Source organism: Rhamphochromis sp. 'chilingali', assembly GCF_963969265.1.
Source record: "Rhamphochromis sp. 'chilingali' genome assembly, chromosome: 1".
Lineage (NCBI taxonomy): Eukaryota > Metazoa > Chordata > Actinopteri > Cichliformes > Cichlidae > Rhamphochromis > Rhamphochromis sp. 'chilingali'.
The window spans coordinates 71,076,137-71,148,225 of record NC_137929.1 but is presented as its reverse complement, the minus strand read 5'-3'; the positions used below and the strand labels follow the sequence as shown (position 1 = coordinate 71,148,225).

Below are 72,089 nucleotides of genomic sequence, written 5' to 3'. Positions count from 1 at the left end.
CCAGGCTGAGATCTTCCTCCACCTCTCCTGTATCTCCCCCTCCTGCAGAGAGTTCCTGAGAGAAGAAAGCTCCTGCCAGATGTGACCATCCCCCCCACCAGTTGAAGAGCCCCCCAGGCGGCTCGATGCACCGGCGGCACCCTGCTCCAGGGCCGGGCCCCCATGCACCCACCCGCCCACAACCCCGGCAACACACCAACCAGGACCCGAGCCCCCGAGGCCCGGCCCGGGCCCCCGCCCAGAGACGGAGCACCCCCAGAACCCCACGCCCATCCCGGACCCACCCAGGGGCAGCCAGGTTGCCAGGTCAGTAACCCACGTCCGTCAGCACAGACCCTCCCCTAGCCCCGCTGCACGCAGCCGCGAGGAAACAGTCACCTGAGAGCCAACAGAGCCCTCAACCGGACGTGACCGCTACCCCGGGTTGAGCCCCCCAAGGAAGATGCCTCCGGGGAACCCCCCGACGCCCTAAGCCTGTCCCTACCCCCTCACCAATCACAACAGTGAAGGCGGGACCAAACTATGACCCCCCACCCCCACTAGGTGATGGAGCTGATAAAAGGGGCCCAGAGCAATTGATCTGATGTGGTGGCAGAGGCTGTGTCAAGACTAATGTAATCTAATAGATAATTTCTATATTGGTTAGAATTAAGATTATTTTTATTTTTCCAGTTCATGAGGACTGTTTTCTTGGCTATGCATAGGGCAGTGAAGATCATATGGGCTATATTCTTTTCTGAAGTGACATTATCTAAGCTGCCCAACAAACACACTAAGGGGGAGGTTGGAATGTTACATTTCAGACATTTTGATAAGTCTTCACATATCTCGCGCCAAAACTTTTGCACTGGTGGACAGAACCAAAGAGCGTGGATGTAATTGTCTGGTGTATTGCCTTGACAGTGTGAGCAGTTGTTGGAAGATGTAAAGCCCATCTTGAACATCCGATGACCTGTATAGTGCACTCTATGAAGTATTTTGTATTGTATTAATTGCAGACTGGGATTTTTAATTAATTTAAAAGTTTTTAAGCAAATCTGAGACCAGAAGTTTTGGTCTAGGTTGACTGATAAATCTGCTTCCCACTTTGCAGTAGGAAGGGATATTGATTCATCTAATTTAGAAAGTGTTCTGTATATTTTAGATAATAATTTGGGGGATTTAAGAGTAAGAAAATGTGCCGCACTTAGTGGTGTTTGTAATTCAACTTGACTGAGGTTAAATTTCTTTTTTACTATGGATTTAATTTGTTGATATTCTAAAAACCTTGTCTTGTTGATCCCATATTGTTCAACTAGTCTGTCAAATGGAATAAATTCTGTTCCCTCTAATATATGTTCTAAGTATTTAATTCCTTTACAACTCCATTCTGGGAAATTAATCATATTATTGTTTTGTAATATGTCAGGGTTATTCCAGATAGGTGTACGTTTGCATGGGATTAATGAAGACTCCGTTATTTTTAGAAACTCCCACCATGCTGTTAGAGAAAAGCTGATGTTGATACTTTTAAAGCATTCATGTCTTTTGATGTTTGAGCTAATAAATGGTAGGTCTGAAATCTCTAGATCCTTGCATAGTGCCTGTTCAACATCTAGCCAGGGCTCAACTAAGAAGGTATGTTTTAACCATTCTGAGATGAACTGAAGCCTGTTGGCTAAGAAGTATTGGTGAAAATTAGGCAGATCTAATCCTCCTCTATCCTTGGTTCTTTGTAGCGTTTTTAAGCTAATACGCGGGGGTTTATCTTTCCAAAGGAATTTGGAAATATATGAATCCAGAGATCTGAACCAATCTTGTGATGGTTTGTTAGGGATCATCAAAAATAAGTAATTTATTTTTGGCAAGATCATCATTTTTATAGTGGCGACCCTTCCCATGAGTGATATGGGTAAAGATTTCCATCTAGTCAGATCGCCTTCTACTTTCTTTAGAAGTGGGATGTGGTTTAGTTTAGTTAAGTCTGAAAGCTTAGGAGAGATATTAATACCTAAATATTTAATGTTTCCGGATTGCAGTGGGGCAGAGGAAGAATTATGGAAGGAGCAGTTAATGGGGAGAACTGTAGATTTTGGCCAGTTAATTGAATAATCTGAAACTCTTGAAAACCAGTTTATTAAAGTAATTACCTCAGAGAGGTTGGTTTGTGTGTTTTGCAGGTCTATGATGTCACGGTCTGTCAATCCCGCAGAGGGCGGGGTCTCCTTGCGCCGCGATTGGCGAGCCAGGCGGTGACGTCAGCGGGCGCTGAAGGGGAGGGGTTTATCCCGGAGAGCGAGTGTCCGCGCGCTCCGTCAGCCGCATCCTTGTCATCAGGGACTTGGAGAGCCTCCATCATCACCTCGTCTTTCATCACCTCCATCACCTCCGTCAGCTCCATCATGTCCGGCTCTAAGGAGGACAACTGGAAGGGCTCGAGTGAGTGGCGGGAATTCTTCTGGAACCCGAGGACGCACGAGCTGCTGGGCCGGACCGCCGCCAGCTGGGGTCAGTACCACGGTATCCGTGCGCGTCTCCGCGAATCGGTTTGTCTGTTCACGGTATCTGTGCACGCGCACAGCTGATTATTGATTACTGATCGATCACACGGATCGATCGTGCTAACGGTCCATTTATCAGCCACACTCTGATCATTGATTGAGCAGAGGGCAGCCGGTTAATCGATAACTAAAGCTGTGGTTTCCAAACTGTGGGGCGGGACCCTCGGGGCAGACAGGATGTTTTAGCTCTGAACTGATGTATTGATTATAATCAATGAGTATTGGAGCTTTGTTAGCAGAGGGCTTACCTGTGAACACCTGCTGAGGACAGCACTAACACACCTGAGCTCCTGATGTCAGCAGGGTGCTCCCACCTGTCCAGGTGTACCTGCCTGTCACAGGTGGGTTGCTACAGTCGTCCTGTTGTCTGCTCCTGGGCTCACTCACAGCAGAGATCACACACAGAGTGCTTTATTTTCTGACATTGTTTAAGATGAGACCGTTCATATGTTTATAGCACCACAGAACTCTGCACCTCGCCTCCTTTGTCTCTCCACACGTGGGGAGGAGGTGCTGTGAATCTCATTGTACATGCTTACACTGCCTGAGCGTCTGCTTACCTGGATGCATCCAGGTGATCGTCCCAGGCTGTTTCTGATTGGATGAAAGCTCTGTTGGTCAGCACCTCGGCTTAAATCTGGTTTGTCTCAGACTGAGTCAGCTGCACCTGAAGAGGTGTGTTTGAGGTCAGAAACAGCTGTTTCCAGGTGTGTCTGTGAGCTCAGAGCTCCATCCTCAGGTGATCTGTTCCACGGTCCAATCAGCTCGCTGTGTCACAGGTGGACTCAGAGATCAATACAGTCACAGACTTCAGTTACTGATAGTCGATGTGATCAAACATCAGGAGGAACGTCTGTCTGATTCTGTTACAGTGAAGGCTGATAACTGATCACAGCTGATCAATAACCCTGATCAGCTCTGATCGCTCTCATGACGACCAATACTGAAGCAGTGATGTTGGCAGCCTCTCTCTCTCTGAGTGAGAGTGATGCTTGCTCGCCCTCTGACAGCCATGTCCTGTATGAAGGTCATTCTTTAATGTGTGTGTGTGTTCAGAGTACCATCCAATCAAACTCGTCCGCTTAATCCAGATTAAGACACACTCACTCTCTCACACACACACGGGCAGATATGTTAGTGTGCTCCTGAGGACTCTTAAAGGGACAGTACAACATGTCACTGACTCAGATGGAGGTTGTAGTCACTCTACTGGTCACATGACCATAGTGGGTGGAGACAAAACATCCAGAATCAGGCTGTTAGATCACAGTGAGGTCGCGATTTTTCAGGAGGGAGCTCAGGAGACGTTCTTGTTAAAATGATCTTCAGCTGGTCCTTGAGGGGGTACCAGTGTTATAGAAGGTTCTAGATTATTCTGAAGGGGAACAAGCTGTGTTTGGACAGAGCTGATGGAGTTTCTGTGGAAGGCCTGTTGGAAGGACGGAGGGGTGGTAGTGCTCTGGGTGGAACCAGTCACCTCAGCTTTATTCACACAGTACCAGTTCACAGCAGTGAGACAGCGTTTCTCTGAGCTCCTGTCAGAGGTCAGAGGTCACAGTGAAGAAACACGTCTGCAAGGCGTACACACAGCTCTGTTATCACTTCCAACATAAATGAAGACAGAAAACTAAACAGCAGTGACGTTTGCAGGGTTACTGAAGTTGGGCTAGCTGGTATATAAAACTTCCCTTCATGTCTAAAATTTTAGACATGAAGGGAAGTTTAGAAATCGGCCTGTAATGTGAAAGAGCGTTGGGGTCAGAGTGGCTTTTCTTCATAACTGGTTGCACAACTGCGTGCTTGAAGGCAGTTGGAACTCAGCCTGATGACAAGGAAGAGTTCATTAAAAGTAAGATACAGGGTCCAATAGTGGTCAGCTTCCTTAATAATGCGGGAAGGAAGAATGTCATGCAGCATATTGCAGCTTCTCAAACGATCAATAATTTCTTTTAAAGTTGAAAAGGATACGGGCTCAAACTGTTGAAAAGCCATAGAGCATTCAGACTGCCGGCAGATATGGCGCCCTTAGTGCTGAGATCTTATCTATAAAGTAATTTCAGAACCTTTCACAGAGCGCTGGGGAGCATCCCTCTGAGCAGCAGAGCAGGGATTAGAAGATTTTAAATATTAGTAATAATTTCTGACAGAAATGAAGCTTTTGCAGTTTGGACAGTCTTCTGATATTTTGATCGGCAGTTATGCAGGATGTCCAGGGACACCTGAAGTTTGTCTTTTTTCCATCTCCTCTCAGCTCGGCGACATTCCCGCCAGAGAGCGCGAGTAGATTCATTCAGCCATGGTTGGTAATTGGCCTTTAGTGTTAAGTCATTAATGGAGCCACAATGTCTGAAATCGAGGAGCATGTTGAAATAAAGGAGTTAGCAAGTTCATCAAACAATATAGCTGTATTACAGTAGATATCATAAAAAGTAGAGTTAGTAAAGGCCGCAGAGAAGCTGGTGATCCGTACATCTGTACATCCGTACATCCGTACATCCGTAATGCACACGTCCAGACTGGATGACAATACCAGATCAAGCGTGTGGCCTTTAACTGGCACTAGAAGGCATGAGCACATCACCCCTGTCCTCGCTAACTTACACTGGCTTCCCGTCAAATATCGCATTGGTTTCAGAATCCTTCTGCTCACTTTTAAAATTCTAACTAACGTGGCCCCAAGCTACCTAACTGATGTCCTTGATCTGTACAACCCAAGGCGAGCACTGAGATCCTCCAGCCAACTGCTCCTAATGCAACCAAGGTCTCATTTAACAACCAGAGGTGACCGTGCTTTAGCTATTGCCGCTCCTAGACTCTGGAATAATCTCCCAGTCGAAATCCATACATCGGAATCAATTCAATCCTTCAAATCATGCTTAAAACCACACTTGTTTAACTTAGCTTTTGAAACGAATCACTTTGAATTTCATTGGGTCTGCACTACACCAACTAAATGCAATTTTAAGTATCATTGTACTATTTGTTTCTTTTTCTGGCCGCATGCGGTTTTATTGTGAAGCACTTTGATGTACACTAGTCTTTTAAATGTGCTGTAGAAATAAATTTTGACTTGACTATATAATGATGTTCTTTTGATCGCTAGCGACACAGCTATGTTAGCATAACACAGTGAAGCTTGAGGATGAACGCTAACCCTTTTCCACTCAATAACAGTTAGCATGAGGGTTCCCGATGGTTAGGGACAAATGCAATCGCATGGCAGGATGCTGTAAACGGACCAAACTTCAGTCAGGAGAACAACTGAGATAATCCATCCACAATACGAGGTTAGTCATTAATATACTGTAACAACATGGGAATAGAGCAGCTGTGAGAGAATTTAACATTAATGAATCAATGGTACAGAAGTGGAGGAAGCGCAGTTTTTGGCTTTCCTCATGTTCCGAAACATGAACATAATTTGCATATGATATTGCTTGCAGCCGCTGCAATGCTTTCAACCAAAACAGGTGCAGCTAGATGACACCATCAACATGCTCTATCGTGGTAGAGCGGTATAGTCAAAATCTACTGTTGGAAAGTTGAAAGGCTGTCCCAACCTTTCTGTTTTGGAGGCAGTGAACGCAGCGTACAGTCGAGTTTTAATAGCTTACTTACATCTGGGCTTGTGTTGGTGCTCTGCGCTGGCTGGAGTGGTTTCTTTCAGAGTCGCGTTTATCGGTGTGTGTGCAAACACATACAAGGAATTTGGTTCCGGTTGATGGTGTCTCTGAAGCACCACAGTGTAAAACACAACAACATGTAAACGGCACCAACAAAATAATAATTCTATATACATAAAAAACAGGATTACAGAAATGAATACCACAGAGTGTATAATGTACAATTATATCTAGCAATGTGAAGCAGTGTGACAGGTCAACTGTTTAGCAGGGAGACACCATACCAGACTATGATGGACAGACTCAATGACTGCAGTGTATTTACAAGCTTCCCTCTTCCGCTTTTCATGGGTGGCACCTTGTACTTTTCACTCTCCTTTTTCCCCCTACCTCACGTTCACACACACATAATTCTGTCATAAACGGTAGTAACCAGACCAAAAAGCAGCATTTCTGTGCTTTTTTTCCTGAGCTGTGATACACTTTGAATTCTAGCCAATCATTTTACGTTTCGAGGATAGTAGGCGGGTCCAGGTACGTACGTTCTTTTAGAGCAGAGCTACAGATTAAAAATGCCCAAGGCGAAGCGGTCAAAGTCTGGCTGTACTTCACAGCAAAATATGCAAACTCAGCAGCCTGCAACAAGTGCTTTAAGCTGATACTGTGATACTGTCAAAGGAGGTAACACCTCGAATCCGATGAAACTCCTGGCGACGCATAGCGTTTATTTTTAAAGGCCGAGAAATGCGCCGTATTTGATAGCTTGCTGCGAGACCTCACACCGAGCACATCTACTGCGGGTGGGTTGCCTGTTATCAGCCTGTTATCGGAGTTAGCAACATCCCCCAAAAACCCGAAGAGGAGAGTCCTGGCCCCTAGCCCTGCCAGTGTAGCAGGAATGATGAGGATGATGATGCAGCAGCAGCCGTTCTTCTCTGCGTGAGTAGCTTAATGTTGTTCGTGTGTAATTTACGTTGAGTAGGCTAACCACGTTATTACATTAATGCATGTAAGGTGAACTAGCAAACATCATCATAGCTACATGCGGCTGTCTTCTTGTTTGATGGCAGATACTCCCTTCACCCTGGCCAAAAAGGCTAAAATGACCAAAGAAAAAGTGGGAAACAGTTAAACATGAGAGGTTTTTGGACAAAGTTTGTGTTTTTTCCATTGTTTAAGCACTGCTTCCAGCCAAGAGTGATGCCATATATGCCCCATAGCTGCAGAAAAGGCTAACATTGTTATCTTTTTACAAAAAACCAGCTGAACATGAGAGGTTTTTGGGCAAAGTTTGTGTTTTTTTCCATTGTTTAAGCACTGCTTCCAGCCAAGAGTGATACCATATATGCCCTATAGCTGCAGAAAAGGCTAACATTGTTATCTTTTTACAAAAAACCAGCCGAACATGAGAGGTTTTTGGACAAAGTTTTTGTTCTCCATTCTTCAAGCACCGGTTTGAGCACTGTTTGAGCACCGGCACCGTTTCAAAAGTACCGGTTTGGCACCGGTATCGGATAAAACCTAAACGATACCCATCCCTAGCCATGAGGCTACATTCTTTAGCGCTATGCCTGTAAAACTCTGCTCATATTGCATCCATATTAAATCATTTTTTGAATAATTTGAAAAATGTTTCTTCACGTCAATATGTGAGCCGCAAGTGGGGATGACATGGACTGCAGGTGACCTGCAGGCCACAAGTTTGAGACCCCTGGCCTAAGGGAAGCATGTATAATGTAAACAGAATTGGTCCTAGCACTGAACCCTGTGGAACACCATAGTTGACCTTGTGTCTACAAGTCACCAATTTATCCAGACAAATATAACACAGACAGCACTGCCTTCAATCTAACAAGGTAGTACAGAGCTCTTAATGAAACATTAGAAAGCTTATCAGACCAAAATAACTGCACAACCTGGCTCAAAGGATGTGACAAGGAAGAGAGAGACCACACAAAGGCTTAATATGCTATAAGATATTTTAATGGAACAAAGTAAAGAAACCTAAAAACAGATTAAGTGGTGCGACATCCATGGCTGAATGCACCATATCAGGATAAGTTCTCGATCACCCAGGGAAGCATAAGGAGCGAAGAAGGAGACCTGGATGTTCAGTCAGAGTTTCTTTATAACACACTGGGGACTGGCCTACTGGTGTGCTGCATCTGAAACTGGGTCAGCTCCACCAACTAGACACCTGAAAGAGACAGGCGACAGGAAAGCAAGGCTAGCCCACTGGCTGTCACAGTGAACAGGTAAAACCTCTGTTGGAGTCGCATTCAGGTAGCTGTACAGGGCGTTGACGATGACAACAGTGGGTAGATTATATCCTTAAACTCAGCTCTGCACTTTCAGAAAGACATCTACTGGGATGAAATCAGTGATGGGGGACATACAGGACAGTGAGGACCTGTTTGTTCTCCACCAGTTCTCTGCCACTATATCAGGGCTCTAGACTAACTTTTTGCCAGGGTTGCACCGGTGCGCCGAAATTTTTCAACCGCATCGCTTAACACCGCAGTTTTACATTTGCACTTTTTAGGGGGGGGGAATTGAAGTCCATACAGACAATATTGATTTGTAAATTATTAACTAACAAACTTGTGCTTAAAGTGCTTTGTCAATATTGTAGAAAATGTTGAACTTAATCATCACATCGCCTTCTCTGACGACCTGTTTGCTGCTGTCTGCTGCTGAAAGGCAGTGGGGAGAGGGGACACTTGGGCAGTGCATTTATTGCAGCATATAATGTGTTTCCTGTATACACTGTGCTTTTTCAGCATTCAAAGACTGATGGCACCGTGTCAGAGCTGGCTATGAATTTCAGACGGATCAGGCCTTAACGAAAAAGTTATCAATCCTTCTTTTCATCTTTTCTTATTACCCACAGCTACATCCACTTCTGTCGTGGCTAGGCTGCTCACTAGGGCTGGGTATCATCACTGATTTCTATGATCCATTCGATTCCGGTTTTCAAAATCCCGATTCGATTCAACTTAGCCTCAGACAGTCAGAAATATTATAATTCTGATCATTTATCAGTACTGATACACATGAGACTTCATCAGAATTGTGAACATCACAGCAGATGCCTTTGTGTGAAAGTAACTGAGAATAAAACACAGAAAAACATGAAGGAGATTTTCCTGGTCTGGCTTTTTGTAGCGGATAACCTTAAAAATATTCTACAATATTCTGAAATGTAGCATAATTTTAAGAAGTTTACATTTCTTCAGTATTGAACAGCAGAAATTAGGCTTTCTTGTCCGAGGTCATTTAAGTGAAAAAAGAAAAAGACAGCGCTGTAAACAACGGTAGACTGGTGGGTAATAAGCGAATGAATGATGCAGAAAACAGAGATTTGAGATGGGAAACTGTTCTTGAAGTACACACAGAGAGCTGTGCAGGAAGTGTGATTTTTATCGTGGTGGAAGCAAAACAGCAAAAGTCAGAGGGAATTCATGACAACATTGATCAAATGTGAAGCGCAGTTTGCTGCTTCTTCTGCTGCTGGCTCGGCGAATTTTGGTTGGAGAGACAAAACCTGCAGCTTAGAATCAGCGCAAAAAGACGTAATCACAGCGGACCGGACGCATCAGGATTCCTAAGCTCCGACAGCGTGTCCGTCTGCGGGCCGTCGGGTGAGAAAGCCGAGAAAGACAAAGCTGATTCTGATGCGTCGGGTCCGTTCTGTGTTTACGTCTTTGTGTGGAGTCCGTGTACCTGCTCTCATCTGCTGTTTGGTTGTTGTTGAAGTGGTTTTGTGAGCTTTAATCTGAGAATCTGGCGGCTCTGACAAAACACAGTTATATTTAAAAGTCGATTCAGGATTTAATGAATCGATATCGCTTTATTCAAGCTACTCACCTCCCACTTCCACCTGCACTTTCAACTGGACCACGGCCAATCAGATCGGTTTAGTCCACGATAGGGGCAAAATGTGTGTCTGTTGTTGACCACAGAGAAGGCTGCAGATTTTTTTTTTTTTTTGCTACCCGAACAGTTGGTTGCACAGGTGCAACCAAATATTTTTTTTTAGTCGCACCACAGAAAAATTTGGAAGGGATTCTGTGGAACCTGATTGAGATTTTTACAATGCTTTTGTTTTGTGTTTCCTTTTTTGTTGTTGTTGCTGTTCTGTCTGAAGATCACCTGCTCGGGATTCAACTTATTAAGAACCGCAACTGGCAGATGCACATAAGCAGTTTTGGTCAAGTTACTTGAAAATAGTACTTAGTTATTAATTACTTCTTCAAGAAAGTAAACCAATTACTTTACTGATTACTTATTTTCAAAAGTAATTAGTTACTTAGTTACTTTTTAAAAACATGTCACACAACCGGTGTTACGACCCGGCTCTGCTAGGCGACAGCGGACGTAACATAAATGAGCCCAGAGACCAGGGGGTTAGATAAGAAGAAAAACATAAGGTTTATTAACACAACTGAAAACCGTTAGTGAAACAACTCACTAGGCAATAGAGTGATTTTTAAACAAACATAACAAACAACTCAAGTAACACTATTATTAAAATCACACTTCATGCACAGCTAGCTCTCTCTCTCTCTCGCTCTCTGTACTTCAAGAACAGTTTCCCGTCTCCAATCTCTGTTTTCTGTATTATTCATTCACTTATTACCCACCAGTCTACCGTTGTTTACAGCGCTGTGGCTGCTGTCTTTTTCTTTTTTCACTTAAATGACCTGGGACAAGAAAGCCTATTTTTTCTGTTGTTCAATACTGAAGAAATTTAAACTTTATATGCAGAACATTGTAGAATATTTTTAAGGTCATCTGCTATAAAAAGCCAGACCAGGAAAATCTCCTTCATGTTTTTCTGTGTTTTATTCTCAGTTACTTTCACACAAAGGCATCTGCTGTGATGTTCACAATTCTGATGAAGTCAGTACTGATAAATGATCAGAATTATAATATTTCTGACTGTCTGAGGCTAAGTTGAATCGAATCGGGACTTTGAAAACCGGAGTCGAATGGATTATAGAAATCAGTGATGATACCCAGCCCTAGTGAGCAGCCTAGGCACGACAGAAGTGGATGTAGCTGTAATAGGAAAAGAACTATAGCTAACTTTTCTGTTAAGTTAAGGCCTGATCCTTCTGAAATTCATAGCCAGTGCTCTGACACGGTGTCATCAATCTTTGAATGCTGAAAAAGCACAGTGTATCCAGAAAAACACATTATATTATATAAATTATTATAAAATTTGTGTGCACCTAAATTTTGTGCCGGTACGCCTAACTTTTTAAAGTTAGGCGTACCGGTACGCGCATGGCAAAAAGTTAGTCTAGAGCCCTGCCTTCCAAAACACGGAGCTCTCCAGGAGTCCATCACCATTCTGGTTCGCAGCCTCAGGAAAAGGGGATACTCCCCCTTTTCCTGAGGCCAAGACCCTATTCTCATTATTCAACTCCTTTTACAGGCCACCTGACTCTTTGCCCGCTCATATCTATTCATCTAACTTCTGCGACTCTCTAATCCTATGAATATTTTCAGTGATGCTCAATGTAGCTCCTCCGTCTTAATTCCACCCCCTTCTCACTTCCCTTCTGTTTTTCAACTTCTGTCTTTAACTGATATTGCTGATCTCATCCACAAATCAAAGTCTTCTACCTGCCAGCTTGATCCTATTCCCACAGTCCTTGTCAAAGCCTGTCTACCCCCTCTCCTTCCCCTCATATCTGCTATTATTCACTCTTCACTCACTGCTGGAACTGTTCCTGCCGCCTTCAAAGTTGCCACCATCACCCTAATCCTGGAAAAAAAAAAAACAGGTCTAGATCCCAACAACTTTAACAATTTTTGTCCTATCTCCAATCGACCATTTCTCACAAAAATTCTTGAAAAGTGGTTGTTTCACACGTCCATCTACACCTAACTGATAATAACCTTTACGAACAGTTCCAGTCTGGTTTCCGTCCTCTGCATAGCACCGAAACTGCTCTTATAAAGATAACAAACAATCTTCTTATGGCAGCTGATTCTGGTCTCCTCTCCATCCTTATTCTCCTTGATCTGAGTGCAGCCTTTGACACCATCTCTCATCCCATTCTTCCTAGCAGATTAGCTTCTATTGGCTTCTCTCATACTCCCTTAGCCTGGTTTAAATCATACCTGTCTGACCGGACTCAGTTGATTCAATTGAAATCCTTCACTTCTCAGCCTTCTCCTCTATCGACTGGGGAGCCCCAGGGATCTGTCCTCGGGCCCCTCCTTTTCATCATTTACCTTCTTCCACTCTGACACATTTTTCGTAAATATACCATTCAGTTGTCTAAGGAGTTTGGAAAGAAAAGCGTCTGGACTTCTTTGAGTTGCTTGAAGACGTTTCACCTCTCATTCGAGAAGCTTCTTCAGTTCTAAGGGTCCAATTGGTGGGGAGTCCCAGATTTAAACCCAGTGGGAGTTTCCCCCCAAAGAGGGACAAAAGGACCCCCTGATGATCCTCTACCTAATCGCATGAGCCAAGGTGTGAAAGCGGGTGTGGGTCCTAATCAGCCAGGGTTTCGGGTGAGCTCATTGTGAAACCTGGCCCCACCCTATCGTGTGATTTCCTGAGGTCAGATGGCCCAGGATGCAAATGGGCGTTAGGGCGTCTGGGAAGGGATCTCAAAACAGGATTATAGATGGCAGAGAGTTGGTGTCGTAAACCACCGCCTCTGTTCAAAGATGGTCGCTCACAGTAGACGTAAATGGCTTCTTTCTGTAATTCACTATTATTTGGCCTTACAAAAAAAATCCATCAACAACCTCCAACGTGTCCAGAGCTCTGCTGCCCGTATTATTACTAGGACTTCCTCTACCCACCACATCTCCCCAATCCTGAAGCAGCTTCACTGGTTCCCAGTTAAATTTCGCATTTATTTTAAAATAATCCTTTATACATTTAAGGCTATTCATTCTGTCTCTCTCCACCATACCTTTCTGATTTAGTACAGATGAAATTCCCATCTCAGTGCCTCAGATCTTCATCTTTTCTTTCTCTCTCTCTGTTCTTTCCGCTTGTCTTATTACAATGGGGGGCTTTTAGTCACTTTTCTTTTTAAGTCCACCCTCAAAACTACTCAAAAAAATTACTCTTATTGTTGTGTATATTTCCAGTTTTTCTGTTTTTGTTTAACATATATCTGCTTTATTTGCTGTACAGTGTTCTTGGGTTTTCTGAAAGGTGCTATTTTTGAATAGAATGTATTATTATTATTATTAGTAGTAGTAGTATTATTATTATAACAAATCGCAAATTACAGGCCGATTCATGTCAAAAATTTTAGAGAAAATATTGTTTCAGCAACTGCAGACCCATTTAGAGATAAACGGTATAAGTGATAAATTCCAGTCTGGATTCAAACCGCGTCACAGTACCGAAACTGCCCTACTAAGAGTTTTCAATGACCTCCTTCTAATTGCTGACTCTGGGCGCTCTGCCATCTTAGTTCTATTAGATTGTGTTTGATCTGTGTTTGGGGGTCTTAATCAGTTATAACTTTCTAGGTAGGGCAATAAAACAAAACATGCTTACTATCTTCTGCTTATTAGAGAGTTCAGTTCAGTTCAGTTCAGTTCATTTTATTTCAAACATTTCAAACATGTGCCTTCACAATCATTACAAAATATCATTCCATTATTTGTTTGAAAAGGAGTAGGCTGAAGTATTTACTTATTTGTCCGTACACCCTCATGTTTTACCTCTCATTCATTTAATTTTTTTTTGTCTTAAATTAAACAAACAACATATGAAACATATGAAGTAAAACAAAACATAACATACATAAATCAAAAACAAGAAATTAGCAAGCCCCACCACAGTATAGTTTCTTTCATATGAAAAATACAGAATGTGTATATTTGCAGATACACAAGTTATGGAAAACAAACAAACCAAACCAAAACAAAAAAAACAAAAAAGAACCACAACACCATTACCAGCAACATTACTGTCCTGGGTTAACCCCGTTTTCTTCATTCTTATACTTATTTAAAATTAGGTTTTTATATTTTACTTTAAACTGTTTTATGTTTTTACTGTCTTTTATTTCTTCCGTTAGACCGTTCCATAATTTAACTCCTGCAATTGAGATAGACATAGTTCTTAAAGTTGTTCTAGCACTTTGTATTTTTAAATTCCATTTCCCTCTTAAGTTATACCCACCTTCTCTTTCTATGAACAATTTACAGATTTCTTTGGGAAGCAATTTATTTCTTACTTTATACATTATTTGCGCTGTTTTAAGATTCACCAAGTCTTGGAATTTAATAGCTTGAGTTCTACAACATAGTCAATTTGGTTTACAACATACATGATATCTCTAAAGCTAGCTTATACAAAATGAGAAAAGTATAAATTTCATGGAAAACATTCAACTCTGAACAAACATTTTCATGTCATAAATTCATGTCTTTCCGTTATAAAGCTAAAAGGGTGCTTTTGTTAGCCCTGCATTCGGTTTTCCCACCGTTTACCCTGACTCTCGCTCTATGGCTGCTGTATACAAAGTAAATTGCCTCAAAACATCTGCATATGTGTGCAATATGATCCAGAAAGGTCTTTTTTTTTTGTCTTTCCATGACTTTGTACTTGAAATTGTTTTTTGCTAAGAAATAAACAATGATTCAATATCAAATTCTGACATTGTTTTAATATTAACGGAGGGTGCAAAAGTGATGTAAATTCAATATCAGATTTTGATGTTGATTCAATGGAATTGCCTGATATTGATTTAACATTGTTTCAGTGAATATTTGCTATCTGGGATAAGATGGACCCATGTGTGACACAAGGAAGGAAAATGCAACAGTGGCCAGGCCATGATTTGGTAGTACACCGGAAATTGCTTTATAAGACCTAGCTTGCCTCTTACCTAACCCCGAACAAGCATCCCAGCTACATCAATGATACACCAGATTTCCTGACAATGGTATTGAATGCTGAGCTGTAATCTACAAACAGCATTCTCACATACGTGTCTCTCTTCTCCAGGTGCGAGAGGGCGGTATGTAGTGTCAGGGCTGTGGCATCATCAGTGGACCTGTTGTGGCGGTATGCGAATTGTAGAGAGTCCAGTGAGTCGGGTAGTGCAGAGCAGATGAAGTCCCTGACCTGCTTCTCGAAGCATTTGCTCAAGATGGGGGTCAGGGCTACAGGTCGCCAGTCGTTCAATGAGGAGATGGTGGAGGATTTGGGTACAGGGACGATGGTGGCCATTTTGAAGCAGGCTGGGACTACAGACAGAGAGAGGGAAAGGTTGAAGATGTGTGTGAACACTCCAGTCAGCTGAGCCGCGCATGACTTGAGGACGCGGCCGGGAATCCCGTCCGGACCAGTAGCTTTGCGCGCGTTCACCTTCCTGAAGCACATCCACACATCCTCCTCAGACACAGTGTGCGCACTGACGTCATCCGCGGTGCGCACACTGTCCGGTCTCATGCTGTTCGCTGTGTCGAATCTAGCGTAGAATAAGTTTAAATCCTTGTGTTAACCATTCCTCGCCGTCAGTCCCCTGACCGTGGTCGGGAGACGCGAGGGGAGATGCTTGCTAACTTTTTTAACCATGACACACTCTCTCTCTCTTTTTTTTCTTCTTCCGCTCCCCGCGTTTCCTTCACGCGCATGCTCACACACACATCACATGCACTCCTTACTGCACCCAGTCACACACAAGACGGCAATTCCCGCAACACTTGTTACGTTCCCCTGAGGGGTCTAGGTGGTGAGGGGGAAGTAACAAAAAGTGTCCGGGTCAGAAAAAGGAGTCAAGGAGGCAAAAGGGTTCAAATAAATAGTTTTATTAAGGTAGCTCAACTAAAAGAGACGGACAAGCCGCTATCACCATTTAACTGCTCATCGTGTCTGCAGGCTTTGTTAATAAATTTCCACAACAGTAGCCACCTGTACAAGCACACTAAGACAGATTTAATATCATTTTCATCACTACTTATTAACACTTTCCCTCTCTTATTCTTCTGTCCACATTTTAACACATCTCTGTCCATCACTCTTGGTTATACACCACCCACAGCACCTCTTACACACAGACACACTTCTCTTTACTGCATTCCTGTTTCTACACACTTCGTACTGCATGTATTCTTTCCCATATTTCTGAAAGAGAAAAAATAGATAAATCATGCAATCAAAACCTGGATTTGCGCGGACTAGGCAGAGGGATGCCTCCTATGGCCGTACTGCTGAGCTCAGCTTTGCGGACAAGCGTGTTCACCGTCCGGCCTTTTCCTTGTGGTGCAAAAGTGCTAAACACCGTAAACTAAGGACAGAGTCCTTTCCCATGACGGTCCTGAGATTAGGCATTGAATTCCTGAGGTTTCCCTCCCAGCGGTCCGTCCAAAAACAAATAAAACAACAACAAAAAAAACAACAACTCTTTTCTCTGTCGACAGCTCTTTCTTTCTCACACTTGTTTTTTTTTTAACCAGACCAAACTCTATGGCCAAAGAATTAAAATAAAACAAGATAAAAAAATAAAAATTGGGTTTTCACCCGGACCACCTGTAGGGACGCCCCCATTTGCTGGGCCCAGCTGCCATTGTACGAACAAGCGCGTCTGCTGTCCGGCCTTTCTGCCTTTTTTGCTGGTGCAAAACTGCTAAAAAACCATACACTAGAAGGCTGAACTTGTTGAGCTTCTAAGATCCTGCACTTACCACTGCAACAAGAATACCCACTAGAATACCCAAACTAAGTTTCTAGGAACCTGCACCCAATAATTGCAGCAGTAAGGAAGCGAGGCTTTCCCTGTTGGTCCGATTGAAAATGCTCCCAAATCAAAACATCTCACCGTTGCAGATCCTTTTCAGTGCCTCTCTTGGTTCTTTTAAAAATTCCTGCATGTGTGAGTCGCTGAAGCACACACCGCGGTTCCCCCTTTTTGAAAACAACGGTGAGACTGAGGCCATTTTACCTCAGGATGGCCAGTCACTGCGTGCCCGTGATTCAGTGAAACTCACCGGAGGAATTCTGCCGACAACGCCAAATTGTCGTGGAAAATTTAACAATAACCTGCAACACAGTCAGTGAGCTTGATTTGAAGTGGGTTTAATAAACACACTGCAATGTGGAGAGAGCATCCCAGTGAAACACCAGGACCATCTCTGAATTGTGGCCACCGCCCTCACATCTTCTATACAGACACACAGACAAAGAACATCCACAGACTCTCACATGTTGGTATAGCCCCCCCTCTCACAGGGGGCTATATCTCCTCCCTCACACAGAGAATTATGACCTTGTTTTCTGCTTGGCCGTCACCTAAAGATTTACATCCCTGATAAGCAGGAGTCCCACTATCTGTTTAACGTCTCCCATTACAACGGCCTCCCTGTGGTAACTTTCCACGTGCATGTAAACTAGTGACAGGAGTGCTCTCACTATGGTAAAGTGAGAAAGTGATATTACTATAACTAATGAGATGTGATTAAATATGTGATTAATACTAGAGATGGCACGATACCACTTTTTTATGTCCGATACCGATATAAATTTATCCATAAATTTGGATATCTGCCGATACCGATATGAATCCGATATAGTGTGTTTTAATCAATAAAACTGTTTTTTTAAATATCTTGCTGCATTTTGTATAAGTTCATACTCAAGTTTAAAACAACAACTACACTAAAGCTATTCTGTTATACCTGTATGCAAAAAAAAAAATTTCATAATTCAGCAATACTGATCAATCTAATAGACTTAAACCTACACCATCCTCCCTTTTCTGGTATTTTAAAGAGTACTTAGCGTAAATATTAAGCAACTTGACTAATAGGGTTCCAACTCCCAGCAACAACAAAAATAAATAAATAAAAAGTAGGGAACCACCCCTCACGCTCCACCTCATGATGCTTAATCGACGTAATCAACCTTAATTTGATGCAGTGTGAAAAAATATGCACAGAAATCAATTATTTTTCAAGAAATATTATATAGATTCAACATCTTTCTTCAACAAAATTGGAGACTGCAGAGATGGTACCTTCCCAAAGGAAAAAGTACTATAGCTTACTAGGGTATATATATTAGACTTAATAGTCACTATATACAGTAATTGACTTCTATTCATTTTACATCAAATTAAAACTTTGGGTGTCAGATAATTATTTATTAAAAGCTCGACATTTTAAATGAGAATAAGAAAGAAAAGTATGTCTTTGTGCCCCCTTTTCCCTGTTCATGCCCTATCGGCCCCCCTGGCTAAACTTAGCTAGATCCGCCCCTGCACAGTTACCAGCGTCAGCTACGTAGAAAAAGATCCTGGTGTAGAAAGTAATATTAAATAAATTCTAACAACAGCTTATCAAGCTTAAACGTGCTGCTGTTGTTGTTCAGCCGCTGGTTTCCTCTTTCTGCTGCAAAGTGGGCCAAAAACAAACAAGAGAGACGGACTTGCGACAGAAAAGCCGATCAGCTGATCATTAAGCAGTTTCATGATTGAAGTAGCAGCAAGAAGAGGCAGTCGCTTGTTAAGCTTAACACAGGAATGCTTTACAAACATTCAGAGATGGACTTACACACTTGCTTTACTTCTCTCGGGGATAACTTTGTCGGAGATGAAATGCCGGGTTGCGAAGCTCCGCAAACTATTACGTATCGTATCGGTATCGGACCGATACCGATACGTAATATCGGATCGGTCCATCTCTAATTAATACATGAGAAAAGAAATCTGCCACCACATTATTTAATTATTTAACATTCAAATTGAACTAAACAGTCACAGATTCATGTAGTGACTGTGTGCACGTTACAAGACTATTAATAATGACACATTTGTTCCAACAAGCTCTCTGAAACTGATCTTTGTATTTTTCCATGTAACACATCCATCTTCATCCGCTTTATCCGAGGCCGGGTCGCGGGGGCAGCAGCCTAAGCAAAGAGGCCCAGACCTCCTCCAGCTTACACACACAAACACACACATACGCGCACACACACAGACAGGCACACACACACACACACACACACACACGTACACACACACGCACACACACACACACGCACGCACACACACACACACACACACACACACACGTAAACACACACAGACACACACACACACACACGCGCACACACACACACACACACACACGTACACACACACAGACACACACACACACACGTACACACACACAGACACACACACACACACGCGCACACACACGCCCGCGCACACACACACACACACGTACACGCACACACGTACACACACACACACACACGCGCACACACACACACACACACGTACACACACACAGACACACACACACACACACACACGCGCACACACACGCCCGCGCACACACACACACACACACACACGTACACGCACACACGTACACACACACACACACACGCGCACACACACACACACACACACACACACGCGCGCACACACACACACACACACACACGTTTCTGTCTGTATTTCCGTGGACGTCACTTGCCAGCTGTCACTCAATGTCTCCCACGAGCACGTTTAGCTCTTTTAATGTTTTGCCCACTTGTTGCCCACTTGTTGCCCACTTGTTGCCCACTTGTTGCCCACTTGTTGCCCACTTGTTGCCCACTTGTTGCCCACTTACACCTTTTTGTTTTTGTCTAAACCTGCACAAAGACAGAAATGCAGCATGAGGCCAGTCTCAGCGGTGCATTCACAGCACTATATTTTCCATTCTGCCGATTATTAATAATGAAGCCTGTTATTAAAGAAGCACTAATAATACTGGAGCTGTTAACACACACGCTTACACACATGTGAGCAGGAAAAGTATCTTTATTCAAATGCAGGTTTAAACCTCAGGACCAGCCACACCTTCTTCAAACTGTGAGACGAAGAATACAAGTTAGTAAAAGCTCAAAGTTCTTTGCATTGATGCTGTGAACATGAACGTGTGTGAAAGGTGTGTGTTGTTACAGCTTCGTACCTGCAGCTCACGAGACAAACATGTATTGGGTCTCAGCCTGGTCACCTGACAGAAACATGGTAGAAAAACATGAACGTGTCATTTCTCTGAGTCACTGATGGAAACATCAGCTTGTATGAACTGTTCAGTCTGATGGATCCTCTGAAGTGTGTCAGTGTGCTGTTGGAGTAAAGCTTAGTTAGACTTGGACCTGGTTGGTAGTAGTCATAGATCTTGACCACGGCTGGCTTCAGGTTGTCCACTGGGAGCTCCTGGATGATCTCTAAGCTGTGGTTGATGGGTGTGTCCTTTGATAACTGGACGAGACAGAAACAATCGCAGACACAGTTTGTACCAAAGATCATCATCTGGTGTCCCCACGGTGACTTTCACTTACCTGCTCTAAGTACACCAGAACGTGATCCTCCTTTTGCTCAACACGACTCACCAGGAGGCCACGTTTGAGCTGTGAGGAGATGACATCATTTTATTATTATCCTCACAATTATCACATGAGATGCACTCGTTGGTAGAATCTGTCTAATTACTCACACTCTTCAAAGACTCGGGGTCTGGGGAAAATCCAGAGAGCATTTTGATGTCCAGGATCACCATGTTTGTAGTTTCCTCCTTTCCACTGTACCTGTGTTTGAACAGTGTGATTATACTGACCTGTGTGCACACTTGCTTTTCATCTACCAGCAGTTCCTCCACACGGGTAAAGAGCGCTCCTCTCACCTGTCACATACTTACAGTGATTGTATTTGCACAGTGAATTTGGGTCTAGCAGATTCACTGGTGTTGACCTCTAGATGGACTCTCACACTGAGAGTGGTGACATCAGCAGGTGTTGGGATGTTGTAGGTGGCAGAAATCTGGGAAACACACTTGGGTCACGTGTGGAACAGAACTAATCACACCTCAATGCACCCTGCTGTCACTGTTCTACACCATGACACATATTAGCACACATACTTTTATAGTCATACCTATATGTCTATATTCATCTTAATATGAGGATCTCTGTTATATCTACACTCATTTTATACGAGTGCTTGATGTTTGTTGTATATTTGCTGCTATGACAACTCAGTTTCCCTCTGGGATTAATAGTTTCCCTGATTCTGATACAGACAGAAAGTTCATTTATTTTTGCTCAGTTCTCCAATTTAGTTTAAAATAGCATTGTACTCTCTACAGTTATTACTGCCAGGTCTAATGTCTTTATTGTGTATGACAATACATGTGCAAGATGAGCTTTATTACATGTGACAATGCTAATGCTCTCTGAAGTTGTATAAGGAAAAAGAAAAAGAAGAAACCCTTTCTCTGACATCAACCAGGAGCTTCTCACGTGATGCTGTCACTGACCTGCACTGAAGCACATGCAGTGCCCTTCACCTCCAGCCTGTATTTTCCTGACACGTCCTGCAGCGCCTCCTCCTGGTAGAGCAGTTTGTTGCCCTGATTTACATCAAACGTCAGCTGACTGCTGGGAGCCTGAACTGTCACTGTGCTCCAACCTTCAGCACTGAACACCAGAGTGGAGTAGAGAGCCAGAGCCTGAAGAGCCACCACCGTGTCCTACAGGATGGATTCATTGTGGTTAACACACACAGCATATGTCTCCATATTTCATGGGCTTAAGTGGAATAGACATTAAGTTAAAACGGCCTGTGTCACTTTGAGACCCTCTCACAAAAGAGATCCTTAATCTCAAGTTTTCCAAAGTTCACTTCCTGGTTAAATAAACGTTAAACAGGTTAAAATATCTTTAACTGAGAATTATCAAAGTATAGAAATTACAGGTATAAACTCGCAGGTGATCTGTTATTTACAGGCTGTTACGTGTAGTTGGTGTACAGAAGTCTGAGGTAACATTGCTATTCTGTAAAAACAATGAATTTTTAGACAAAACTTAAATGTCATATTCTAACTAAAGAATAAAACTTCTCTGCCTGGCTAAAACAAATCTGTTTTACATATCTGATAGAAAACTGAAAGCTTCAGTATTATTTCTTTTGTCCCTGGTTTTGTCTAAGACTGTACTCAAAGATGAGCTTCATACTGTTCGGGTGGTGTCGTACCTGAGTGGAGGAGAAGCCTCCGTAATAGTTCTGCTGCCCAGTCAGCCACCTGATAATACCAGAGGCATATCCCAGATCCTCAGCAGTCGGGGAGGCGCTGAGTTTGGCCAGCAGCACATAAGAACTGATCTCCACTGACAGGGAGGCTGATGTTTCTGCTGCTGTCTGAGACCAGTAGAGGAAACCTCCTACAAACACAATAACAGTCACAGTGATGCTAATAAAGCCTGAATGATGTCCTGCTAAAGGATGACTCACCTTCCCTCACTGCAACTGTGTCTAAGTGCTGCAGAAGGTGAGCTCGGGTCTCCACGTCTCCTGCCAGAGTGAACACATAGGCCAGCAGAGCTGTAGTGTAGGTGTTGCTCAGGTCACTGAGAGACTCCTTGAGACAAGCCAGGCTCTTGTTCATCACAGGATCCTTTAAAAGATCAAAACAAAGAACTTTAATGGACAAACAGAAACCTTCTTTCATTAAACCCAGTGTGAGAAGAATAGGAGGCAGAGTTCCTGATTCAGTCACTCAAAACATCAGCGTGATAATAGAAAACACAGCAATTAGAGGAAAGTACAGATCAAGCAAAGACTGGAGCAATCTTCTAGTAGTATTTACAATATAAAGAACATATTGAAAAAACACTGTACAGGTTGGGTGGTGATACCAGTTCTTGCTGGTGAGAGTTCAGGTATGTGGATGACACCTGGGTGAAAATCAATTCTCAGGACGTTCCACAATTCACAGATCACATTAACTCAGTGGAACGACACATCAAATTCACCAGGGAGGATATGAAAAGTGTCAGGTTAGTCTTCTTAGACTGTGAGATTTCCATCAGGGATGGAGGACATTTAAAAGCTGATGTGTACCGTAAACCTAAGCTCCAGCCGATCCAGGAGAGAAGGACAACCGCTGCCTAAGTGAAAACCTGTAGTGATCCCGTATGTGTCAGAAGTATCGGAGCAGCTGAGGCACATTTTTTTCTAAACACTGTGTCTCTGTGGCTTTTAAACCCCAAAACACGCTGCGCCAAAAATTGGTCCACCCCAACGCAAACAGAGTAACATAGTGTACGCTGTTAAGTTCCAGGAGGATTGCCAGGATCTATACATCGGGGAAATCGAACAACCTCTGGCTAAGAGGATGGCACAACACAGAAGAGCCACCTCGTCAGGCCAGGACTCTGCAGTCTATTCACACCTACAGGCCAGTGGACACTCTTTCAATGATGAGGATGTAACATCCTGGACAGGGAGGAACGCTGGTTTGAGTGTAGGGTCAAGGAGGCCATTTACGTGAAAAAGGAAAGACCATCTCTGAATCGAGGAGGGGGCATAAGGGTACATCTGTCACCATCTTACAATGCTGTGATTGCAGCCATTCCCCAACTCTCTGTGAATGGTACTGATGGCCATTGATCAGTGGTCTTTGATCAGTGGGTTTTGGTCAGTGGTTGTTGATCAATGGTCATGAGAATTTGCATAATTATGATTAAGGAAGTGACCTCCCAGCCCATTGTTCCTTCAGTGGGCTAGTTTCAGTCATTATGCAAATGTAATGTATGCAAATGTACATGAATAGGATGAGGGACCTATGGAATCTTCGATACCCAGCATCCACATTGACGGCGAAAACACTAATAGCTCAGTGTTCCAACATTCGAAAGAAGGGTATTGCTCTCACAGCTAGAGATTGACGAGGTGCAACACAAATGCTACGGCAAGGGGGAGCCAGGACGACAGGTCAGGGGGGAGATGTCATCACCTCCACCCGAGATTTGTACCAAGCCCCAAGTGCTATAGTGCAAGAGGAAGTGACCTGAAAGATAGGATCATGGCAAAACTTGAAAACTGGATTCCCCGTAGCTGGTTACCAAGATGTGAAGATCTGCTAGATGATGTAAATGCGATACATACAGCCACGATTATCGAGACTAACAAGCTGATCTACAGTACAGCAGCAGTGATCAGAGAGATGCTTGGCTACAGGTTGAACAGCCACAAGGAGAAGGAGACTAGAGGCTAAGATCAAGGAGGGAGGTTAGTGTGAGATTATTTTGTTATCATATGTTACCTTATATATGAGATCAAAGTAGTTGCATTATAATATGGTATGTAGTTTTAGTTTGCATTAGACCTCTGACTTAGAAGAGTGTGAAAATCATTAGATCTGTTGGATTGACCTGTATTATGTTGAATGTCTTACATTGTTTCAAAGGAGTTGTTAGGATAATGGATGTTATTTTAATCTCACTGATATCATTTACATGCACTGTTGTAGGTTCATTATTACTTCATTAGTCTGCATCAGTTTATCAGTTTCTTAGTTTCTTAGTAAATCGGCTACAAGGTAATTCTCCACCAGCTTACTTTCTCTCTGCTTAAACTGTTGCAACATCACCACTCCACTCGAGCTGGACTGTTACATTCAGTTTTGCACGTAGTCAGGCCTCACTAACGTGCACATATATACAGACTTATGAAAGACATGCACGTTCCCTCACATACACACTTATTAACAAAGGGAGGTCGTCTCAGGACATCTCCTCTAGTTGGACTCACAGTTTCACAAAATGCACAACAGATCACACACTTGTTTTTCTCTAAAAGTACCATCTGATGTCTATATAAGGAGAACTTTTGGGATTGTGGGGACTTGATATCATTTCCAGTAAGGTCTGTGTGACGTCATCATGAATAATATAAAAGATATGGAGAGCCGCCGCCCGGCGGAGATCTGTGGCTGTACGCTTGTCTTCCCATGCTTCTGTCTTAGAAGTGTGTAATAAAGATCACTATTCTGGCATCTACTGAGACCATGCAGTCGTTTGTCTTCTCCTCAAAACTCGAATCATGACATTAGCCAACTATCGGAGCTGCAGAAAGGTGTGACAAAGACGGTGCCCAAGAAGAAGTTTAGCAAGCTGTCCATGGAAACTGCCAAACAACGACTAACAGCCTTGGCCAGCACCTTGCCATACACTAGTATGGCTCACGTCTACTGGTGGAAGAAGCTGACTGCACTCCATGAGCGTCTGGCAGCATAAATTAACCAGCTGTTAGGTGACGAGAGACACCCAGAATGGCTAACTGTAGGGCGGACAGTCCTGAAGGGATCGGTCCCATCCAACTAGGCCAGACAGTCTTGGAGGGATCGATCCCATCGGTCCCATCCAACTACTGACCAATAACCTGCCTCAGTACCACATGGAAGCTCCTGTCAGGCATCATAGTGGCTAAGATGAACAGACACATGTTCCTGTGCCCCACTCATTGGCAAGAATACCAGAGGTGCAAAACACCAGCTACTTGTAACAATCAGCCGAGACTGCCTGGATTGATTACAAGAGGGTCTATGACTTAATGCCCCACAGCTGGATCCTGGAATGCCTAGACCTGTACAAGATCAACAGGACTTTAAGAGCCTTCATCACGAACTCAATGGGGATGTGGCATACAACACTAGAGGCCAACTTCAAGCCCATAGCACAATCATCATCTATGAAGGAGATGCTCTGTCCCTACGGATACTGACAGAATAGAGCAGTTGTCAGCCATCTCCTGTACGTGGATGACATCAAGCTGTATGCAAAGAGTGAACGAGACATCGATTCACTGATCCACACCACCAGGATATAAAGCAATGACATTGGAATGTCATTTGGACTGGAGAAATGTAGTCGGATGATAACAAAGAGTCAGAACTGAGGGAATCGAACTACCAGAAGGCAAAATTGCAGACATAGAGGACAGCTACAAGTACTCCAACAGGCAAATAGGAACCCCAAAGAGGCTGCTGGGAAAGCTGCTACAACCAAGTACCTGCAGAGGGTCAGGCAAATCCTGAGGAGTCAGCTGAATGTTAGGACAGGATCCAGCCTATCAAAACTTACGCCCTGCCCATCATCAGGTACCCTGCTGGGATAATAAACTGGCAAAAGGAAGAGATAGAAGCCACTGACATCAATACAAGAAAGTTCCTAACCATGCATGGAGGGTTTCACCCCAAGTCCCGCATGCTAAATGGAAGGAAGGAGGCCAGGGACTGGTGAGTGTCAGCACCACATTCCAAGATGAAACAACGAATATCCACGAGTACGAGGAAGATGGCCCCAACTGACAGCGTGCTCAGTGAATACCTCAGCCAGCAGAAACTCAAGAAAGAGGAGGAAGGCGAGGAACCATCATGGAAGGACAGGCCCTGCACAGTATGTTACCACCGGCAGATAGAGGAAGTAGATGATACCCAGAAATCCTACCAGTGGCTGGAAAAAGCTGGACTGAAAGACAGCACGGAAGCACTAATCATGGCAGCACAGGAACAAGCTCTGAGTACAAGATCCATAGAGGCTGGGGTCTATCACACCGTGCAAGACCCCAGGTGCCCATGAGACAATCCAGCACATACCAGCAGGGTGCAAGACTGCTGGTTAAACCTAACTCCATGGCTCAGCAGCTCAAACTCTACTCCTTTTTTTGTTGAATACCTTGATATTCTTTGAGTCTACTCACATGTTGGGATGTATTCATTTCCAAGAAGGCAGCAGTAACGTACGCACTGAGAGTCACTTCATCAGATACACCACCCTGTCAACAGAAGACATCATAGACACTTTATCATCAGTGCACCAACATTCAGGGATATGAAGTCATGAAAATGATTTTCAGCTGCATGTGGTTTTAGTATCATCAATGTCTTGATGCATGTTCAAACATCCAGCTAAAGAGATGAACGGGAAGTTGATTTTGTTCATCTGGACATTGTATTTCCAGTGAGATGGATGTTTCTTCACCTCGGGTTTCCCCAGCCTTATAAACAGTTTGTGTAGTCATCTACTAATCAGAAGGTTGGTGGTTTGATTCCCAGCTGCTCCAGCCTGCATGCCAAATATTTGTGGGCAAGATACTAATCCCAAGTTGGTCTCTAGTGCATACTTTGTATTTAGTATAAATATGTGTGAATGCTACATAGAAAGCAGTGCTGGTGTGAATGGAACAAGATGTATGGAAATTATTTCTTGAATAAAATAATAGAATATACTGGTGTGAGCTATTACAGTATGTAGTACAGTGTTTTCCATGTATGCATGACATTATTAATAAAATTTGTTAAATCCACACTGGAGGCTGTTTCCACAGTCTAACAGCGAAGAACTGCAGGTTACCTTCATTCCGTTGTTGAAGAGTTTCCCAGACTTTTCAAAACAGCCATTTTCTTGTTGTTTATGTTGCAGCCAGGTCTTAGACTCTTCGATCTTTCTGGGATCAATAAAGATGAAAGACTGAGCTTTGGCAAAACTTCTTACCACAAACGCAGTCAGCCTGACAGAAAGAAAACAACACTTACACGTCTTACAATGATGGAAATGTTTGGCTGTGAGGTCACATTAAGAGAAAGAAATACTGATCATTTTGAAAATAAAGTTGAAATTTCAAGGTTAAATTTGAAAATGTATTTTGAGACAAAAGCAGAAATGTGGATATCACAGTTATTTCAGGACAAACTGCTTTACCCTCTGAATTAGTGAAATCGTACTTCAGACTCAGTTTTAGTAACAAGGAAGGAACTGATGTCACTTGTAGCAATAAAAACAGCGTGGCAGTAAGTATAAGTACACTGAAAAGCAGAAAGTGGTGCAGAAAGCTGCATGTGGTTAGATTTGTATAAAAGGAAATGGCTGCTAATGTACAGATGCAAGGATACCGATGGTTCCACGCTCGTGGAATAAAGAGGATCTATGCTGTATCACAAGACCACTGATTTATTTCACTACATCTACTCAAGGCATTTTATACAGGGTATAGCAGTCGTTTGAAGCAACAACTGTAATCATTTCAACTGTTTTCTTAGATTTGAATTTGACTTTTTTCACAAAACAGTATTAAGACTTTATTATTGAAATAGTATTTAGACTTTTTCTTAAAGTAAAATAACTTTAAGCTTTAAAATTTGACTTTATTCTAATAATGATCAATAACATTTTTATGTGGCTCTAATGCTCCTTCCTACCTACTAAATTACACAGTATTAACCAAAAGGTATTGTTAATGTTGGCTTAGTCAAAGGATTAAATGGAGAATTATTTTAAGTATTAGAGGTAGACATGTTTATGTTATTAATGGGTAGTCAAACTTCAAGAAACGTCTTCTGTTTGGTGGGATATTTAAAAACCAGTGTAACCTCTCTGGTTTGTGACATGTTTGATCAGTGATGTTCTCACCAAGTGTTTCCTGGTCCTGTTCCAAATGTGGTGTAAGCACCGTCAGCACTTTTGTAGTTGAGCTGTCTTTGGTATCCTGTAACAACAGGGACACCATGATCGAGACATTGTTGCTATGGTGATGATTGGACTCCATTTGTTTATGGATCTGCATGTGTACATCGAGATTTGGGAAATTCAATGACTCTTGCTGACAGATGAGGAAAATGACACATTTGACCAGAAACTGCGGCTAATGTTCTGCCTCCTGTCGGCTTGTTTCTTGAACCGTGTGTGTTGAAGTGATTCAAATGATTTCCTTCTTAGAGGAAACAATAAAAACTTGCCACTGGTGAGGAAGTTAGTAGCTTTTTCCATGATGGCTGCGGTGAGCTGCTGTGTGCCTTTCAGGTAGTGGAGGATGTAGATGTTGGGGGCCAGGAGAGCCATGTTCTGCTCCCCACATCCATACGGCATCTGCAGCAATCCATCCAGGTTCTTCAGAGCCCGGGCGAGGATGTCACCTGATCAAAAACATTGATTCACTAAAACTAACAAAACTAGCGTAAAACAACTTTGTATTATTGGGCAGAGATAACCTGAATACTTCAATATGCAATTTTAAATGATGATTTCATTTGCTGAGCGAAAAAACATCCAAACTGAAAATCAAAGATTGACTGTGATTAACCAAATATTTCTGGGAAGACTGAGTTTCATTTCACCAACCAGACCCAGGCCTGATTAAGGCCAGACCTGCTGGATCAAGAAATCACTCAAGTACAATCTGTTTGACAAAGGGAAGCAGGCTAAAAGACGTCCAGAAGAAACACATCGTTGCCATGACCAAAAGAAATTCAAAAATAGGCGGGAAGTCTTGAGATCTATCAGTTTGGACAGGGTTAAAAAACAATTTCTACAGCTTTGGAGCGCCAGTGCACCATGTTGGAACCCATTATCCACCAACTGAGAAAACTAGAAAAGATGTGGCCGAAATTACCCCATCGCACATCGACGACTCACCGAAAAAGTCAAGCGAATCCCAACAACACCCAGAACTGAAGGCCTTGCCTTCCTCTGTAAAGGTCAGAGTTTACGATTCAACAATACAAAGGAGACGGGGCAAAAACAGCATTCATGGACAAAACCACTGCTGACCAAGAAGAACACAAAAGCTTATCTCACATTTGTCAAAAATACATCTCCATGCTCCACAAGATATTTGGGAGAATATTTTGTGGACTGAAGAGAAAAAGTTTTGACTTTTGTTGCATTTGGCTTAAAAGTGACGCATCATTTCATAGAAAGAACATCATACCAACAGCGGTGGTAGCAGTGTGATGCTCTGGGGCTGTGTGGCGTAGCTTTGTCTGCGGCTCAGCTGCAGGGGAGGGGTGGGGCATTGGGTTCAGGCGGTTAGCGATGGAGGAGTCTGGTTAAGGCAGCTGGTGCCCAGTGTTAAATCATGCCTCTGCCGTTTCAGTAGCTCGCCACGACCTGGAGGGAAGAACTCTCTACCAGGAGAATGTCCAGCTATCAGTTTGTGCCTTAAATCTAAAACTTGGGCATTTAACCTTCTGGGGTCAGGGTATAATTGGCCGTTTTTGACTACTTTTGATTTTACCTCTATAGCTCACTTTTAAAAACTGTTTATCTTGCCTTGTTTGGTATCGTTACTTTCAGCACAGCTTTAAATATCTGAAATTTGAGTTATTTTTTCATTTTGGTATACTATATTAGCACAATTGATCTAAATTCAGACAAAAATGTCAAAATCCGAGTAGAAAAAGTTAAATTTTTTACTGTAAAACCCACAAACATGTTTAATGAATCATTTTCATAACTTGAAATGCAAATAGAAAGAATAAAATTATGCACAAATTTTGCAAACAACAAAGTTATATGGTACTATTTACCTAAAAATGCAGCCCAGGCCTCAGGCGTTTTTTACATAACCATTTAAATCTATTTACAGAACAATCAGTTCTGCATCAAATAAGAAGGCACACAAATGATTTGTGTTCAGTATAAGACAGAGGAGAACAGCACAGGCCTAAACCAGGTCTGACAGCAGGAGGAGCATCAGTCCAGTTTTCCATGTGGGAACAGCGTTTACACTGGAATCTGCCTTTGACGGCGTTTTTGGAGCAAATGTGACATTCAGCAGTCTAACTGACACACAATACAACACAATAACTACACAACACACTAACTACAGCCTCCAAACACGCTAAACGTCACTAATGTGTGACATATGAAAACTCGCTCTCTCTCTCTTTTGCTCGCTTTCCGTCACTACTAAAAATGCCGTTCTCCCTAAATAACCAAGCGTCACATGTTGCCATATCATTTTTTGATTGGCTGACATGGTAAACTCTAACACCAATGGGGAAGGAGTGTTTTTTATTTTTCTTTTTTCACGCACAAGCAGAGAGTGGTTGCTAGCGCTGTCTGTAGAAAACGTCGTTTTTACCTTCTTCCTGCTGTAAACGCCGCTGTTTTGTAAAGAAAAAAACTTTATGTGTATTTTTTATCATAGCTCTGGTTTTATGTGGTCCATTGACACAATTCAAGAACTGGTATATAGTCTGAAGTCCGTTACTTTCGACCAACAAAACAACCTGAAGAGTCGGTTGGGAGCTGAAAGAGCCGGCTCTTTTTAATGCGCCGAGCCGAAAGAGCCGGTTCTCCAACAAGAGAAAGAAATCCCCTCACTATCTTGTAGCTGTGTCGTCTTAAATTGGTCATGTGATTTTGACGTGTCGGCGCATACGTCGACCCCAGAGGGTTAAGATGGAAAATGATCCAGGACACCAGAAAGTGGTCGAGTCAAAATCTGGACTTAAATCCTACTGACATGATTCTGCATGACCAGAACGATTGCGCTGGAAAACCCTCTGGTGTGACTGGGCCAAAACTCAGCGTTTCAAACACACTTATGACTAAAGCTAGACTGCAGTTCTTCCTGCACAGAATGGCACAAACAGCCTTTTTGGGGTCCATTTCTTTTTCACACAAGGCCAGGAAGACGTGGGTCTATCTATAAATGAAATCATCTTTTAAAAGCTGAATATGGTTTTTACTTTTACTTGAACATGACGTCTCTTTTATTTTCTGTTGTTTTCGTAATTTGCCTTTTTAACAAAGCTTTAACCTGCCATATTTTATTTGGCTGAATCAAAATTGAGATGAAATGATGAGGTTTACCCAGGACTGATACAGAAGTGCGGGCAGATCCTTCTATCACATTCTCAGGCAGATGTATCTCTGCTTCCTCCGTCAGCGGGCTTCCTGTGTACAGACACAACAAACGTCCAATCAGGAAGTCACGACTACAACAGTTACTGTCCAAAGTCACCAGGTGGCCTGATCTTCAGCACATATCGTTACATTTTGTGAAAGTAAAAGATGAAAATTTGGCACATTTTATGTACACAGTGCACTCCACTGCTAACTTTGAGCATTTAGGTCATTTCTTTATTTAAACTTTGTAACTGATGGAAATCATACCGACCTTTTGGACAAAGAAGCCAGTTGTATGTCTTTGTCGTCTCAGTTCCCTCGGCCTGAAGAAAAGTATCTTTAAAATGAGTAACAATTTAAATTTTATGAGTAAAAATGTTTTTCTCGTCTCGTATTTATGACACTGACCTTCACTATGAGAGATTTGGTGACCACGTCGATGCGACCTCTGTCTGGTACGCTCACAACCTCATTATCGCATGACACATGGGACGCTACGGCCTCAGCAGACACAGTCACATTCACAGCCCCTAAAAGCAGCAGCACAGGTCACCTTCTTCGTCTCTCCATTAAAATAAAGGTTACCGAGGTTATTTTACAGATTTTGTAGAAACTAGAAGGAAATGTGTTGGGACAAAAGGAGGCGGTTAACTGTGATCACACTAGATCTAAATCTAGATTTAATGTTGGTTCTAAATCGAAGGTAAGATCAATTACAATTGGAAATTTTACTGCATCAGGCATGAAAAACATGAGCTGAAAAAAACAGTCCAAAATGATGTCAGGGTTGCTGCTGAGTCCTGCTGGAGGCCAAAGTACTGCAAATCATAAGATCCATTTAAGATTAAGAAGAAATCATTTGCATGGCAATGCAACTGCAAACAGTCTGTTCTAATGATACTGTGCAAGGGAAGCATGCATAATGAATTGAAAGGAAGGTTTCAAAATGACTTGTAATTGGCTAAGACAGCTGCATTAAGTAAAGCATGAGGATGGAGGCAGCTGCTGCCCTCAGACTGGAGGTATAGACGTTCTGCCCCACTCCCTACAACCCCCACGTTTAGCCTTCCAAACACAGGGGTTATATTCTGGATTTGCAGCAGCATTTGACTGTCTACATGTCCTAGCTCTACACTGCACACTCACTGTGGTCTAATGCACACACAGCTTTCTAAATTCCATGAATATAGCTTATTGGGTCTCAGATTCTCTCATTTCATTATGATACCTTATATTTCAGCAGTATTTCTCACATAGTGTTTTTATAATTGCTCTTTATTGTTTTAATCTCATTTATTCTATTTAGCCATCTTATGTGGATTCTTTTTAAGTCACTTCCTGAGAGTTCACTTCCTGCTTCTGGGTGCTGCACTTGGGTCGTACTCATCCTGCCACACAGCGGTTTCCTGGCAGTGTGGAGGACCAAAGCCTGATCCTCACCTAAGGCTGTTGGGATCATGGTCCACCTGAGGGTCTTGCGCTCGTTGGCACACAAACAGGATGTGTACAGATCACCAGAGAGAGGCGTGAGGGTGTAATCTGAGGACGGCCCAGGAGTGACAGTAACCTGTACGAGGAACACAGACATGGCTACATTTAAACCTGAGTTCAAATGTGAACACACCTACAGGTGAGCTTGCAGGTGTTGGTGAGCAGGGGCCCTTCAAGAACGGCCTGCATCCTGCATGGTTATATTGCCAAAGAAAAGATATTTTCTATTGTATTTTAATAACTATGATATAAATTTTGCTTAGAAAGTCATGTTTTCAGTATGGCTTTCCTTGGCTATGAACAGACATGTATCTAAACACTTTAATCATTCATTACCATGATGCAGCTGGTCAGGTAGTTAAAGACAGTCGCCCTCAGTTCAAAGTGCTCCCCCCGGATGATGGAGTAGGGCATGGTGAGTTCAAGGAAGAAAGGTTGGAAGACTTTCATTTCTTTACGAGGAGCCAAACCAAAACCCTGAGAGGACAAACAGAAAGCCTCCGTCTCCCAGGTGGTGATGGTGTCTGGGACAGTCAGGGACACGCCCCTTTTTCCATCGTCTCTGAAGCAGCAGATACACACAAACATATTCTGTAACATAATCAAACATGTTTTTATGTCTGTAAATTACTTGTATATCATAGTTACATCCTGCAGTGTGAATGACTTGTATATGTTGCATTGACAAAGTAAAAGAGCTCCACGGTGCTGATGACAGTGAAATAATATATCCCACAAAACTTTAAATATGACAAAACATCAGCCTGAAGCATCAAAACATGCTCAAGAAAAAACTCACAATTATTCTATTTTCATCTTTTTCATGTGTGCAAAGACACAGCAGAAAGTTCACATGGGTTTCTAAATGTGATCGTATAAACTTTTTAAAATGGAATATGCACCAGATCTCTTCACAACAGATACTTACCCAACTTCCACCAGATCCCAGATCCATGTCTCAGGGAAGAAAGAGCGAGCTGTCTCTATTAGTGGAGGAAGCTGCCCAGCAGATCCCAGACCAGGACTACTTAGTTGAATAGAACCATCTCTAAACCGGGGAGCCATAGCTAAATAAAAAAAGAAAAATTAATTTCCTGTTTTCTTTTTGGTAAATACAAAGCAAAATTTATAGCCAGACACAACACAAACAAGTGAATGATTCACCATAGTAGACATGAGGAGGGCCATCATAGTAGACACCAGGGCCTTGATGGTAGACTTTTCCTTTGAACTTGAGGCATGAAGGCAATCGAAAAAGCAAGTTTGTCGCCATCTTCAGTCCGACTTTCTACATATTTCAGCAGCACACAAAGATCAGCAAAAACTGGTGCAACAACAAAAACTATTGTATTTAGATTAAGTTTGACGGACTCACAGGTATACTTGTATTTTACCTGGAAAACTGCATAGGCGTCATTTTGCTCTTGACTGGGGTGCGGCAAAACATATCTTTTTGGTCTCACATTAAGGCAGTCTGTAGCATCATCAACCTCATACGGGATACCTGAGGATTTCTTGAGTGGGAGCAAGTCAAATATCTGAAAAGAAAAGTGCAGATCAGCAAAACCTCCAAACATTTATTGCCTGCCTGGTCACATTTGATCCACATGTGTTTTTTAACTCTTACCTGTAGTACTGGTGCAAATACAAGTACAGATTAGGCTCAAATCAATTGCTACATTATCTAAGAAGAATTCTGAAAAAATAAATAAATAAAAATGATCAAGTCAGCAGTAAGTGTTCGCAGATGTGAGGTGTTGTAGTTGAAGTATCTGTTTACCAAATGTTACAGAAGTTCTACAATTTTACTATAAACACCACATCGTTCTTAGTGACTTATATGGCTACAGTAAGTGTTCTCCATTTGAAGCTGTCTCTGTAGCTCCTTAAACTCACCAAGTATCACTTTTTCCAGGTTTTGCTGTATGTTTAACATCAACAAATACTCGTGTATTTGAGCAGTTTTGGTGCAAAGTTAAATTCTTCTCAAGTAAAGCAGACAGTGATTGGCAGGTCATACACTTGTTTGCATGGTTGAATTATTTGCTAAAAAAAAAAAAGTCATGATCCTGGATTTATCTCCATGCTGAAATATTAATTTGCTCAAAAGGAATTAATTTTATAAGATTAAAATATTGCTGTCTGCAACCACATGAGCAACAAGCATGGTACTTACTTACTCGCTAGAAAGACTGTCATCACAGACACATGCATTTGTAACCTTGTATTTTTTATACCAGTTTGCTTTAAGACAAACTCAGCATTTGACTGTTTAAAACACTTCAATGTACGACTGCCCAAAGAATACTTATCAGGACACAAGTACCGGAGCGAAGGCATGAGCTGCTGGTAACTCATGACACTACGGGCTCTGGAAATAAGGGATGTGTCCACCTCACTGGTGTTAATATCAGCAGTTACCTTATCTGCATCCAGAGTCTTCCCAGGCTCCTTGATGAGAACGCTCTTGTCGATGGCGCTCACACCACACAGAGAACGTGGCAGGGCCGTCACCTGCATGTTGGTCTCTTCACCTGGGACGGCTGAAGACGGTGAAAACTCCACTGACACCTGACGCACACAAAACACCCGTAGAAGTTTAGTGACTGTGATAACTCCCCACTCACAGCTGGCTAAATGAGCTGCTTCACTGTGGTGAGTGACAAATCATGAGTCCCATGTGATGGCTGTAGCCCACGTTGGACACTGTATGAACACTGTGTCAGTGTTAGATAGGTAGGACTTGCATCATCATTGAAAAAGTGCTTGTATAAATGGGAGTGAGCGGGTCATGAGGTCATATAAAGAAGCAATTTGAGTCCCCAGGTAGAGTAGAAACAGCTGTGCAACAACCAGTCCATTTACTGATGCTAGAAATCCTCAGGTGATTTAGCCAACTGAATTTGACTTTGATTTGAACGACATGGCATGACTGCAGACACCAAACACACAGCACACCTCTAGAATTACACTCACCTTGTTGCTGAAGCATTTGTCAGTAGAGAAGTCAGCACTGTGGGCAATTATATCCTCACTTGGCAGGACGGCATAAGCCACAACCTGGAACTCTGGAGCCATCTCAGGAGACACTCTGACTTTAAAGGACACCTGGCCCTCATTCACTGAAACACAGGTCCAAACATACATCCACAGATCAACAAAACAGACCAACGTCAATGCTTGGCTGTGGCATTTGTGGAAATATGGGAATTTTACCCGATCTATCTTGCACTTCAACCTGTGTTTGTCCTTGCATGGTGACTGCTCCTTTGGACAACACCTGGAAGACAGAAATCATTTAAAAACAAGAATGAACTAGCACTGATATCTGTGGACATCAGAGATGGGCAGTGACGCGTAATCTGATTACTTTTTTCAAGTAAAGTAAGGGATTACTATTGCAAAATCGGTAATTAGATTACCGTTACTTTCCCGTAGGAACGCTGCGTTACTGCGTTACTAAAACCGTGATTTTTTGCGAGAATGTTTCACGACAGTGACGTAAGCGAGTGCGCCGTTAGTGACAACAGCTGTGTGCAGATCAACAGTGGATCACATATTGATTGAGAGAGTATGAGCGTGCAACGTTTAAAGCGTGGAAGTACTGGCCTTACTTTGAGTTTGATTCCATAAAAAGTGACAAAAACATTAGTGTCTGTTGTGCGTGGGAAGAAAACTTCTTTTTACAGCAAAAAAAACCCCTAAACTTCCAAACAAGCACTGAGTGCGCAACGACGTAATGGGAAACTCACAGAGAAACTCGCGGATTCTTTAACTGACCGCGGCACACCTGCACCAGGGTAAACCTCCGCCTACCCCACTCCTGCTTTACAGGTGAAAATAGAGCAACAGGACCGCTGAGTCTTTGACTTTATTTATTTTCTGCTGTGTTTTACTTGCATCTATTTGAAAGACTGAGTGTAAACACAAAAAATATTTTATTTTATGTGCTGGAATGTGCAGAAAATAGGTTTAAATGTTAAACTAATTTCTTCCAGTCAGAGAATGTTGCATATAATTAAATTTTTGCTTGATGCATGAAGTTAAAAGATTAAAACTAATAAAACAAGTTTTAAAAAGAGAGACTTTTCCATTTGATTACATTTTGTATGATGGATTATGTAGAAAAAGTAGAATTGGGCTGAAAGATCTATCACTTTATCACCTATTCAGGTTGTAAATCGTGTTTTTAAAAAGTAACTAAGTAACTAAGTAATTAATTACTTTTTGGGGGAAGCAATCAGTAATTAGTTACTGATTACTTTTTTCAAGTAACTTGACCAACACTGGTGGATATACACTACCAGTTAAAAGTTTTGACACACCTTCTCATTCAGTGTTTTTTTAATTTTTATTTTAATACTTTCTACAATGTAGATGCATACTGAAGCAAAGAAAAGTATATAAATATCTCTAAATATGTTTTATGTTTTAGAGTCCTCAGAGCTGCCCTTTGCTTTACTGGCAGTGAATGGTAATGGTAAATGGACTGGTTCTTATATAGCGCTTTTCTACTCTTTCTGAGCACTCAAAGCCCTGTACACAACTTTGCTGCACAACAGTGCTGCAAACCCTCGCCTGACATGTTTCACCTCACAGGTGAGCCTTATCAGTGTCAATTGGTGGAATCTCCTGCCTTCTTAATGGGGTTGGGACCATCAGTTGTTTTGTGCAGAAGTCAGGTTGGTACACGGCTGACAGAACAGCTGACACAACTGTTAGAATTCATATTTGAATGTGTCCCCAGGTGCAGTCACAAAAACCATCAAGTGCTACGATGAAACTGGCTCACATGCGGACCGCCCCAGGAAAGGAAGGCCAAGGGTCACCTCTGCTGAGGATAAATTCATCAGAGTCACCAGCCTTAGAAATCACAAGTTAACAGCAGCTCAGATTAGAGTCCAGATAAATGCCACGCAGAGTTCCAGTAGCAGGTAGTGATGGTAAATTTGATTCTTTTTGCTGAATCGAGTTTTAGTGAGTCACTCACCAAAGTGAATCGGGTGTTTTGAGTCATTTGAGTCACTGAGTCAGTTGACCAGAGAGTGCAAAAAATTTACATTTTCACTCAAACTTAATTTGTTTCCATTTTTTAGTAAATCCTACAGGTAAGATAAGTGATTGAAAAAGAAAAACAACCATTTTTATAGAGCAAAAAAGAGCAAAAAAAAAGATTTCTAAAGGTAACATTTATTTTATTTATTTTTATTTTATTTTATTAGTATTTTCCTCACGTGTTAGATATATATTTTCACATCTAAATGTCCACTGAGCTGTGAGCCAGGGGGCGGTAATGCGCCTTAACATTGGTTGCCAACCAAGCAGAAGAAGAAGCTGTGAGCCAGGAGGGAGGGGGTGAGTGAGTGAGTGATTCATTTATGCTACGATTCAGCCAAGAAACACAAGAAACGGACATTAGACCAGTGGAAATCTGTGCTTTGGTCTCATGAGTCCAAATTTGAGATCTTTGGTTCCACCTGACGTGTCTTTGTGCGACAGAGAAAAGGTGAATGGATGGTTTCTACATGCATGGTTCTCACTGTGAAGCATGGAGGAGGAGGTGTGATAGTGTGTGTGTGGGGGGGGGGGGCTTTGCTGGTGACACTGTTGGGGATTTATTCAAAACTGAAGGCACACTGAACCAGCATGGCTACCACAGCATCCTGCAGCCACATGCCATTGCATCATCTATTTTCCAACAGGACAACGACCCCAAACACACCTCCAGGCTGTGTGAGTGCTGTTTGACCAAGAAGGAGAGTGATGGCCTAGCCTCCACAGTCACCTGACTTAAACTCAAAGGAGATGGTTTGGGATGAGATGGACCACAAAATAGGCCAACAAGTGCTCAGCATTGTTCACCAAATGATTAAATATGTATTCATTCATTTTGATGTTTTGATGCCTTCAGTGAGAATCAATCGGAATAATTCAATTCAATTTATTTATACAGTACAAAATCAATAAAACTGTCACATCAAGGTGCTTTCTATTGTAAGGTAGACCCTACAATAAGATTAATAACAGGTATGATTAAATGCAGAGAGGTCTGTTAACACATAGTGAGTGAGAAAGGTGACTGGAAAGGAAACACTCAATGCATCATGGGAATCCCCCGGCAGCCTACATCTATTGCAGCATAACTAAGGGAGGATTCAGGGTCACCTGGTCCAGCCCTAACTATATGACAGGACATTGGCCAATCAGATGAAAGGAAGAAAAATAGGGTCAAAATTTGTACTTGTAACTTGAAACTTGAGTGCAGAGTTTCTCACGTACACAAATTCTTTTTTATGCACACATAAATTCTTTTTACACATACAAATCCTGAGAATCCTAAGATGCACAAAACAAAGGATTAGAAAAATAAAACAGAAAATAACTAAACGTGGAGTCACTAAAAGACGAGACTTGAAAAGTGCAGGGGAAACACAGGGAAAGCATGATTAACTGAGAACAGAAATGACTAAATCTACGAAGGCCTAAGAATATAAATACTTAGCAGAGAGAGAAAACTAAGGATATCATGAACAAAGGACCAAACACTGAGGCTAATTACTAAGCTGACAGAAAATGATGAGGGACAAAGCACAGGGACCAGACCTGAAGTCTGTGGAACCAGCTTCCACTTTGGATTCAGGAGACAGACGCCCTCCGAGTTTTAAGTTTAGGCTTTTTCCTTTTTGCTAAAGCATATAGTTTGGGCTGGATCAGTATTTATGCTGAAATAGATCGAAGCTGCTGGATTCTCATGATGGACTGAAAGTTTCTTCTTCAGTCATGATGGGCATTACAACAGTAGTTTTTTAGCAAACACACAAAAAGTCTGGTCATGTTCAACTTTGTAGTAAACCCAGAGATAACTCACCAGATAAATGACATCCACAGACCCCGGAGACTCTCCCACTATAGTGTAGTTGACTGATACGTCTTCTTCTGCGTCACAGGACACTGCTTTATCCTTCTTCTGTACCTCTAGAGAGCTGATTGTTTTAATATCAGGAGAAGACGGCTGGGACATGGATAATGTGTGAAATCCCCTGTCATAGTATGCAGTTCTATATCCTGGGTTGCCCACTGTTGGTGTCAGGCTTGCCTAGTTGGGGATAGGAAACAAAAATTTAAAAACTTGATCTACAAATAACATTGGACAACGAGACTTTATAAGCAAGGCAAAGGTGGAGGAAGATGAGTCATAAACTGTTTCAGGATTGCAGCTTCCTACTGTGGGAGGTATTTGGACATTTGCAGCCTATCACAAACCAATTGTGGCTTCAGGCTGCTGTCATGGCTGCATTAAATTACACATTGTTTCAGTGTGTCAGCTCACATGGAGTTGGATATCCTGGTCAAAGTTATCAGTGCTGAAAGAAAATGAGGCCACACCGTTGCTGTCAGTTGTCAGATTTTGTAGTGAGCGTGTTTGCCACATTCGTCCCGTGAACAGGTAGACCGGTGCGTCACAAACTGGTGTATTATTGTGGTACACTGCTCTGACCTGTTGAAGAACACAATGCTCTATCAATGGAAAATACAAACAATTTAAATGTGCTTTGTACGACAAACTGAGCTGAAAACAACATGTTAGGCTTACTTTTCCTTCCACATTAGATCCCCGTTCCCAAACCTTGGGCACGTTAATGAAAGACACTTTTCCAAGGACGTAAGAAATCGTGACTCTCTTCTCTTGAGGGAGTGAAACACCTGAATGTAAAAACTTTCATGTTACAATCCTGTGAATGCCTTTTTGGTTAAACATACATTGATGTGTCATTTTAAAGGAATAACACAACTTGCCTGTTCCCTCTTCTTCCACTTTGGCCCTGATATCCAGAACATCTTGAAGCACCTTTTGGTCCATTTTAGTAAAAATTGACATGTTGAAGGAAAAAGTTGCACAGCCAGTCTTGTCTGCCTGGAAAGAACAATAAAGAAAGAAAATCACTGATACAAGAATAAACCAAAATTAGAATCAAATCTCATTCACAATCGAATCTATAAAATATATTAAATGTTCAAACTAGAGAGGAGTCATGAAAGACTTGAGCTCATTTAGAATTTGATGAAAGCAATATGGTTTAAAAATGCAGGGTGGGGGGACAAAAGTCTGGAGGGGTCAGTTGTACTAAACATAAACAGCTGAAGGAACATTTTGCAACTGATTATGTTACCTGGCAACAGATCATTCAGATAAACGTGTATAAAAAGATCATCATAGAGAGACAGAGTTTCTCACAAATACAGACGGGCGGAGGTTTACAAATCTGCAACAGACTGTGTCTACAAATTGTAGAACAATGACAGAATAATTTCATTAATGTAAAATTATCAAGACGGGGAATATCTCATCATCTGCAGCGCACAATGTCATCAAAACATGCAAAGGATAAGGCTGAAATCCACTATCAGATGCAGTCTCCAGGTCCTTGGGCAGCAATGCATGAAAAACTGTCATCATTCTGCCACTCAGATCACTGCATGGCCTCAGGAGCACTTTCACAAATCAATATCTGCGCACAAAGTTCAAAAGTCAAATGTGAATGCGAACTGGAAACGCTGCATTCTATTCTGGGCAAAAGCTCATTTAAAACGACAAACACTGCTCTGTGCTCAGATGAATCGAAATCTGAAATTCTTTTTGGAAAAAACAGACGCTGTATCCTCCACAACATCCCAAACATCCTGTCGAGCTGGGCCTGTATAGCAGTATGATGGTATCACCTCACAAAACCACTGTATCGTTTAAATTTCCCAGCAGCATCTCATTTACATCCTCAAAATCTCAGTACTACCATATATATGTTATACAGTACTGTGAAAAAAATCTTCACCCAACCACCCTTTTTTTTGTTTGTTGGATTCCAAAGAGCCAAACTTTGTTAATTTCTTCCTGCTTGAGCAGTTTTTGTTTAGACTTTGGCTGCTTTTACATTCATTTCCAGTTCAGTCCCCATACCTGATCATTTCTAGAGAAAGCTTTTTTTCTTTCATTCCTTTATTTGCATCAGGTACTTTATGTTGACCTATGAACCATCCAAGCACAACAAGGACACCTGCCTCAAGGGATTATTGTTTCTACACATAACAGACAACTTAGCAGACAACCAGTTTGAACTTGTATCACATTGTTGAGCAGCCTGTTGCAAAAGCACATCCTTTATTCCCATGTCCTTCTTTGAATCTAACAATGGGGTTTGAACTCATGGAAGCTTGCCTGAGAGACTTCAGGCTGTATTTCTATTTGTGTTTGCATGTTTCAGTAAACCCTGTAGCTATTCATTCTGCTTGTGTCAGTGTAACAGTCTGAAATTGTATTCTCTTGTGTGTCAGACATAATGAAACACACCACTTGCCTTAGCTCACGGCTCAATGAAGGCACATAACCCAGTATGTGACATATGAGACAATGAAACTGTAGTGAAAAAAAGTAAAGAGGACACACGGCGCCAGCTTAACTGAGTACAGCAGGCAACCCGTGTGCCGTAATGCTAATGCAGTGGCCTGAATGTACCCAAAGTATCAGGGAATAAAAGAGAAATGAAGCCATAACTGTACCTGCTTTGTCTCTGTGTGGCAGGAGCCACCCATCTGCAATAGGGCCAAAAGATCGTAATCGTGCGACGATATACCAAAACCTCTATACAAATTAATAGGTCTGCACACATTGACTGTAACACGTCCTGGTACAGGCTGTCCATACGTGTACCTGTTTTAAGAAAAATAAGTAAACATTATGAGTCATTTGCTCTCCAAACTCCAGATTTTACAACACATAATTTGTCCTGAAAGAACTTTTCCTTACTTTGCACACACTTTAGCTTCAACGTCTTCCTGCCCAATACTCACTTCTTCAGATATATTTACTGTCACATCAAATTTGGGTAAAACTGGGGGAAATATGAATGTCAGCATTTGCACTCCATTACAACAAAGAATTTAAGAATAAATAAGACTGACTTACCATATTTCTCCACTTTGAAGTTGTGAGATATTTTCCTCTCACCCATTGACACAATGATCTGGTACGGTCCCTCAGGGGCCTCAGCGTCCAAGGAGTAAGAAAGCTGCAGTATTCTGCTATTGGATGTTTCATTTAGCCACTGTCCAATCCTGTTACTGTGAGGATCCTGTTAAATCAAGTGACAGTGACAGCTACTACACATAGTAGTAGCTCAGTGTTCCAACATTCGAAAGAAAGGACTGCTCTCACAGCTAGAGATTGACGAGGTATAGCTTGAAACCTGGATCCCCCGTAGCCAGTTACCAAGATTAGTGTAGTGTAGATGAAGTACACTCAGAAGGTCTGCTGGATGATGTTAATGCAGCATTACGGACAATACCTACAACCACGATTACCAACACTAACAAGCTGATCTACAATACGGCAGCAGTGATCAGTGAGATGCTTGGCTACAAGTTGAACAGCCACAAGGGGCAGTACCCTCCATGGAGAAGGAGGCTAGAGGGCAAGATCAAAGTAGCACGGAGGGAGGTTAGCCAACTAACGGAGTTGCAGAAAGGTGCGACAAAGAAGGTGCATAAGAAATACAGCAAACTGTCCATACCTGAGGCCTTGGAAACTGCCAAGCAAAGACTCACAGCCTTGGCCACCCGCTTGAGGAGGTACACTAGAGAGATAGAAGGCAGGAGAATAAACCAGCTGTTCTCCACAGAACCAGCAAAGGTGTACTCTCAGTGGCAAGGGAACAATAAGAGAACAGCACCACCAAGGCTGGAGACGGAGCAATACTGGAAGAGCATATGGGAGAAGGACGCAACCCATAACGGCAATGCTCAGTGGCTAGTGGATCTGAGGGCAGACCACAGCGACCTCCCTGAACAGGGTCCAGTAACCATCACAGTGGCAGATATCCAAGAAAGGGTCTCCAGTATGAAGAGTTGGACAGCACCAGGGCCCGACATGGTTCACGCCTACTGGCTGAAGAAGCTGACTGCACTCCATGAGCGTCTGGCAGCACAAATGAACCAGCTGCTAGTTAACGAGAGACACCCGGAATGGCTAACCGAAGGTCGGACGGTCCTGATCCCCAAGGACCCCAAGAAGGGACCGGTCCCCTCCAACTACCGACCAATAACCTGCCTCAGTACTACATGGAAGCTCCTGTCAGGCATCATATCGGCTAAGATGAACAGGCACATGGGTCAATACATGAGTGGGACACAGAAAGGAATTGGCAAGAATACCAGAGGCGCAAAACACCAGCTACTGGTAGACAGAACAGTCAGCCGAGACTGCAAGACCAGACTGACCAACCTGTGCACTGCCTGGATTGATTACAAGAAGGCCTATGACTCAATGCCCCAAAGCTAGATACTGGAATGCTTAGAATTGTACAAGATCAATGGGACCCTAAGAGCCTTCATCAGGAACTCAATGGGGATGTGGCGTACAACACTAGAGGCCAACTCCAAGCCCATAGCACAAGTCACCATCAAGTGTGGGATCTACCAAGGAGATGCTCTGTCCCCACTGCTGTTCTGCATAGGCCTGAACCCCCTCAGTGAGATCATTAACAAGACTGGCTACAGATACCGACTACGGAATGGAGCAGTTGTCAGCCACCTCCTGTACATGGATGACATCAAGCTGTATGCCAAGAGTGAACGAGACATCGATTCACTGATCCACACTACCAGGCTATACAGCAATGACATTGGAATGTCGTTCGGACTGGAGAAGTGTAGTCGGATGGTAACAAAGAGAGGGAAGGTAGTCAGAACTGAGGGGATTGAACTACCAGAAGGCAACATTGCAGACATAAAGGACAGTTACAAGTACCTGGGGATCCCGCAGGCAAATGGGAACCATGAAGAGGCCGCTAGAAAGGCTGCAACCACCAAGTACCTGCAGAGGGTCAGGCAAGTCCTGAGGAGTCAGCTGAATGGTAAGAACAAGATCCGGGCCATCAACACGTACGCCCTGCCCGTGATCAGGTACCCTGCTGGGGTAATAGGCTGGCCAAAGGAGGAGATAGAAGCCACTGACATAAAGACAAGAAAGCTCCTTACCATGCATGGAGGGTTTCACCCCAAGTCCAGCACCCTGAGGCTGTACGCTAAGCAGAAGGAAGGGGGCCGGGGACTGGTGAGTGTCAGCACCACAGTCCAGGATGAAACAACGAACATCCACGAATACATTGGGAAGATGGCCCCAACTGACCGAGTGCTCAGTGAATACCTCAGGCAGCAGAAACCCAAGAAAGAGGAGGGAGACGAGGAACCATCATGGAAGGACAGGCCCCTGCACGGTATGTACCACCGGCAGATAGAGGAGGTGGCTGATATCCAGAAATCCTACCAGTGGCTGGACAAAGCTGGACTGAAAGACAGCACAGAGGCACTAATCATGGCAGCACAAGAACAAGCTCTGAGTACAAGATCCATAGAGGCTGGGGTCTATCACACCAGGCAAGACCCCAGGTGCAGGCTGTGTAAAGATGCCCCAGAGACAATCCAGCACATAACAGCAGGGTGCAAGATGCTAGCAGGCAAGGCATACATGGAACGCCATAACCAAGTGGCCGGCATAGTGTACAGGAACATCTGTGCCGAGTATAACCTGGAAGTCCCGTGGTCAAAATGGGAGATGCCCCCAAGGGTGGTGGAGAATGACCGAGCTAAGATCCTGTGGGACTTCCAGATACAGACGGACAAAATGGTGGTGGCTAACCAACCGGACATAGTGGTGGTGGACAAACAGAAGAAGACGGCCGTAGTGATCGATGTAGCGGTTCCGAATGACAGCAATATCAGGAAGAAGGAACACGAGAAGCTGGAGAAATACCAAGGGCTCAGAGAAGAGCTCGAGAGGATGTGGAGGGTGAAGGTAATGGTGGTCCCCGTGGTAATCGGAGCACTAGGTGCGGTGACTCCCAAGCTAGGCAAGTGGCTCCAGCAGATCCCGGGAATAACATCGGAGATCTCTGTCCAGAAGAGCGCAGTCCTGGGAACAGCTAAGATACTGCGCAGGACCCTCAAGCTCCCAGGCCTCTGGTAGAGGACCCGAGCTTGAAGGATAAACCGCCCGCAGGGGCGTGCTGGGTGTTTTTTTATATATATATATATATATATCGTTTCCCTTGCCTCTAAAATGACAACAATGCCAATGAAAAGGCAGGTGTAAAAACACAATAATTATTTTGAACATTTGTTTATTTGTTCATTTTCTATAATACCAATGAAAGGAATAATAAGCTGGTAAGGCCATTGTCAGCTATGAGTCACAGGGAGCTAGCTTTCTAACTTTACTGGCAGTGCAAAGTTGTGGTGACAGCAGGGCTTGACTGGTAATCTGGCATTCTGGACATTTTCCTGTTGGCTGTAAGACCAGTACAACTCTTTGTTGTCAATATCATTATACAGGCTTAAAGACTGGCTGGAATGGCAGCTGCACCTGACCCTACGAGCGCTGGCAGCAATCTCTCTGGTGTATTTTTTTGAACACTACTTTTCACTTTTACTTAATAATATTTTATAGTAATGCTACTCTTACTTGAATAACATTTTTGGATACTCGACCCACCTCTGTATATATGCAACCCAATTTGTCCAGTTTTGAAACTGTCAGTGACCTGGAGTAATACTGCAGAAGCAGTGTGTACATAAGCAGTGAGCAGGGAACAATCAAGTCTGACTCCATGTGTTCAGCATTGTGTTGATGCATTTACAGCAGAAGTAAAAAAACCTTTTCTGGAGATATTCTCTTACCTGAAGTTCAATGACATCATACTGAAAGAAAGAACCAAAGACAGGTGGAGTTAAGAAATTGTTGTGTAAATCACTGCATCTCAATTCTAAACAGCATCATTAATAACACTGTTCAAAAACTCACCAGCTGATTGGCCGGTCGCATCTTATTATCCATCGCAACGACTCTGAAATTCACTGTGAGAAAAATTTTAAAGAGATTGTGTCTCTGTTTCTCTCCTTATACTTTAAAACAAAGGTCCATTAGGGTTGGGGCCATGACTGCTAAAATTAACAAAATAAACACTTAATTACATTACTAATTAAAATGGAAATAATTAATTAAATATCTAAACAATTTTATTATTAATTAAATTATGTATTTTGAGTTTCAATTTTCAATTAAATATTTCATGGTTGCTGTGCTGCAGTGCATCGTGATCTGTCACTGCAGCTTATCAACAAACACAACATCTGATTTTTACCCTACACAGCAAGTCAATACAGATCTCAGATAAGGGACTGATATGAATTGGTGGTTATGTGGACAGACCGACCAAATGCTTGAAGGTTGCACTACATAAAAATAATAAAATCATATTTGGTGACACGGCAAGTATTTTAAAATATTTCTTGTGGTGTAGCTCCATCAGGTCCGAATGGCTGTGTGCATTAAGCAGGGCACACTAAATAAACAGACACCCGGCCAAAGCATTAAATTGTCTGTGTCCCTGAGTTTGATGGGTGACAGATAAAACTGATTAATGAACACAAAATAATTAATTAAATTGAAAACCAATAATTGGACAATGAAATAATTAACTATCCTTGTAAATAATCAAAATGAGAAAAAATGAATTGAATATATAAAAAGATCATTAAATATGTGCTGGAAACTGGAAATCAGAAATAAAAACCTAAATGTGTGTTGGTGTACGCTCAATTATCCAGGTAAGTAAATCTCCAAAAGTTGATTCTGTTCATCTGGACGTTTTCAGTGGAGAAATTGATCCAGGTGACTTCTTCAATCTCAGCTGACTGCAAGTTTCCCCAATCTTATAAACAGTACATTTGCATAATGACTGAAACCAGCCCACTGAAGGAACAATCTGCCGTTCGCTACATGGAAGAAGTGCAAAGCAGAGCTCTGGTATCGCACCCTGGCTGGAACAAAACAAAGTCACTGGTTCAGGGTTTCCCCACTGAAAACATCCAGATGAAAAGAAACTTTTTGAGATCATTCAAATAACTTATTACATTATTTAAATGAAATCACTGATATTTAATTAATGTATATACATATATATATATATATATATATATATATATATATATATATATATATATATATATATATATATATATATATATATATGTGTGTATATATATGTGTATATATATATATATATATTTTTTTTTTTAGACTACACGCCTTTGGAGCAGAGGATCGCAAGTTCGATTCCTGCCTGGGGCGTCTGTATCCAGTAAGGGTCCTAAGGCTAGACCCCCTATCCTAAGCGAGCCTACTGCAGACATGAGCGAGACAGATAAATATGAAGGCATGCCGGCTCGGACGTCGCCCGGATCAACAAGGTCCACGTCAGGTGTTGAGGAACCAGGGCACCCTGATGACAAGTGGGCTACTGGAACAAGAAGGCATCGGTGGGCAAGAGACGAAAACAGGGCGTTGTTGGAATGCTACTACGCAAGTAACCTTGGCGGAAGGGGCTACACGAATAGAATGAGGTACCTATGGATTCTTCGATACCCAACATCCACAATGACGGCGAAACAACTAGTAGCTCAGTGTTCCAACATTCGAAAGAAGGGACTGCTCTCACAGCTCAACACAAATGCTACGGCAAGGAGGAGTCAGGACGCCAGGTCACCCCCACCCGAGATTGGGTACATAGCCCCAAGTGCGATAGGAGAAGGATCGTTGAGTGCGAGAGGAACTGACCTAAAAAATAGGATCATGGCCAAGCTTGAAACCTTGGTTACCAAGATTACGTGAAGTACCTCCAGAAGGTCTGCTAGATGATGTTAATGCAGCACTACGGACGATACCTACAACCATGATTACCAACACTAACAAGCTGATCTACAATACGATCAGTGAGATGCTTGGCTACAAGTTGAACAGCCACAAGGGGCAGTACCCTCCATGGAGAAGGAGGCTAGAGGGCAAGATCAAAGTAGCACGGAGGGAGGTTAGCCAACTAACGGAGTTGCAGAAAGGTGTGACAAAGAAGGTGCATAAGAAATACAGCAAGCTGTCCATACCTGAGGCCTTGGAAACTGCCAAGCAAAGACTCACAGCCTTGGCCAGCCGCTTGAGGAGGTACACCAGAGAGATAGAAGGCAGGAGAATAAACCAGCTGTTCTCCACAGAACCAGCAAAGGTGTACTCTCAGTGGCAAGGGAACAATAAGAGAACAGCACCACCAAGGCTGGAGACGGAGCAATACTGGAAGAGCATATGGGAGAAGGATGCAACCCATAACGGCAATGCTCAGTGGCTAGAGGATCTGAGGGCAGACCACAGCGACCTCCCTGAACAGGGTCCAGTAACCATCACAGTGGCAGATATCCAAGAAAGGGTCTCCAGTATGAAGAGTTGGACAGCACCAGGGCCCGACATGGTTCACGCCTACTGGCTGAAGAAGCTGATTGCACTCCACGAGCGTCTGGCAGCACAAATGAACCAGCTGCTAGTTAACGAGAGACACCCGGAATGGCTAACTGAAGGCCGGACGGTCCTGATCCCCAAGGACCCCAAGAAGGGACCGGTCCCCTCCAACTACCGACCAATAACCTGCCTCAGTACTACATGGAAGCTCCTATCAGGCATCATATCGGCTAAGATGAACAGGCACATGGGTCAATACATGAGCGGGACACAGAAAGGGATTGGCAAGAATACCAGAGGCGCAAAACACCAGCTACTGGTAGACAGAACAGTCAGCCGAGACTGCAAGACCAGACTGACCAACCTGTGCACTGCCTGGATTGATTACAAGAAGGCCTATGACTCAATGCCCCACAGCTGGATACTGGAATGCTTAGAATTGTACAAGATCAACAGGACCCTAAGAGCCTTCATCAGGAACTCAATGGGGATATGGCGTACAACACTTGAGGCCAACTCCAAGCCCAAAGCACAAGTCACCATCAAGTGCGGGATCTACCAAGGAGATGCTCTGTCCCCACTGCTGTTCTGCATAGGCCTGAACCCCCTCAGTGAGATCATTAACAAGACTGGCTACGGATACCGACTACGGAACAGAGCAGTTGTCAGCCACCTCCTGTACATGGATGACATCAAGCTGTATGCCAAGATGTCTAAATGACTCGGGTAAAGTTTGTAGCATGCGTGCTTGTTGTTTTTGTCTGCTTCCACTTGTCTTTGCACTAGGATGATGTCGGCGTAAATGTGCAGTCATATTCGTTGTGTTCCCACTAGTGCTGTCAGCATTAATCTGAAATGACGTTAAAGCCACAACACGGCAAATCTCTGTTAACGACCTACCGCGTTCGACTACTCCACCTAGGCTGCACTGTCGAGCGCAGATCCACTGAGCTCTCAACACAGACAGCGTCCTCAGAAGAAAAGTTGATAAAATAAATTGAAATTTTGTATTGTTCGATACATATGCGTACCGAACCGAAAGCACTGTATCGAACGGTTCAATATCGATACAGGTATTGTTGCACCCCTAATATATATATAATTTATTTAAATTGAATTGGTATCACTAATTTATATTTTAATTGACAAGACATTTCATTTATTGTCTAATTATGTGTTTCATACATTTTGGCACCCGTGGCCCTCCACTTTGGTGCTTTAAATTCCATGTTTGAACATAATTTAATTGTGAACAATAAAACTATTAAGGATAAAACCATTAAACTTTCACATAAAATGAATTTGACTCTAATCGGGGACAGATGGTACAAACAATAAATCATGTCTGAGTGATATAATATGGACTTTGCCCTTTGGGGGGAGTCATGCACTCTGAGTATTCTGCATGTTTTATTTTGCATTACTGTGAATTTTTAAAATAGTTATATTCAAAGATGGACTCAGATTTCAAAGTGCGAACAAATATTTCGGTCGATGGACCGTATTAAATATCTTGAAAAGCGTTTGCTAAATGAAGCACAACTTTCACATCAATCATTGCATGTGTGTCCAAATTTTGGACCATAAAACTTGTTACACAAATTGGAGATGGTGGAGCAGCTGGCTCATGATGATGGAATTTGAATGAACTACATGTCTTATATAACGTAACATCACATTGTTACCTTTTTGTCCAGGGAGGTAGATGGGTTTGTCTGTTTGGATGAATGTGAAGGTATCAGACGCTCGGATCATCACTTTTCTGACTTGTTTGGAGTAAAATGTGTCTCCTCGTACCTCCACCTGAAAATGTTGCACCTCCTTTTGTACCAAAGGAGCCTGAGACAGTGGGATATTTAGATAGTCATTAAAACCAATAATGCTTACGATAACAACTAACAAACACACTTTGTGTGTGAAAGTGCTGGTTGCCAACCTCAAACTGAACACAGGTTTGAAAGGCCTCATTTGACGTATGCGTGAATAAGGTTGTGTTCTTCTCTCGGGACATCAAAGTGACAGTCATGACCAGAGTCCCACTGGGCTGTCGGAGAGTTGCACAGAATTTGGCCTCAGCTCCAGCTTCAATAACTGCAGGAATGGCCACCAGGTACTGGCTGCATACAGCATCACACATACAGCAGTTACTGCAGTGAACAACTCACACAGACAAAAACACGCTGAAGACAAACTCACGGTTCAGCCACCGTTTGATCCACACGTATCCAGCTCAGGAGGACACACAGAGTGCAGCTCAGGATCCAGAGACGGTCCATGACTGGTTGTGATCGTTCTCAGTGTCAGCTTCGGCTAAATATTGGCTGATCGTCCCCACCCACGTAACAGCCACGTGTTTGAAACGCACTCATGTACTCTGATCTCCACAAAGTCAATCACTTACACATTTATAAAATCCCAATCCTGCTTTCAGCACTGAACACTAAACTATAGACAACAGTAAAGTTTGTCATTCAGTGTAAAATATTACAGTAACATACAGTGCTCCGAGGTGATGTTTCTAAATCAGCTCAGAGTTTAATTCGGCTGTTACAAAATATTATTTCTATTCTGTATGTGTCCATGTTTGTCTTAACACCAGTGCTGGGATATCCCACTGTAGTGTGTAACTACTGATATTCTCTAAAATCACTGGGCGTTACAGTAAGCGTAGCCACCAACAGTGCCCTTTACCCAGCTTGGGATGTCTGACTGCCATGTTTTTGACTTTATTTCTCGGGAAAGACTAAACAAACGTTTGTGTAGTGATAACAGGCTCAAACACAACGGATGGATTCATCAGTGATGTCACAGACTGCTATATTTGCTTAAAAGACAAAAATCACAATGTTTCTGTCCAAATTAAAAATGAAACATGTTAAACAGCTTTTGTTGCACTTTAGTAAACAACACAGATCAAACTTCAGCCCACTGAAATAACTGCAGTGACAGTCACACTGCTGAGTGTGGAGGGATTTCTGGTCTGGTTTTTAAACTGTAACATTGCTGAGAATGAGTCATTATCTCTGACCCTCTGGACCCAGCAGTATTACCCCATGTTATTCTATTTGTCTTCATTGATTTGCCTTTACGGGAAAAGGGTTTTTGTTTGTTCTGTCTCACTAAGGGGCTGTGGGTGGGTGGGGGGGGGGGGCATGCTTTACACACATACAGAAATCAGAAATCAGAAATCAGAATGGGTTTATTGCCAGATGTTGAGGTTTACAACATTAGGAAATTGCTGCGGTGCACAGATGTGTTAATCCATAAATGTTAATACAGTTTGTTAATACTTGTTAACAAATGCAAAAAATAAAGTTTGTTTAAAAACACTTATCAGCATTGAACCCATGAAAGACTGAAGTCTGTACTGATATACTCAATATTTGCTGCTGTTATGATATTAGTAGATATTTATTATGATACATTTATTCATGACATGAGCTCACTCATGGTTACAGCGCTGGAACATGTGGCCATGGACCCTAAACAGCATGCTCAAATCGTGACAAACTTCATAGATCTGGAGTGTGACCCCGTAAAAGACTTGCCTAAATCTGCTGGCCTGGGAGTCCAGCAGTTCATCTAAACAAAAGGCACTTAGACTAGAACAGATATAGATGTGTTTATCCTACCATGAAACAATAAGAGAAGGTACGACCGCTGCCATGCTCCCAGGAGGGTGTGAATGCCAGAACACCCTGGAATGCACACAAAGTCTTTGCAGACTATTAAGGATCAGACCCCTATCAATATGACATCAACTATAAACTCTAAGCATATATGAGTAAATATTTCTAAGCATGAATGACAATCAACAATACAAATCTAACACTAGTGTTGGAGCCAAGTCCAGGCCAATAATTTCACTCAGTTACATCATGCCATATTTAAGTATTTGTCATGATCTTTAAGTTTCCATTATAATCTTGATCATTTTATGTTATAATGTAATATGCTGTGCTCCATAAATTAATCCTGCTTTATTAGTCTGTTGTTGTTGTAAAGTGTTGGTAGATGTCGTAAAGGGGTGTGTATTTGGCCCGCATGCGGAGGGGTGTGGGTAAAAAAGGTTAGGTAAGCAAGCAGGACGTGGAGCAACAGTTTTCTGACCGTCGCCGTTCTGACCGTCGCCGTTTTAATGTTATTTTTTGGTTGTAACATAAAGGAAATATAAACGGAGCTCCCACCAGAGGCATTTGTTTTGTACCTTTCGATTTGTTTGGAAAATAAATGTTTTGCCCCTTTTCTCCTTCGCCTCGTTTTTTTTGCTACCGGAAGGCATCCAAGCGACTGAACAAGAGCACGAGTCAGAAACTTTACGTTCTGCAGAAGCGGCAAAGAAGGACCGAAGGCTGCCGCTACATTAGTCAGAAAACTGCTCCGAAAGTGAGAGGATTACGCACGCGTCACCGGCGCACAGAGTTAATCGGCCCGCGGCGCGGCAAGGGAAAACGGGACGTGAAAGAGGATGCGCTTAAGTCTACCCGTGTTTTCCGGATCCTTTCGGCAGTAAGAAAACCCCGCATCTGAAAAGTAAGAGGCTGTGCCTGCTTTACGGTTTGTGAAAATTCCTGTATGGTTAAGTGGTACATGGCCTGTGTAAAGGATTAATTGCATTGAAAGGTTTATGCCAGCGCAATTAATATGGAGCAGCAGGAAAAAAGAGTTTCCAAGCCAACTTTTAAAGCACAAGAGGAAAAGCTTCAGCATCTTAAAGTGACAAGGAAAACCAAGTTGGGTTACCTTACTAGAAAGATAAAAGAGATTGAGGAGCTTATGGAAGATGACGGCAATTTTGAGGAAGTGGCTGTTAAATTAGCCACTGACTTCTCAAAAATATATATTGAGTTTTGTGAAAACAACGATGCAGTTAAAAATCACTTGACTGAGTCGGAACTTCTTCATGATCAGACACAGTGGTATGAGCCAAAGGCTAGCTATTTGAGAAGTTTTGTGGAGAAAGTAGAGAGATGGTTAAAACGAGTGGAAATGCAAGCAGATGAAGCAAGAATGGTTGATGCTGAAGTTGAGCCTGCAGACAGTGCTTCAGCAATTTCGTCCAGACGCAGTAAAGCACATCGAAGCAGTCGAACCTCTTCTGTTGTGTCTTCGACCACATATTCTGCCAGGCTAAAGATTGAGGCAGAGAGGGCTGCTCTGGTAGCACGTGCTGAGGCATTAAAGCAAAAGATGGAGATTGACAGACAAGAAGCTGTTCTTAAGGCAAAAAGGGAGGAATGGGAGTTGCAAACAGCTATTGCTGCAGCTAACGCAAAGCTTGAGGTGCTGACTGTGAAGGAGCCAGCCCATAACACTTCTGCTGACTTGGTCAACAAAATGGCTACCTGCCAAAGAGCTCCGGGCCAAAGTATTGGGGCCAGTTTTGGTTTGGTTCAGCCAGAACATGGAGATGTCGGTCGAGAATGTGAGTCGGAGGTAATGCAGGGCTCAGAAAGGAGTAGCAGGCTTCCTCATCCATTGAATAAGAAGGATAATAGCCAGTCTATTACTAGTCAAGGCAGGATGGCTGATGTTAAAGACTTGTTGGATGTCATGAAGCGACAAAATGAGATTACAGAGCTCCTAGTAAAACAACAGAAAGCATCCACTCTCCCTCCTTTGGATGTTCCAGTATTCAGTGGGGATCCACTGGAGTTTGGGTTTTTTATGAAAGCGTTCGAGCATGGGATTGAGGAAAGGACAGACAGCAATAGAGATAGGTTGCGCTTCCTGGAGCAGTTCACCCAAGGGAGACCCAAGGTTCTTGTTCGTAGCTGTTCGCACATGTATCCTGACAGGGGCTACGCTGAAGCTAAGAGGCTTCTGCGCAAGCATTTCGGGGATGAATATACTATTGCCTCAGCCTACATTGAAAGAGCTCTAAAATGGCCTGTAATCAAGCCAGAGGATGGTGATGCACTGACGGAGTTTGCTATGTTCCTCACTAGTTGCTGTAACACAGTAGACAGCATGTACATTGAGGAGATGGATAGCCCTACTAATATGAGAACAGTCATCTCCAAGCTTCCTTTTAAATTAAGGGAAAGGTGGAGGGGTTTCGCCTGTGACATTCAAGAACGTACAGCAATGAGAGCTAGATTCGCTGATCTGGTCAGTTTTGTAGAGAAGCAGGCAAAGATCGCTTCTCACCCATTATTTGGTAACATTCAGGACACCACTTTGTCTAGAGACAAGGGCAAAGCAAAGGTGTGCAGAGAGAATGCTCTGAAATTCAAGGAGAGGGAAAGCATCTTTGCTACTAATACAGCACCTGTATTAAACAGTGCAGAGCAGACAAAGAGGGAAAGGGAAAATATAGGCCCTACAGGTGGAAGACAGTGTCTTTTCTGTCATAAGGGAGGGCATAACCTCAGTACCTGCAGACTCCTCAAGCAAAAGCCTCACAGAGAAAGGCTTGATTTCCTCAAATCAAAGAGCTTGTGTTTTGGTTGCCTGTCACAGGGGCATCTGAGCAAAGGCTGCCAGCAAAGACACACGTGTGAGACTTGTTCTCAGAAACATCCCACCATTCTGCATAAGGAGCAGTACTCTTCTCCTGATAGTGACAGTAAAAGTATCAGAGAACCAGCAGCAAGTTTTTCTCCAGCAGCAGGCAGTGAAACATGCGGTTGTACCGGGGCTGGCAAAGCAGTCTGTGCACTCTCAATTGTGCCTGTGAAGGTCAGATGTTCAAGGAGCAACACAACAGTTGAATCATACGCGTTCTTAGACCCAGGAAGCACTGGAACCTTTTGTACAGATGAGCTGATGAAGGATTTACAGGTCACAGGAAAAAAGTCCAACATTCTGCTCCGCACTATGGGAAACGAAGCGACAATCAGTACTCATGTCGTTAAGGGTCTCGAGGTCAGTGGTTTGGATGAGGACAACTTTTTGAAGATTCCCCAGGTTTTCACACAGGCAGAGATTCCAGTAACAAAGGAGAACATTCCACAACAAAGCGATGTGGACAGATGGCCTTATTTGAAGGAGGTTCAGCTCAAGCAGATTGATGGAAAAATTGGTATGTTAATAGGCACGAATGTACCAAAGGCGCTTGAGCCCTGGAAGGTTATCAACAGTGAGGGCAACGGCCCATATGCTGTAAAAACTGCACTAGGCTGGACGATTAATGGACCTCTGCTAAGAGAAGAGGGTATTGCTCAAGGAGCTGTTGAGTGGCCACCGGTGATGGTGAACAGGATATCGGTGACAAAGCTAGAGGAGCTCTCGCAGCAGCAAATGAAGTACGACTTCCCTGAGCATGAGTTATCTGAGAAAATGGAAATGTCAGCCAGAGACAGACAATTTATGGAGTCTGTGTCACTGTCAGTGAAGCAGGTTCATGGTCACTACACCATTGGCCTTCCTTTAAAGAACAAGGGGGCTGCATTTCCAAACAACCGTGTTGTGGCGGTACAAAGAGCAGAAGGCCTGAAACGGAGGCTGTTAAGAGACAGTGAGTTTCATCAAGAGTACACAAAGTTTATGACAGAGACACTGGAAAGGGGCTATGCCGAAGAAGTTCCTGTGGCAGAAACTTGTAAAAGTGGTAGCAGAATATGGTATCTCCCGCATCATGGGGTCTACCACCCAACCAAGCACAAGTTGAGAGTGGTATTTGACTGTGCATCCACGTATCAAGGCATGTCACTGAACTCACAGCTGTTGCAGGGGCCAGACTTAACCAATTCCCTCATAGGTGTTTTGATGAGGTTCAGGCAGGAACCAGTTGCCTTCATGTCTGATATTGAAGGCATGTTTCATCAAGTCAGGGTTCCCGATGAAGATGCTGATCTGTTGAGATTCTTGTGGTGGCCACAGGGAGATCTTGGTAAAGGCCTCAAGGAATACAGAAAGGTAGTTCACTTGTTCGGTGCAACTTCTTCACCAAGCTGTGCATGCTACGCGCTGCAAAGGTGTGCTGAGGACAATCAGGCGAGGTTCAACCATGTTGTAACGAACACTGTTCTAAGGAACTTTTATGTGGATGATTGCCTGAAGTCTGTCAGCACTGAAGAGCAGGCAATCTCACTGATTCGGGACCTCAGGGCTTTGTGCGCTGCAGGAGGTTTCAAGCTCACTAAGTGGATTTCCAACAGCAGAGCGGTGCTTGCGTCTATACCTGAGGATGACAGGGCTAAAGAAGTCAAGGAGCTTGATCTTGAAAGGGACTGCCTCCCTATTGAAAGAGCTTTAGGGGTTCAGTGGTGCGTGGAGTCTGACACGCTGAAATTCAGAGTTCTGGTTGAGAGCAAACCACTCACAAGGAGAGGACTGCTTTCGATGGTAAGCACTATATATGACCCACTTGGGATTTTATCCCCTCTGATCTTGCCAGTGAAGCACATCCTGCAAGAGCTAAGCAGAACAAAGCATGCATGGGATGATTTCATGCCAGAAGCTCTGTCTCTGCAGTGGCAACAGTGGGTCGGCAGTTTACACCACTTAGCTAGGTTTGAGGTAGACAGATGTGTGAGACCAGTCAACCTTGGCAAGATCTCTTCGGCTCGACTTCATCACTTTGCCGATGCTAGTGAAAGGGGGTATGGCATAGCCACATATCTGGTTTCAAAAAACAATCTGAACCAGCCACATAGTGCTTTCATTATTGGTAAAGCCAGGGTTACACCATTGAAGCCAGTTACCATACCACGACTCGAGCTTACTGCTGCAGTGGTGGCAGCAAAGATGGACAGGATGGTAAGAGCCGAACTGGAGTTGGAGTTGGAGGAGTCTGTCTTTTGGACGGACAGCACGTCGGTGATTAAGTACCTCAAGAATGAAACAGCAAGGTTTCGTACGTTTGTTGCCAATCGAGTTGCTGCCATCAAGGATAGATCAGCTGTCTCTCAGTGGAGATATGTGAACACCTCGGCCAATCCTGCAGACTTTGCTTCAAGAGGGCTCAGTGTTGGTGCCTTTCTCAAGGCAAAGACATGGATCATGGGTCCAGATTTCATTTTGAAACCAGAAATGGAGTGGCCAGAAATGCCCGACAGTGTATGCCAGCCAATCTGTAATGACCCAGAAGTCAAAGAAGCATCAGTATATGCTCTTGTGGTTGAAGAAGCTGCAGACGCCACCTCTCAGCTCATTCATCATTACTCAAGCTGGCGTCGGGTTAAAAGAGCCGTTGCATGGGTCCTGAGATTAAAAGGTGTGCTGAAGCTTCTTGCTCGAAAGAGGAAGGGTTTAAAAGCGAATCTCTATGATGGAAGATTGGAGCAGGAGAAGCAAATGACACACTTCAAGGCTAACCTTCCCATCTTGCCACTTTCTGTGAGTGACATGGCCGAGGCGGAAGTGGAGATAGTGCGCTTTAGTCAAAGGCAGCGGTTTGGCAAAGAGATTGCCAAGCTGCAACAAGGAAAGACAGTGTCAAAGGATAGCCCTCTTTGTCAGTTGTCGCCAGTTGTACAGGATGGCATTCTGAGAGTGGGTGGCAGATTGAGCAGATCTAGCATGCAAGAGGAGTTAAAACACCCTGCAATCTTGGCTAAGGATCAGCATATAGCCACTCTCATTCTCAGATCTACTCACGAGGATCTTGGGCATTGTGGCAGGAATCACGTCCTGTCAAAGGTACGGCAGAAGTACTGGATACTAAGATCTCATGCTGCTGTCCGGAAGATTTTGTCCCGGTGCGTCGCCTGCAGACGGCATAATGGGAAAGCGGCAAGTCAGATCATGGCAGATCTTCCTACTGAAAGGCTCACGCCCGATGAGCCACCATTCACAAGTGTCGGTGTGGACTACTTTGGTCCCTTCGAAATCAAAAGGGGTAGGTCCATGATCAAAAGATATGGCGTTGTTTTTACTTGCTTGACAGTGAGGGCTGTGCATATTGAGCTGGCAAATTCGTTGGACACGGACTCTTGTATTCATGCATTGCGGAGGTTCATTGCTAGGAGGGGACAGGTTCAGTTGATGCGTTCTGACAATGGAACAAACTTTGTAAGTGCAGAGAGGGAGCTGCGGGAAGCAGTGCGTGCTTTGGATAATGCAAAGATTCAAGAAGCCTTGTTGGTTAAAGGCATCACATGGATATTCAACCCCCCTGCTGCCTCGCATTTTGGAGGAGTTTGGGAGCGGCAGATACGGTCCATACGCAAAGTGCTCAGCTCCGTTGTGGAGCAGCAGATCCTTGATGAGGAGGGTCTGCACACACTGCTGTGTGAGGTAGAGGCGATTATGAATAGCCGCCCTATCTCAAGAGTCTCTACCGATCCGAATGACCTGGAGGCCTTGACGCCAAACCATTTGCTTTTGATGAAAGCCAAAACTCCACTACCTCCTGGAGTATTCAGCAGGAGCGACTTGTACTCAAGGCGTAGATGGCGGCATGTCCAGTACTTGGCGGATTTGTTTTGGACACGGTGGATCAAGGAGTATCTGCCAGACTTGCAAAGGCGACAAAAGTGGGCCCAGCCACAAAGAAATATCAGTCAAGGTGATATTGTTCTCGTCGTGGATGATTCCGCTCCAAGAAATTCATGGCTAATGGGTCGAGTGATTCAGACGTTTGAGGATGCCAAGGGTCGGGTTCGTCAAGCCAAGGTGAAAACCAGCAAAAACATTCTCCTACGACCTGTGGCGAAGCTTTGTGTGCTGCTAGAGTGTGATATGTAGCGCCCCTTTTACATATTACTCAAGAGACAGCGGTAAAGGCTGGTCTCCTACGGCGAGTCATGTGCTTGAACCTCTGACTCCATTCCCTAATCTCCCCAACATACACACATACACGCATCCGCGAAGACATGTTCCAGCCTAAGAAGAGTTCCTGCTGTAACAAGACAAAATGAAGTTTCTGTTGGAATAAGGACATTAATGTGCCATATGAGCAGTTAAAGTACTTTGTATATTTGTCTGTTCGTTATCTGAAAGGTTTGATTTGTTGTTCTGAACAATATATAGATGTATGTATAAGAGTAATTGTTTTGTGGCTCACAAGAACAATTAGGGGCCAGGATGTTGGAGCCAAGTCCAGGCCAATAATTTCACTCAGTTACATCATGCCATATTTAAGTATTTGTCATGATCTTTAAGTTTCCATTATAATCTTGATCATTTTATGTTATAATGTAATATGCTGTGCTCCATAAATTAATCCTGCTTTATTAGTCTGTTGTTGTTGTAAAGTGTTGGTAGATGTCGTAAAGGGGTGTGTATTTGGCCCGCATGCGGAGGGGTGTGGGTAAAAAAGGTTAGGTAAGCAAGCAGGACGTGGAGCAACAGTTTTCTGACCGTCGCCGTTTTAATGTTATTTTTTGGTTGTAACATAAAGGAAATATAAACGGAGCGCCCACCAGAGGCATTTGTTTTGTACCTTTCGATTTGTTTGGAAAATAAATGTTTTGCCCCTTTTCTCCTTCGCCTCGTTTTTTTTGCTACCGGAAGGCATCCAAGCGACTGAACAAGAGCACGAGTCAGAAACTTTACGTTCTGCAGAAGCGGCAAAGAAGGACCGAAGGCTGCCGCTACAACTAGGTAGAAGAGCAGCTCCAGCACGCACATTACTGATATCCACCTGTGTTACCTCACTTATATGAGGAGCTGGATCATTTCTTAGGCACAAATGCATAACCTTATATGAGTAACTCTGGATTAAAACAATGACATTCTTAGGTGCAGAGATAGGCAGTAACGTGTTACTGCGGTCTGGAGTGTGGGGCCTCCCTGCTGCTGCGGAGTCGGGGCGGTCTGCCTCTCCCCACCGCAGGGAAAAGGGTAACACCACCTGGGTCTGGGTGCAGTTCCCCCCTCCAGGAGCAAGGGTACCTAGACCCGGTTGGTAGAGTACGCTTGGGGAGTGTGATTGTGTGTACAGTGTCTCTTTATGTCTGTCTCCACGTTGGTTGAGTGTGGAGTAAGTGCATATGAGAGCATGAGGGTGGGAATGGATGTTTGTGTCTGTGTGTGCCTGTATGTCTGTGTCTATATGTCAGGTTGGGTATCAGACGCTACCTCTCTGGGGACATCTCAGGCCTCCAAACCTTGGAGGGCCTATCTCCACCCACCATCACTTCCCCTGCCGGTGGCGGACTCCCTCAGGTGTCGGTGCGTTGGTGGTTCTTTGTGTCTGGGGGTGGGCGTCCGGGTACACACCGGCTCACTCCTTGGCGGCCGCTTATTGGGGCTCGCTCGGGCCATTTCGGAGGTGGGGTGCCCCCGGCCTCTCGGCCTGGGGCTCGGTCACTCAGGCACAGCTGGCTGCCGGCGGAGCTCACGGGCGCGTCACTGCAACTCCCCCTGGCTTCTGCTCCGCGGCTGCTGAATGAGCCCTCATCTGGGACTCTCCTCAGCTCTTACTGGAACAGTGGCGCGGCTGCCCCCTCTGTGGGTCTTCCTTGGTCTCTTGTGTTCTGGGGGCCTCTGGATGTCTGGAGTTTTGATCTCCTCCATACCTGCTTGATACCATAGAGGACAGGGCTGTGGCTCCCCACACTCCCTAGCAGATCATTACATGGAGAAACCTTAGGAATGCAAGCATGCTGATCCACACAGGTATGCACACAGGTGTACACATGGGTATTCACAGACGCGGACTACAGCTTTCTTGGCTGCTGCCTCAAAGCACATGGTGCGCTTGGAAAAAATTTTTTAGTAAAAAAAAAAGACGAAAAAAAAATAATGAAGAACTGTTTGGGAGATTCGTAGAAATCCCCTGTCACAGACTTAAATTACACCTTTCTTGGCTGCTACTTCGAAGCACATTGTGCGCTGTCTGTCCTGCGTGCTGCACAACAACATTGAATATTTAGTATTTACTGCTGTTTACACTTAGCTAGATTAATGCGATGGTGTTGTGTTTAGTATGTTGCTTTGTTTTTTTTGTTTTTTTGCTTGTTTTCTATTCTTCTCTCAACAGGTGGTCCAGGAGATTTTTATTTTTTTTTCTCCCCCCCTTTCTGTTTTTCCTTTCCTTCCTCTTTCTTTCTCCCTTTCCTATCCCTCACTCATGTCTGTCCCGTCTGTAACATCTGAAAATAAAATATAATAAATAATAAAAACAAAGCTCGATCAAATGGACCAATATGGCAATGCCACGATGATCCATTTGGCAAAGTAAATCCATTGGGTATCCTTGTTGGTCTTCAGACAACAATTCTGATGGCTAAAGAACCAAATGGGACAGGCAAAAAAGAAAGAAAAAAAAAGGCAGTAACGTGTTACAAGTAATCCAGTTACCTTTTTCAAGTAACGGGTAATGTAAGGGATCGAGCACGCTGCGTTACTGCGTTACTAAACCGTGTTTGTTGGTGAGAGTGTCTCATGACAATGATGTACAAGTGTGACGTCCATGGTAACGGACATGTGCAGATCAACAATGGAAAATGTATCGAGTGTGGGAGAGAGATTGGAAGTACTTACATTACTTTGAGTTTGATTCCATAAAAAGTGACAAAAACATTGGAGTGCACTGTACACTCTGTGTGGGAAGAAAACTTTACAATCAACAGAAAAAGTTTACAATGCCTTTGAACATGGACACTGCAGGCCTACTTGTTGTTCCTAGAGTATTTAAAAGTAGAATGGGAGGCAGAGCCTTCAGTTTTCAGGCCCCTCTTCTGTGGAACCAGCTTCCAGTTTGGATTCAGGAGACAGACACTATCTCTACTTTTAAGATTAGGCTTCAAACTTTCCTTTTTGCTAAAGCATATAGTTAGGGCTGGACCAGGTGACCCTGAATCCTCCCTATAATTGTTAAAAGGCCGAAAACCTCTCTTGAGGTCAATTACTGATGTGTCCTGAAATCTGTATGTAAAACGCAGTGTAAATAACAGGTAATAAGCTGGCTCGTGCTGCTGTCTCAGAGTCCACTGGGGGTGGTGGAGTCAGCCATAACCTTTACTAACATTTTCTTAGGATTCAATGACGAAACATGAGTTTCGGTCAGTTTCCCTAACCACTCTGCTTTTTCACTGCCTAATCCTAACCAAAGACTCTTTCCAGTCATCTTGCCTGGCTGTGCGGAACTCTTTCATGGATGGACACAGTATGCCCCTGGACCCGCCCCAAGTGAGATCCCATCCAGGTGGAGCACAATATCCATAGAGGCTGGGGTCTATCACACCAAGTAAGGCCCCAAGTGAAGGCTGTGTAAAGATGCACCAGCACATAACAGCAGGGTGTAAGATGCTAGCAGGCAGGGCATACATGGAACGCCATAACCAAGTGGCCGGGGTAGTGTACAGAAACATCTGTGCTGAATACGGCCTTGAAGTCCCGAGGTCAAAATGGGAGATGCCCCCAAGGGTGGTGGAGAATGACCGAGCTAAGATCCTGTGGGACTTCCAGATACAGACGGACAAAATGGTGGTGGCTAACCAACCGGACATAGTGGTGGTAGACAAACAGAAGAAGACGGCCGTAGTGATCGATGTAGCGGTTCCGAATGACAGCAATATCAGGAAGAAGGAACACGAGAAGCTGGAGAAATACCAAGGGCTCAGAGAAGAGCTCGAGAGGATGTGGAGGGTGAAGGTAACGGTGGTCCCCGTGGTAATCGGAGCACTAGGTGCGGTGACTCCCAAGCTAGGCGAGTGGCTCCAGCAGATCCCGGGAATAACATCGGAGATCTCTGTCCAGAAGAGCGCAGTCCTGGGAACAGCTAAGATACTGCGCAGGACCCTCAAGCTCCCAGACCTCTGGTAGAGGACCCGAGCTTGAAGGATAAACCGCCCGCAGGGGCGTGCTGGGTGGTTTTTTTTTTTATATATATATGTTTGCAGATATAATAAAAACTCACATACGTTGGAGTGAAGTAAGAATCTTTTTTGTAACCTGTGACAACAAACACAACAACACAAATCTGAAAGAGAAGAACTGTATATGTGACAGAGAGACACAGAGACATCATGTTAATATGTAAAAACATTTAATGTTGTTCATACAGCACCAACATCACAACATCATAGCGTCAGGGTGATTATATGGATATATATGATACTGATGGAGGCGGCTATCAATCAGAGGGACTGACAGGAAGTGTGGGTGTGGTCGCAGTGCCTCCGTCATGGGACCTTCCTGCTCTGATTGGAGCGCTGAGGTCAGAGGGGGTGTTTTATGATGTTCGTCTGATGCTTCCTGACAGTCAGCAGCTTTGAACTTTGAACCACATGAAACGTTTTGACCCCACATGTGACACAGAGTCAGGAAACTGTGGAGATTGTTACCTCTAAACAGTTTCGCCCGGTTCGTAGATTCCTCAGGCCTCCAGAAAGAACACCGGGGACTAAGTAGTCAAATCACAACACTTTTATTAATCCACACTCATTGATCACACTTATTGATTACACCTATTGATTACACCTTCTAGAAGGGAGATGTACAGGACCCTGGAACTCCTCTGCAGATCTCAACTCCTTTGTCTGTTACATGCAGTTTTGTATCAGTGACCCCCCTTCTAAACCCTCTACAAGGTGCCATAAAACTAAGTGCTATGTTTACATACTTTCACTTGAGTGTGTGCATGTGAATGCCTACATGTGCACGTTCCTGCGTGTCTATGTGTATGTGTGACTGCACGTGAATGAGTGTGCATAACAGTTAAAGCACTGTGGGTGTAGGTGACTCCCTAGAGGTCAAAAAAACTCATCTCCCTTCCAGACCACAGTTATCCAGGTCAAATGTTGAGACCCCCACCCAAACATTCTCTGGGGAATTTCCACTCAGCATTAACTCCTCTCTGTTTTACTTTCGCAGCTCAACTGGGGAGGGTCTCCTATACTCTACTCCTAAGTTCATGACACAATCAGGCCTTTATTACATTGAGGGCAGTGTCAGTGTCTCTACAATAATTCTACATTCTATGTTAACACATTTCTCAACTTTAAATCAGCTAAACATTTCTTCAAGTCCCCCTTTTTATCTGCCCTAAGGCAGATAAAACTAAATTAAATCCCTCACCATAATGTTTTCATACTGTGACTCCCCATTTCTCAAAAGTGGCATCATGGTTCGGCCTTTGTATCAGATTCTCCCATAGCACGATTGATGAGTCTCATAAGCAAAGCTCTGATACAAGGCACACAAAAACCCCCACATGTCACTACTACTGCAATAAAAACAGACAAAGAAACCATAATTGACATAATGAAACCTTTCCATTGCCCAAAGACAGAGGTCATCCATGCTTCCAATGGGTTATCCACAATAATAATACAAACCAGCACGTGCCCACAGGCCTATTTCGGTGCCAGTGTCTCTTGATACCTTTCCTCTGGCCAGGTACGTCACAGTGCACCAATCGGCGTTAATCTCCCCGGCCTCATGCTCATGTCTGTCAGGGAAAGACGCAGAAGAAGATTTTTCAAAGCCATCTTAAATGTGTTCCCAACTCTGCCAACAAAAGCTCAAACTGCTCCACCCTGAAACACAGATTCAATCCGTATTAATCTGTGAATCTCGGTTTCTTCTTTTTCTCATTTAGAAACATCAGGAGCAACGGACCAGTATGGTATCTATATGCACCACAGGGAACGAGAAGTCATCCTTCACTACAGTTCTGGGTTGCCAAGCTAATGGCCAGAAACTACCACCCATGGTCATTTTCAAGAGGAAGACTTTGCCAAAAGAAAAGTTTCCGGCCGGCATCATTGTCAAGGCTAACTCAAAGGGCTGGATGGACGAGGAGAAGATGAGCGAGTGGCTGAGGGAATTTATGTCAAGAGACCGGCTTTTTCCACAAATCTCCGTCCCTATTGATACGACTCCATGCGCGCCCATCTCACCGATACTGTCAAAACCCAAATGAAGCAAACTATTTCGGAGCTTGCCATCATTCCGGGTGGATTAACCAAAAACTCCAACCACTAGATATTGGTGTCAACAGGTCGTTCAAAGTCAAATTGCGAGCTGCGACCAAGACAGGGAGACAACGGCGAGCGAGTTACGCCCCTATCTGCCAATGGATCGTGGATGCTTGAGCTAAGGTATCGGTCTCAAGTGTCGTCCGAGCTTTCCAGACCAACAAGACTGATTCGCATAATGATGAGAGGGATCCGGGCATGCTTGAGGCCGAATTCGCCCAACTGTTGAACTCAGACACTGAAGATAAAGGAATTTGATGGATTTGTGGAAGCAGAATGTTTATTGTTCAATTTTTAATGTGTTACAACTTAACAATATTGAGAGTTATTGTGAATGAGTTTAATAAAGTTCGACTAATCTGGAAAAAAAAAAAAAAAAAAAAAAAAAAAAAGGGAAAGACGCAGTAAAGTTAAAACACGTGTAGTTGGCTTTTCTTGGTGTGAAAGGACCAAGTACAGTGTCATTACCTATTGGTGGAAACAAACTAGCTAAAGTAGTGCAATTACCTTCAGAAACCGCTTCTCTCGTGAGTCTGAGCATGCACTCAAATCCCCACTGGTCTTCAGGATATAGGGGAGCTGGTTGAAAAGATGTGGGCGGGCAGCTGCGCATGCCACACAATCTGAAACATTTTGTTCTCTAGCATTTTGGATGAGCCAGTCTAGCCACAGATTGCTGTCCCGATAGCCAGTGGCCATTGAAATGAGCTGTTTAAGTTTGAGTCTTGTATAATCTACTTCAAGTATTTGTGGGCCCGATTCAGAAAGTGACAATGGTGGGGGAGGTGTATTTCAGCCACATCAGGTGCAGAATCTTTAAAATTAATTTTAACCAAACCGTATGGATCCTTCCCTGAGACATCTGCTCCTATAAATAAATAAATACACCACAGATCGGGCAGGCCACACAGTGTCATACCAGCGAGTCAGTGAGAGAGTCAACGGGTTCTGCCCAGTTGAGAAGTCCCGCTGAAACCCAAGCTTCTGCCACGTGGTGTCCTTGTAGGGGCGCCACGTGCCAGAATACTCCACTATGGTAGACCAGTAATCACACGGGCCCTTCCAATAAGTGTGATAGGGGTAGCCAAGCTTCTGATTATTACACTCTATATCTACCATTGGATTGTAACCTACCCAAACATCATATACCCGCCATGAACTATTTAAGCCTTTACATTTAATGACAGCACAAAGATCGAATGTATACGAAGTAGTGGACCCTTTAACGTAGTCCAGCTCTATACCGCCATAGTAATCCAAACACTCATCAGATTTACCTGTTTTGCTGCGTTTGGTTCACTCCACCGTGGCCTGTGAAGGGGGTATCCCCGGAGTGGACTCAGATCTGTCTCTGGGCAATTCACTTTCAAGAAAAATCACAGTTACAATTATGACAGTTATCACTCCTAACACTACCATTGCTCTCCAATTTCCCCATAACCCCATTTTGGTTGTTTCTCTCATCCCTTTTCTGTCCAATGTAATTTCACTTTTTTTTTTTTTGTTTTGTTTTGTTGTTGTTGTTGTTGTTTTTAAAAACCTTTATCTTCTGAGTCGGGTGATTCTCTGTTGCTCTTCTTTCTTCAACTTCCGGGGTAGACTAACCTTCAGTCGTTGCATGGATCAGGGATTTATTCTGTCCCTGGGCTGGGATCCATGTGGGGGGTCTCAGTCGAGTTCCCCCTCTTTTCCTTTGCAGAGAGCCTTTCCGACCTCTTAGGCTCTTCCGCTACAGCACACTGGCTCCAGTGGTACCAGGTTTCGCCTTTCCCTTTCAGTCGGACTGGGTGTGAGGTCCTGGTCTCCACCTCGAATGGACCTGTCCACCTGGGCTCGTTCCACCTTCGTTTGTAGACCTTCAGCCACACCCACTTTGCCTCTGGCACCGTCTGCTCCTGTCCTTGGCCTGCAGTCACCTGTGATGTAAAACTTAAGACAAGAGCTTTAAGTGTTTTAAATTGCTTTAAATGTTCAAATGTTCAATGCATCAACCCAATCCATTTTAAACTGTGCACAGATCTTAGCCAATTTATTTTTTAAATTTTGATTCATTCGCTCAACCTGGTCTTCCATCTGACCCCCTCCAAATGTTGCTTACCTTTATGGCTCCTCTCTCCTTCCAGAGTGACTTTTCTTCTGGAGAGGCCTTCTCTTGTTCTTTTATGATCTCTTCGCGTTCCAGCCCTGGATTTTCTTCCCAATCCATTCCCACACTTACCATTTGTCTGATCCCCGTGTAGCCAACCACCTTTTTGGCTGCTTAATCCGCTGCTCGATTACCTCGAGCAACCCAAGTGGCCGAATCATCGTGCCCCTTGCACTTTATGATTGCTACCTCCAGGGGTCCTTCCAGGGCTTCTTCCAGGGCCTTCATCTCCTTCTCATGTTTGATTGGTTGTTGATTGGTAGTGAGGAATCCAGCTCTCTTCCACTGACTCAGCTCCACATGTGCAGCTCCAAAGGCATAGGCTGAATCAGTGTAAATGTTTATCTTTTTTCCTTGAGCATATTTCAGAGCTTCAATCAGTGCAACCACCTCTGCTCTCTGCGCTGACTGCTGCCCTTCCAACTTTGCTGCTTTGATCACCTCCAGCTGCTCCCCTCTCTTACTTACAACTGCATAGCCTGCCTTGAGCCTCTCCTTCTCATCCCTAAAGCAGCAGCCATCTGTGAAGAGATCCTCTGCTCCTTCCATGGCTTCCGCTTTGAGATCTGGTCTTGTTTTCTCTTCTCTTCTCTTCTCTTTTTTTTTTTTTTTTGTTGTTGTTGTCCCATTTGGATCTATAGCCATCAGAATTGTTGTATTAAGGCCAAGAAAGATGCCAAGCGGATTTATTTTACCAAGTGGATCATCGTGGCCTTGCCATATTGGTCCATTTGATTGACCTTTATTATAATTATGAATTTATTTTATTTTCAGTTGCTACAAACGGGACAGACATGACTGTGGGATAGGACAGGGGGAAAGAATGAAAGAAAGAGAGGGAGAGAAAGAAAACCAAAGGGGAGAAGAGATGGTGAGAAAGGGGGGAAGAGAGAAAAAAAAACAAACAAACAAAAAAAAAAAACACACCTGGGTCACCTGTATGGAGAAAAAAAAACAGAAGAGAAAGCAAACAACAAAGAGCAACATAATAAGAAAAAAAAGCACCATCACAATAAACTAGCTAGCAGTAGATATCAATAGTTACTAAATAATAAACGATATTGTGCAGCACGCAAGATAGACAGCGCACAATGTGCTTTGAGGCAGCAGCCAAGAAAGCTGTAGTCCGCGTCTGTTGGGCAGCTTAGATAATGTCACTTCAGAAAAGAATATAGCCCATATGGTTTTCACTGCCCTATGCATAGCCAAGAAAACAGTCCTCATGAACTGGAAAAATAAAAACAATCTTAATTCTAACCAATATAGAAATTATCTATTAGATTACATTAGTCTTGATACAGCCTCTGCCACCACATCAGATCAAGGCATCTTCCTTGGGGGGCTCAACCCGGGGCAGCGGTCATGTCCGGTTGGGGGCTCTTTTCTGACTGTTTCCTCGTGGGGGCCCATCCCTGGCGCATGGTGCCGCCGGTGTGTCGAGCCACCTGGGGGGCTCTTCAACTGGTGGGGGAGATTGTCACACCTTGCAGGAGCTTTCCTCTCCTCAGGAACTCTCTGCAGGAGGGGGAGATACAGGAGAGGTGGAGGAAGATCTCAGCCTGGGCGTCTATTGTCTCATGTAATCTGGAAGATGAGTGGATGGGGGGGTGGGTGCAGTTTTCTCTGTGGTGGGGTTGGGTGGACTGTCCCGGGCTCTGTGGGGCCGGGGGGCGCTGCTGCACTGGGCCCCGGTCTGGATGGGCCTGGGCCCCCTTTCCCTGGCGGGTTGCGGAGTATGGGAGTACCTACTGGGGTCAGTGGGGGAGCTGGCCCCAGGGAGGGGTCACCTGCCCCTCCCTTCCTTCCCTCCCCATCTCCAGCTGCCTCCCTCTTCCCGCTCCACCACAACCACCCACACATGCAGGGCCTTGGAGTAGGGGTATGTCACAAGGGTGCAGAGGAGGCTACCCCCCCCCCCCCCCCCCTCTGTCTCCTTCTGGCTGCCTCTGCCTCAATTTTATCCCACAACTTAGACATTCACATTACTCACACCCTCATTACACATACATATAGGATCTTGGGGGTGGGCACGATACACGGAGTCCAAGTTACCATCAGGGTGTACACCTCACCCCTGGCATCGTTGCCCACCTCTCAATTTTAAATACACGTAGACATTGAGGGCTAGCAGGAGGGACTATGCGCTTACCTGCTGCTCCTTGGCAGGTAGCTCCATGCCCTCCTGGGTTTTAATTGCACCTTAGAACACACATGCATCAACACTACAATGAGCGGGTGGAGGGAGGTTTGGAGTCTTCTCTCACCCCCGTTCTCTGCGGCCTGCTGGAGTGGGGGGGCTAGGAGGGGTTGGCCGTCCGACTGCGGTCTGGGGTGTGGGGCCTCCCTGCTGCTGCAGAGTCGAGGCGGTCTGCCTCTCCCCACCGCAGGGAAAAGGGTAACACCACCTGGGTCTGGGTGCAGTTCCCCCCCTCCAGGAGCAAGGGTACCTAGACCCGGTTGGTAGAGTACGCTTGGGGAGTGTGATCGTGTGTACAGCGTCTCTTTATGTCTGTCTCCACGTTGGTTGAGTGTGGTGTAAGTGCATATGAGAGCATGAGGGTGGGAATGGATGTTTGTGTCTGTGTGTGCCTGTATGTCTGTGTCTATATGTCAGGTTGGGTATCAGACGCCACCTCTCTGGGGACATCTCAGGCCTCCAAACCTTGGAGGGCCTATCTCCACCCACCACCACTTCCCCTGCCGGTGGCGGACTCCCTCAGGTGTCGGTGCGTTGGTGGTTCTTTGTGTCTGGGGGTGGGCGTCCGGGTACACACCGGCTCACTCCTTGGCGGCCGCTTATTGGGGCTCGCTCGGGCCATTTCGGAGGTGGGGTGCCCCCGGCCTCTCGGCCTGGGGCTCGGTCACTCAGGCACAGCTGGCTGCCGACGGAGCTCACGGGCGCGTCACTGCAACTCCCCCTGGCTTCTGCTCCGCGGCTGCTGAATGAGCCCTCATCTGGGACTCTCCTCAGCTCTTACTGGAACAGTGGCGCGGCTGCCCCTCTGTGGGTCTTCCTTGGTCTCTTGTGTTCTGGGGGCCTCTGGATGTCTGGAGTTTTGATCTCCTCCATACCTGCTTCATACCATAGAGGACAGGGCTGTGGCTCCCCACACTCCCTAGCAGATCGTTACATGGAGAAACCTTAGGAATGCAAGCATGCTGATCCACACAGGTATGCACACAGGTGTACACATGGGTATTCACAGACGCGGACTACAGCTTTCTTGTTTTCTCTTCTCTCCAGACTGCCTGGGCACAGTCGTGCGGTTCCCCTGACCCCATTTGGTCTGCCATGTTTATCCCTTCATGTGTAAACATCAAATTTGGAGCCTCCAGCACTTTGCTGAGCCTCTGTTGTCTAAGTGGGGTCATGGTGAAGGCCTGTGAGTTAACACCTGTGTGTTGTTAAAACTCTCAGTGGGTGTCCTCTGACTATATGTGCTACTTTCTGGATGGCCTTTGCCACTCCAGCTACATGCTGAGTGCATGTAGGGTGCCTTTTCTCCATGTTGTCTAAACATACACTGATGTACATTAAAACCTTTCTGCCTCCCCCTTTTTTCTGAAACAAAACGCCATTCACCACCCCTTTTGTTTCAGAAACATCCAAGGAGAAGTCCCTGTGGTAATCTGGCACAACTAAATCTACTGCACGAGAAAGGTCCTGTTTCAGAGAAATG

At 43.8% G+C, this 72,089-nt stretch overlaps 2 protein-coding genes across 2 annotated transcripts; both read right to left on the bottom strand.

Annotated features, from left to right (window-relative positions):
• Positions 1–19,953: 19,953 nt before the first annotated feature.
• LOC308396835 (alpha-2-macroglobulin-like) lies at positions 19,954–51,725 on the bottom strand (the record flags this gene model as incomplete). The annotated part of the gene is made up of 36 exons (XM_080882447.1): positions 19,954–20,014; positions 20,117–20,161; positions 20,307–20,412; positions 20,493–20,561; positions 20,648–20,738; positions 20,849–20,970; positions 21,467–21,679; positions 22,183–22,370; positions 22,441–22,603; positions 26,692–26,766; positions 27,345–27,501; positions 28,401–28,476; positions 28,727–28,903; positions 31,587–31,670; positions 31,894–31,945; positions 32,031–32,152; positions 33,063–33,189; positions 33,450–33,675; positions 34,042–34,180; positions 34,278–34,401; positions 34,508–34,651; positions 35,535–35,684; positions 36,090–36,235; positions 36,330–36,393; positions 39,982–40,209; positions 40,444–40,611; positions 40,708–40,817; positions 40,911–41,028; positions 42,669–42,819; positions 42,916–43,000; positions 43,075–43,240; positions 46,842–46,862; positions 46,966–47,018; positions 51,135–51,288; positions 51,386–51,566; positions 51,646–51,725. 35 exons carry the CDS (start codon positions 51,723–51,725, stop codon positions 20,124–20,126), a joined length of 4,368 nt encoding a protein of 1,455 aa, XP_080738573.1. The 3' UTR covers positions 19,954–20,014; positions 20,117–20,123.
• A 16,798-nt stretch (positions 51,726–68,523) lies between these two features.
• On the bottom strand, positions 68,524–68,958 carry LOC308410144 (ribonuclease H1-like; the record flags this gene model as incomplete). Its single annotated transcript, XM_080903308.1, has 1 exon — positions 68,524–68,958. One exon carries the CDS (start codon positions 68,956–68,958, stop codon positions 68,524–68,526), a length of 435 nt encoding a protein of 144 aa, XP_080759434.1.
• Between the last annotated feature and the right edge of the window lie 3,131 nt (positions 68,959–72,089).